Source organism: Thalia democratica, unplaced genomic scaffold (assembly GCF_965202585.1).
Source record: "Thalia democratica unplaced genomic scaffold, ktThaDemo2.hap1.1 HAP1_SCAFFOLD_409, whole genome shotgun sequence".
In the NCBI taxonomy this organism is placed as follows: Eukaryota; Metazoa; Chordata; class Thaliacea; order Salpida; family Salpidae; genus Thalia; species Thalia democratica.
Window position 1 is genome coordinate 1 of NW_028139476.1, and position 71,437 is coordinate 71,437.

Genomic DNA, 71,437 nt, shown 5'->3' on the forward strand with positions numbered 1-71,437 from the left:
CTATTTAAATTTGAGTTTTTACTCAAATTTATTGGGAATCTTAACTTTTATGTTTGTACTTTAATATTGTTTCTAAATAAGTTTACTAACTATATTATAGATATAAAATTAACCAAGCTTAAACAAGTCTAGTTTATAATGTTAACATTAATATATTTATGATATAAAATTACATAGTATATAATTGACTTAGCTTAAGTAAACTGTTATTTTGTGATTGTTGATTTAAGCTAATTCTGTTTATTTAACTGCATAAAACTTATAAACTATATTATAAACTCAATATCGAAAAGTTTTTACTACTTTTTTTAGATTAAGTAGTAAATTAGAATTATAGAAAAGTTTTGGACTAAGCAAAAATTTAAATTTTATTTAAAATTAAAACTGAATAAGTTGTTTAAAGTGTTTTTTGCTGTTATAATTGAGATTAAAATGTTTGTATTGATAACTGCGATTGAGTTTAGTAATCAATTATATAAAGTTCAATTAAGTTAATGATAGTTATGAAATACTTTAGTAATATTTGTGAGTACGAACCATAACAAGTTTAAAATTGCAAATATTTATAAGTTCGTTCTTATTATTTCGTAATTATTGATGCCGTAACTATAAAAATACTAAACTTGTTTTTATATCAAATAAAAGAGTTTGTTTTCAATCAAAACTTTTAGCTCTAGTTTAACATTCTTTTATGGCGTTTTAAAAATATTTGTATTTTAAAAATAAGCAAAATAACATTAAAAGTTAAAGTTTACAGATTCATCTACAGAAACTAAATTAATAAAAAAGTTAATTTATGTCTCATATCTGCAAAAATTTAAAGTCAGAAATTAAAATATATAATTAATAATTGATATACTTTTAAAACACAAAAAAAAAAAAGGTTTAATTTCAGTTCTAGATGTAGAAGGAAAATTTATGCTAATTCTACACATATATGTTTCCTAATAGTCTAAATCAAAACTACTACGAGTTTCACGTCACATAAATATTAGTTATGACATCATAACAACACCTGTTATGACTAAACAATGAGTCTTTTGTAATTAAAACGAGACGCTTTAAACTGAAACTGATTTGAAAACTCAAAGGTTTTTAATTATAAAATTTAGATCGTAAAATTTTTTGATAATTTCCTTGTAGAAAACATTTTACTTTTTTTAAATGTTGATTTTTAGCTTTAAACTTTTATATTTACAAAAGTTTTGGTCATCTAAGACAATGTTTTGTTTGTTTTGAAAGTTATACTAATAAAGTTGAAACACAATTGCTTTTAAAAGTAGTAAAAAACATTAAAGTAAAAATATACAAGTTTCAGTCTATTAATAACTTTCTAGTGTTTATATAAGTGCTTGTACTAAAAAACATTTGTTTGTTTAATAGATCAAAGAAACAAAATCTTTTAAGTTTCAAAAAGTACATTATACTGGTTGTAAAATAACAATTATCAAAGAAGTACTTTTGTTCAAAATGTTTTTATACTTAGACTGATTATTGTTACAATTGTTACTATAATAAAGCACTTGATTTGTATAAAGATTAAGAATGAAAAAAAAAAGACTTATACTAAAACAAACAAAGCAACAATTGAGTTTGTATTGTAAAATATATTGTTATTTAAAATAAATGATGAAACAATACATTTTTACATTGTTAATATTGGCTACTGTTCTTTTAATCATGAAATAACTTTAAAGTTTTGTTTGTTGTTAAATATTTAGCATTTAAGGAGAAGTATCAAATGTAACAATACTTTGTTTATTTTATAAACTAAGTGTTACAGTAGTACTTTGTATTAAATATGTAACTCAAGGCCATAATATTATTCTGTCTAGTATTCAAATTAAACCAAATACATATTGAAATTTAAAGTGTCAACCTTGTTTAATAATGTGTTTGATTAAATTAAGATTTTTATAGTTTTTTTTTGTTCATTTTGAAATAAACAGCTCATAAAACTTTAAGTTTTTTGTAAAAATTACGTTCTAATTAAAACAGTCGTTTTAGAAAAAAAATCAATAACTGTGATAAGAAAATATACACTTATATACTTATATAGAAGTGTTACTAATTATTTAATTTGTTAAGATACCGTTTATCGAACTAACTAAGTAATAAGTTTTTATTAATCGTAGCTTTGATTTATTTTAAGTAAAATTTAAATCATGTCTGGTAAAATGTTTTTAAATGTTATATTATTAAGTTTTAAACCTAAAATTCCAGTAATGTATATGATTGACATTTTTGTTATGATGTCACAATGAATATTTTGGATTTTAAAAAGTGCATTTATGATGAAACTTTAATGCTTAAATAAGTTGACTCAATAAAATAAGTTTATAATTTGTAAAATAGTTCTTTAGCATTAAAAACTTACTTATTAATTATTAAATCGAATTTAACTAATATATGTACTACATTTTAAATAATTAGAAAAATTTACACATAAAGTCATAAAGTAAATAAGTATAAAAATATATTTTGGAATTAGTATAGCGCATTTATGTACTGTGAAATGTTAATTTGTTTAAAAGAGGAAAAAAGTAAGTTTTTTTAAATTCCAAAAATAAAGTGTTGTTGGTTGTAAAATATTATTTATCAATAAAACGCTTTTGTTAATTGTTTTTATATTTTAAATTAAATAAAAGACTTATTGTTATTAAAAGACTTACTCGAATAAAACATTTTTTTTTGTGATTTATATTTATGGAAAAGGTTATGAAAAAATGTATGTGGTTTTTTAAAAGTTTAAGTTTTTACTACTGAACTATAAAATAATTAGACTAATATTTTTTTTGTTTTTGAATATAAGCTTCTTAGGAGAAATTAATTATATTTTACAACACGTATATTTATATTCAAATTGTTTTAAATTTCACAAAAGTTTTTTGTATAAAATACCTAATGTTGATTTTGAACATTTTATTGTAAAATTTTAATTAAACTAAAAATTTGATTTATAAAAAAATGGACTTTCGGATTTTTATTTATAATATTTAAAGCTAAACTTATCTCTGATAGAGGTAAAAGTTTTTATCTGATTTTAAATTCGATATTTATTCTTTTTTAACAAGCCTATAAGTAGTTTTATAAATAAACTCGATTAAAAAATAACTTGATAGTTTTAGATTAAAGTACTTAATTGTTTCTAAAAGTAAACAATTTTTTTTAACATTTGCCTATATGTAATAAGTCTTGTAAAACCTACATTTAAAAACTAGTTTTAAAAACGTAATAAAAATAAAATAGTTTTAAAATAAAATAAAGAAAATAGTGCAACAAAATATTTATTTTATGTTTGAATAGTAATATATCACAAGCACTTTGTTTATCCTAATTTATTAGATCAAAGTAAACATATTTCTTTTGAAATGAAATTAGTACAGAAATATTTCATTTAACTTGTAACTAAATACAATATCAAAGTAAAATAACACCTTTAAATTGAATAAGGCTCTTAAATAAATGCGTATTATTGTGTTAAAACACACAATACTTTCTTTTCATTAAAAAGTTACTTTGAAGATAAATTGAAACAAAATATGCTTTCAAACAAATGTTTATTAAATTACTGTTCCAAATAAAACTTAAATGTAGATGTATTAGTTGAATTATCTTGTTTTTATTGCTTAATTTAGAGCTAATAGAGATAAATATATTACTCCCTTACATACTTGTTTTTATGTTCGATAACTGTCAAATTTATCGCTTAAAGATTTCTACTTCTATCTTTATAAATAATATCTTAATTATGTTTATAGAGCTAAAAAATGAGAAAACTAGATAAAAGTAGCTATTTTATAAGTTAAACTTACAAAATAAACTTAAAATTTTTCTGTAAATACTTAAAAAGTTTTTAAACAGGTTGGAATTCTGACAGAGTATGTATTTTAAAGAAACACATTAACTTTAAGTTGTTTAATAATTTAAAATATTTTATTGTAATTGTAAACCTTTATAAATTTGCTTTCATTTAGAAACAGTTTTATAAAAGCTTTCTGTCTTGGAAAGTAAATTGAGACAAAGTAAGCTTTTAAACAAACATATATTAAATTACGCGTTAAATTAAGTTTATTAAGTCTTTTAGAAGTTCTTATTTTTATTAAGTTACTTTACTGTTGTTTCTTAATTTATTGTAAAAAAGATAAGTGTTTTACTTCGTAAAATTTTATGTGCATCATAAAACAGTTTATAATTTTAAATTTGATGTATGAAAGTTTGTTAGTGCCTATTTGATATAAAATATTTTAAATTTCTTTAAGGTGTATTTTAAACTGAAGAAAGTAAAAAGTATAATCAAAAACTATATTATATTGAATCGGAATAAAAAAAGGCATATAAAAACTTTAACATTTTTAAGATATAACATAACAGCAACAACTTTTTTAACTGATTTAAAAGTTTCGATACAGCATAAAAGTTCGAAGTGAATATATTCAATGTTATTAAACAAATTAACTTACGCATTACTTTGTTTAATTTGTAAAACTTAGTGCAAATTACTGTAATTATGGTTTAATAATATTCTTATACGTAAATGATAAAATGTTATCGATAAGAAAATCTTCTGATGTTATTTAGTTCTTACAATTTTCCCTTAAATAGTTTTTTGTTTTGTACAATTTGTGATTAAAATGAACTTATTTTTCAGCCCTTATTTGTTTTTTAAAAATTTTTAACTTTTTATAAATCATTTAACGGAAAAAGTTTGGAAACTTTTTGAAACAACTTTGCAAAAACTTTGTTTTTATTAGTTTACAATTTTAAAGTGCATAAGAAAAATTAAGTAAAAAATGTCAAAAACGACATATACTTTGAAAAGTAAGACTAATGTAAAATGATAAAGTATTTTTGCTGTCAAGCAGTTTAAAAAATAAAACCTTCTAGTAAACAAAAAATAAACTGATAAAAACTATTTGATTGATTGATCGTTTGTCTATGTTACCAACAAAAATATATTAAGATTTAATAGATAAATGTTAAATGTATTTAGTTAAAAGACAAGAAAGTATAGCGTAACTTTTAAATCAACATTCTAATAAGTAATAAGCTTAACAAACTTTCAATAGTAGCTTTTCGAAACATAAGAAATAAAGTCAAAATATAGTTATTTTACCTTGAAAGTATAATGTATAAATTAAGTTTTAAGGTAAAAAAGTATATTGCAAATTTTTTGTTGTTTTAGTTAAAATCTAAACCATAATTATAAAATAAAACGTATAAATAAATCTTAAGCTTAATGGATGTGTCCAATATTGTTTATACCTCAAATTAAAATATGTTACAATAAATATAGTTTAAAACAAGTAACGAAATATTTCATAAAACAAAACATTATTTTATAAGAACTATGAAACATTTTAGTAAATGTACTTTATTGTGTTTTATTTTTCTGTACAATAGAACCTTTATATAAAGTAAAATTGTTTACGCTTATTATTAAAATTAGTTTAAACAACCAAATAAGCTTTTAAGCAAATATTTAGTACTACTTAATTTAATTTTGTACTACTTTGTAGTTTTCGACCTTATTTAATGTTTTTAAGGGGAAATTGATTGTTAAAAGAAAAAGTACTATGTTTGCTTATCATTAGTATATCTTTTAGTATTATTTACAAACTTTGAAAGTTTTAAAAAGTTAATGATCTTATTTTGTGTGAGTAAAAAGCTAAATAAACACATAGAACATTTAAGCTCTCAAATTATATTTACAAATTTTCGTTTTAGAGTTCAGTAAAAACGAAACTTAAATAAATAATGTGTAAGCTACTAAATAAATATTTATTTTAAAAGTTAAGACAATGAAAGTGTAAAAAAAAACACATTTTTAAAACTAAAAACTAGAACATAAAAATTTTAAACATAATTAAAGTGGTACAGATTTATCATATTATAAGTCTATTAAATTGAATAAACCATAACAGATGATCTTGTCTTCTTACTTAAAAAATCTTAAATTATTTTTTTCATATAGTGAAAGTTAAACAACGTACCAGTATAATTACCAAGTGTAAGCTCAAAAGTAATTTTATTTCAAAACAAACGTAAGGTCTAATTTTATAAAATTTCAATACAAAACGAAATATTATAAAGAAAATTACTAAAGTTAAATTCAAAAAGTGTTTAATCTAAATTAAGTTTATTAAAATTATTGAAATTGAAGGATAAAAAAAAACACCAAAAAAGTCACTATTGAAAAAACATAACAAGTTTTTTGTAAAACTAATCTGAAACTAAATACCATACTACAATCTAAACTACGTAGATCACAGGGTCAGAAAATACATATATGGTAAGAAAATTGTGTGTACAATATTTTGTGGTTGATTGGAATTTATCAAATGTACGTGCTTTTAGATTAGTACAAATATGGAATTCTATTGAAGTTAAATGTATTGTGCTATTAAGGCGGTTACTTCAAATGTTATACAACTTCTAACAAGTAATTAAATTACTTTAAATTTAACAAGTTTTCTTCAAAAATCAGCCAGATTTAAACTATTAATCATAATAAAAAGTAAAATTTTGAAAATATAGATGTATTAGTTTTTTAAACTGTGTTTTGTTTCTAATGAACATAGAAAAAATAACATATTTAAAAGTATTAAAAAGTTTCAGGTTTTTTAAAAGTAAAAACATAAGTTAGAGTAGTTCTATTTATTTAGTTAAAATGTCTTAAAACATTTTCGTTTAGTATCACTGAGTAATAAATTCAAATTAAAAGCAATTATAGTGTTAACGGAATAATAAAAGGTAAATGAAAGATTAACTTTCATAAATCCAAATCAGAACTCAATTTAAAAGATTGACATTTTTAAATTGACTTCGTGACTCATAGATAATTACGGACATTTTCTGTTTTTAATAACAAAAAAAAACTCAGGTAAGTTTCTTGTTAGAAAAAGTTGAATCTTGCATGTTAGTTTGAACAGTTTTAAAATGTTTTAAAATTAAAACATTGTTTTTTATGTTAGATTTGATCTCTGTAAACAGTAAAAATGTTAGAACTGGTTAAAAAGCATGTAGGTAGTATTAATGTAAGTAAACCATTTAAAAAAAGTTTTCAAAAATATGTTATTATATTTAAACTAATACGTATACTCTTACGTTTTTTATTGCCATTATATGTTTCACAAAAAGTTTAAACATTATTCAAAATAAATCATCACAGAATTTAAGGTAAAACTTTTTAACTTTAAAAATTATAAAGTTTGTATTGCACACTTTAACTTTAAACATTAATATACATTTGTTTATAATCAAAATTGCAATACAAATTTATCTAAATAATAAATATGTAAACTATAGATAAACAACATTAAACCTTAACACACTTTTAGTATGTTTAAACACCAAAAAAGCCAATTTACACCAAAAAATATGTTTTTCATAAAAGTTTAAGACTTTATTTTGAAATGTATATATTAGACAAAAAAAAAAAGAAAAACTTACTTAAACCCCAAAAGAATGCATATAAGATTCACTAGGGTCTTTAACAACACTAAACTAGGTTAAAATAACAAAACGTTTAACCTTCAAAGGAAAAACCGCTTTTATTAAAATAACAGTTCCCAATAGGCTGTACTTCCTAAAAACTTTGCTAAAAATTATTAAGTTATAAAAATAAACTGAAAATTTTTATAAAGTTTTAAATTAGTGTTTATACACAAAAAATTTGGCTAAAACAATAAAAAATATATTTTAAAAGGAAATGACCACTTATAAAATTTACCACCACTTAATTAATAATTCCCTGCAGACATAAACTTCCTTTTACGAAACATATGTTAATCAAGATAATGTTTTTAATTTGACAAAAGTACTAGATCAATGTGAAAATTAGGTTAATATAAAAAAATTAATCAAAAAGATATCATTGCCTGAAATATTTAAGCTTACCATGTTAAAAAACTAAAATAAACTAAAATAAACTTTAACAAGTAGTTTTTTGTCAAATCTCCTAGTTAATAATACTATACTATATATCGAAGTTTTAAAGTTTTGCACGATATTTAATACTATTGATCAACAGTTTAGGTTGATCTAATTTAAAAACAATTTTACAACTCATTGTAGATATAGTTTAAAAAAAATTACTTTCATAAATCGTAAACTTGCTTGTATTTGATAACCTAGAACCAAACTTAAAGATTTTGAAAGTTTTTTCACAAAAACAAAATAGGTAAATTTTTGAGAGTCGCTTGTTACTTTCTAAATTTGAGTTCAAACATTTTAGATAATTAGTTTAACTGCATTAACTTTATAAATATTTTTTTTACAAAATATAAATGTTTGAAACTTCTTATGAGAAAGTTTCATAAGAATTAAGATAAAATTTTACTTTATTTGAAATAAAGCGTTGAAACATAATGTAGTTGTGATTTTAAAATTAGCGTAAAATCAATTTGATTTCATGCTTTTTAAATGCAAGCGCGCTATCTGAAAGAGAAGAAATTTATATTGCCGTCTGCGAAATAAAGGTGTTCTTCAATATTATGTCTAGTTTTTAAAATCAGTTATAATGTCTGCATACCAAATTTTGTTAACTGGTTTAAACTGGTTATTTAATCTATATTTTTATTTTTTTAAGTTTATAAGTTATAAAATACAATTTGAAAAAAAAAAAAAATAAAAACACATTTTATTAAAATGCTTAATCTAATTACATCTTAATTTAAAATGATGTTTAAAATATACCGTTTTGTTTTAAAATCTATGTATACGATGTCTTTAGAACAAGTTTTATAAAAAACAGTGCTTTATTGAGAAATACATTAAATTGACAATAGTTTATATATTTAACATTTATTGATAAATATGACATTAAATAAAACCTATAATTATCAATAACATTTATGTATATGTTATTTTGACAGAAAACTTTTAAAGGTAAAGTATAAACTTTATATTTAAATATCAACGCTCGATTTGATTTGATTAAACTAGTTTATCACTAGATAAAATAGATTTATCTTATAAATGTATACTTTATTCTATTTTCAATATAAATTTCTTCTTAAAGCGATAACTTTTTTTACAGCTTTTTAAAGTAAAAAAATCATAATCGTAGAAAAAAACTGCAGTTAAAAAGTTCTGAGGAAAATAAAAATCTTTATTTTGAATTTTGATAAATCTAAAAATATTACATAAGTAAAATAATAAAAATAATAATTTAAAAACAAACAGTTACGCTGTACAAGTAAAAAGTAACTTCAGTTAAATAAAGAAACTATCGTAAAAATTTAAAGTTATTTATCTTTTAAGTTTGATATGTTGTTTTTAAAACAACCAATTTTTTCACCAGGTAAAAACGAAAATAACTACAGGTGAGATTAATCGCGTTGTGATAAAAAATTGCGAAATAAATAATCTCTTAATTTTCGAGCGCCGAAAAAAAGTTGCTGTACCAAAAAACTTGCAACGCTTAAAACCGCACGAACTTCGTTCCGCTCTGTTGGTTTTCGTTACCATGCAAACGCGTCTCTCTCGTTCTTAAGTTGTCTCGTTTTTCGATATTGATCTATCACGCTGGTTTAGCTTTAAATTTGAATTTTTTCGACCAAAAACTTTTTAATAATTCATCAAAATTTTTAGTTTCTTTTGTTTTAAGTTGAAACAAAAGAAGTTTATGTTGTTTTTAGAATAAGAAAAAAATATCTTGAACTTATTGTTTTAATAATATAAAATTATTATTTCACTATCTTGTATTATATCTATTCATAATTTCTTTATAGCATAACTATAATTATTTTCCTGCATAAAATAGTGTTTTTATAAACTTTTATAAATAGTAATAGTTTTTTACAAACTTTTTTCTTCCTTATTTCCTATTTCCTTTATAAAAAGGTTTATTTATACTTATTTCATACTTATTGTAGGAGAAAAAATCTTGTAATCTTTCATTGAAGCTTATTTATAAAAATAAAATTAATTTTCATATAAAATTATGTGAAACATAAAAAAAAGTTTAATTCAACGTGTTTAACTTGCTGTTTTTATAGGTTATAAAAAACAATTAAGACTGAGAATAGTTGAAGACATTGTAAAAGTAAAATCTTAAAAGAAATGTTGTACAAAAAAAAATGCATCATTATATACAAATTTTTTTAAAATATGTTCTACTAACTGATCTAAATCTATTTTTAACAAATAAAAATAGAATTAGATCAGTTATTAACATGTATTTTTGAAACATCCCACATATAATGCTGTATAACACAAACTTTACTCAAATTCAAGGTATAAGTTTTTTTTGTTTACAGTCTCATAAATAATCATTCATAATAAAAGTGTTTATAAACAATTACCAAGAGAAACTTTTCATTTATCATTAAAACAGAGTATAATCCTTTTCAAATCCCTTTTTCTTATAAAAAGCATGAAAAAGTTTTAAATCCTCATACTCATACTTAATACCTGTATTAAAAGATTTAAACTTTTCTCAAATTCATAATGTTTAGTTTTGACTTTTTTATGGGTCTTACATATACCAAGTTTTGATTGTTTTAGACTTTAACCTCAATGTACTTTTTACCAAATTTACAAGTTTAAATTTTCTTTATCTTTGTTACTATTATTACTCTTAATTATAAAATTATTTGTAATATTTTGCATAATATGACTTAAACATTAATTAACCCAAATCGTTAAAATTGTTAAAAGTTTATCACTAAAAAATTCTATTATAATTATTAGTATAACGGTCATAAAATAAAAATAAGTATAACTTTTGGATGAAGAAGAACATGACAAAAGTTAAATTTAGATGGAAACATTTTATCAAGATAAAGCAATAAAAATTGATTGAGTGCAAAAGCACTTTATATTCGTTCTTGTTTATACTTCAAACGTTTTCAAAACAAGAAAAAGGTCATTGAGAGTTTGAGTTTTGTTTGTGCAAAAACATAAAAGAATTATTCTGATTTATAAGTGCTATTTAACTCATTTGTATGAAGTTTTTAAATAAAACATAATTTTTTAATGGTTTTATTTAATGAAATATTTTTTCTGGTTTGTATGATTTAAAAAATTTGCATGTCTTAAACTTAAAATAACATCCTTTATGTCTAAAAACTAGTTCTAACTTACTTGTGTGTTCAAAATATACAAAAAACCGTATTTAATGTGTTTCTTAATAAATCAGTTAACATACGCATTAGTTTACAAATAAAGTGTAGAAAATAATGTTATCTATAACATTTGTAGGACTTTCAATACTAATAAAAAAACACAGATTTTATTATGTTACACGAAAATTTTTTATTATGTGTTTATTTGTAGGATTTAATTAATTTTTCTTTGTTCAAAAAAATTATTAAAACAGTTGCTTCAGTTGAAACTGACATATTTATTTTTTAGCTACCAGTTTTTAGTAATTTAAGTAAAAAACAGCTACTGAACACTTGGATTTATATAAAAAAACTGAAGTATTCAAAAGTAATATCATATCTAGTGATAAGATAAAAATCCTTTCCCATTTACATGCAACTAAGTAGAATAAACTAAATGCACTATAGAGTGTTAATCAATAAAAAGTTTTTAAACTAAAAATAGCTTTGTTCTAGAAAAATTACAATCAAAATAATACAAAAAAATACAATCTTTCTTCAATATTGTTTTTATTCAGCATCGTGATAAAATACAAGTTATTTCTAAAGAACAAAAAAAAAAGTAGTTATGATTGTTCATAAAACGGTCTAAGCAAAAAAAAAGAAAATTCAAGCAATTAGAAAAAATGCTCGAAAAATTTTTCAAAACTTTAATAACAACTATTTGAGTGAATTATGACGCAATAATTAAAGTTACTGAGTCATACACCAGATAACCGATTAAACCAAAACTAATTGAGAAACTTTATACCGAGCTCTGAGTTAAAAACTTTCAATCAAAACATTTCTAGCGTTAAAGAATATAAGAGAAATAGGCTGTTTGCGTATAAAAATAAATTCTTGAAATATTTTAATTCGAGATACACCTTTATACCAGACTTTAGAGAACAATAAAATATTTGTTTGAGTTTGAAACTCCGGCTGCAAAGTTTCTAATAAAATTTATTTGTTTTAGTTTTAAAATTGTTTGTTTATAAAACTATCGAAATGTAAACAAAAAAAAAATATTCTTTTAAACAACTTATTCATACGAATTTGGTGCAAAACACAAAAAAAATTAAATCTCTAACATGAAATAAAAGTAATTACTACAACAGCTGTTTTAAAAGTTAAAAGTAAAGTAATTTAAGAGGCAATTAATATGAATAAGAATAAGCACTTTTAACTGAAAAAAAATAAGGACATATACTAGGGTGCTTTTGAAAATTTAAATCCTAAACTATTTGGTTTAAAACACAAAAAAAAACAAGTTAAAACAGCTTTATAGTTTCTTAGGCATCAAATTAAAAAATAACAAAAAAGTAGGAGAAAATTGAAATGTATCTTAAAAATTGTACTTTTTAAACTTGATGTATTTCAAATAAATGCATGTATATGAATTATTATAACAGCTAGACTTGATAAATAGTTTTGTACCGTTTCAATTAAAATTTAGTTTGAAATTTAGGATATGAACCTGTAAAAAAATTGAAAAAAGCACCATTTTATAGTCGTTGTATATATTTTTAAGCACAAAAAAAACTATCTGAAAAGCTTTGTAACATGAAAAAAAATATTTAAATAATACTGTTGTAAATTTATATATGCAAAAAAAAAACAAACAAGTTTAAATAATAGTTTGCAAAAATGAAAGCTAGTTGTAAGTATTTATAAAATATGAAGCAGCTTAGTTTTCTAATAAAACTAAAACAAATTATGACAGAACTACAGTCTATCATGGATTATGTTATTTAGTTTAGAATTTTTAAGTTGAAAAGAAGCAAAGTTTTCTGCTGTCAAAAGTACAGCTTAAAGTGTTATATTATATTATATCACTTTTGAAAATATTCTAATATTTTTTAGTTATTTTATATTTTCATAATTAGATATTTAAAAGGCATCAAGTTAAAAAACTGAAAAATAGATTTCAATTTTTTTATGTTTGCACCACATAAAAAACATAAAAAAAACTAAAACACTTCTAAAAAGTTTAGTTTCGCAACAATTCAAAAATTTGGATATGCATAAAGTTATAACCTAGGAAAATAACAACATTTTTTTTTAAACATCATTTCAAAAAAATAGTCACAATAAAAATAATTAACTTTCTGCATGCTTAAATCATTAAATTTTTATTTTTATAATTTAAAAAAGAACTACTGTGAACGAATTTAAACCCGGATCATTTTCAATTTAATTCTTGAAGCTGTTTAATAATAATTTGGAAGTCACATCAGGAAATACGACCTAAAACCATAGTTATGACGTCACAACAGCACACGTAGGTAACTGTTATGAAGTCACAAAAGTCCTTACTATGACGTCACAGCTACTGGTTCAACCACTGGGATTCCTCCTGCTTTTTGCTGGCTTGCTTGTGGTGTCTCGCCTGATGAAAAAAATAAAATAAGTTGAACTATAATATATAAATGTTTTTTTTTGAAATTTAAATTACATTTTGAATTATAATATAAATAAATAATGATAGTTTTTTTGAAGTTTTAAAGTAACCAAATTACGTCGGGGTACGTAATTCTTAAAAAGTAATCAAATGTGATTGGAACTTTAATTAATTGAAAATTATGTCTTCCAATAGTAAAAAACCTATTTTTTTTGAATTTTGATAACTATCCAGCAGAAAGTATTAACTTGAGTTAAATTATACATTAAAATGTATTAAATTGAATTAAGTTGAATATCAAAATGTTCAGTGTTTTCCTTATTAAGTTATTTAAAAAAAAAAAAATTGAAATCTAAAGTTAAGAATATTTACTATATACTATCCTGGCGAAAAGTAATTGATATAATATTAGGTAAAATTTAATTAAATAGAACTAAATAAACTTAAATAATAAAATTTTTACTGTTTAAAATAATTAAAATAAATTAAAATAATAATTGGTAAACTTCGAAAAGTAATCAAATATAACGAAAATTTATTAAAAAATCTTTAGTATTCTGAATGTGATAGTTCTTTTAGCTCTAAAAATTCTTAAATAAATAACAACAATAAAAGTTTAGTAAATTGAGAAACACTTTTTATTTTTATTTTTTAAACATTAAACCGTTTACCTTGTGGTATCCTCCGAAGTCCCTCTGCCTTGTGAAGAATCCGCAGCAATACAGTATGAGCACCAGTATGACCAGCAGAATTATTCCCGCTAGTATGGCCGCCACCACCACGAATATGTTGGTGGAAGGTTGAGGTTGAAGAATCTTCGTTGTCACCACGTTTGTGGAGGTTTGTCTGTGAACATTATTCGTATTTATCACACATTATGAAAACATTATAAACCTCAGAAAGTTCATACTATGAGTTATGAATACTATTTTCTTGAATTTTAATGTGTATTATTTATAGTTTATGGTATAAAAAGTGAATAAATTCTTTATGTTACCACATTTATGGAGGTTTTTCTATAAAAATTGTTCAAATTTACACATTATAATCCTTGAAAAGTTCATCTTATAAATATTATTTTGTTTAACTTAAGTGTGTATGATTTATGGTATTAAAAGAGGGAGGGTAAAGAATCGTTGATGTTGTTACGTTTGTGGAGGTTTTTCTGTGAAAATTGTTCGTATTTACATATTATGACTCTTGAAAAGTTCTTTTTAATAGTTATAAATATTATTTCTTTTAACTTAAGTGTTTATGATTTATGGCTTATAGTATTAAAGAGGAAGGTTGAAGAATCGTTGATTTTATTACGTTTGTAGAGGTTTTTCTATTGTAATAATTCGTATTTACACATTATGACTTTTAAAAAGTTCATCTTATTAGTTTAAATATTTTTTATTCAACTTTTAATTTGTATAACTTATAGTTTATGGTATTAAAAGTTATAGAGAATCCTTGAGGTTATTACGTTTGTAGAGGTTTTGCTGTGAAAATATTTTGTCTTATTACACATTATAAAAACATTATATGTATATGAGTCATTTTATAAGTTAAAGTATTTAATGAGAAATAAAAAAAAAAAACTTGGGGTTTCAAACTTTATTTTTTTTTATTCAACTTTAACGCGTGTGACTCGTAGTTTATGATATTAAGAGGGGAAGGCAAAAGAATTTTTGTTGCTACCACGTTTGTAAAGGTTTTTCTATAAAGCCCAACGAAATTGAAATTAATATACTCATAAGCACTTACGATGTGAAATGAGAGTTCGAAGTGAACTTGATTGAACCCGATTCTGCTCAATTTGTCAGTGAAGCTCATTGATTTCAAGATTTTCACAGCCATTGCTTATATTTAACTTTATAAAACAAGTAGCTTCTATACGTAAGTACGACTAAAAAACTTACATAAAAAAAAACATATTACAAATCTACAAACTAGACTGACAAATTTTATTGAATCGGAATGAATATACTCAAAAAAAAAACTTGCTCAGATAAAATAAGTATACCAATCTACTGTTTATAGATAGAAATTATATTTATACTCGTAAACATGATCAAAACACTCACTGTGCGAAATGAGAGTTTGAAGTGAACTTGATCGAACCCGATTCCCTGTTCATCAGCTCGATGTGGGATCCGAGGTTTATGGAGTAGATCAGGTCGTTATACTCCTCGATGAACGTTGAGTTCCACAAGACTCCTTGCAGCTTCAGGATCACCGTCTGACCGCGCGGAATTTGGTTGACTGTATAAATTAAAAAAAAAAATATAAGGTAAAAAAAATCTCTTTGGGTTTGAATGCTACAAAAAGGGATAACTTTGTAACTTTTGCTAATATTTATAAGTTGCTGTTACTGAATAACACGGAATTTGGTTGACTGTTGGGATGAATAAAAATATATATAAGTTGCTGTTTTAAGTTAAAGAACACAACATAGTTTGCACAATGTACAGCTATGAAGTAAATACCTGGTTGTAATTAAAAAAACATGAGCTACAAAAATTTGTAACTTTAAAGTATAAGTGTCTGTTAATGAAAGATTAATAACTATACTTAAAATTAAATAAAATTAATTAGAAAAAAAAATTGAATTTGAATAAAAAAAAAAGTTGTATAAAAAATAGTTTTAAGTTTGCTCGAATATGGAAGTATTAAGTTGCTGTTGTTTTAAGTTGAAGAAAAAAAAAATTTTGCACAGCTGTAGAGTTAAACTTGTAACTGAAGTAATTTAAATTACAAAAAATACTGTTAGAATTTCAATGATATAAAAAATCGTGTAAATTTAGAGTTTGGTTTACTGTGGGAAAAATTTTGTAACTTTGTTTATTAAAAGTTTAAGTGACTGTTATTGAAAGTTGGATATTACAATCTAATTATACTTGGAATTAAATAATATAAATTACAAGAAAAAGACTGTTTGACCTTGGATACTAAGATAAAAAACGTATAAACGTTATTTTAATTTGGGTTTAATGTGGAACTAAAATTGTTTAAAAAATTAATTTGTTGTTTAACACTTTTTTTTGTAATTTAGTATTATAATAATAAAATACTGAACACGTTATTTGTGTAGACTGATTATGTTATGTGAAAAAGTAAACTTTATATTAACTAATATACACTCTTATAAACTTTATACCTGAACAAGTGAAATTAGCACAGCCTTTGGCACTTGGACACTCAAAAATTGTTGTTTTGTTTGAATTTCTGTTTGAACCACTCTTAGATCCTGTATAAAAATGAATTTTTTTTATATGTTAACACTGATATAAATAATATAGGTATTTGACAATTATGAAACTTTTGGTATAAAAAAACAGATATTTAGGAAATTATTTTGTAATTGTTTTATTTGAAATTTAAATTTAGTTTCTTGTTTATGTTTCTTTTATTGCCTATTGTTGCTTATTGAACGATAAAAAAGCGCTCAAAAAGTTTGGTCTAAGGACATGGTGTACAAAGGAACCTTTCGGTCATCGATTCGTACACCACATGCTTATAAAATTTCTTACGAGCTATCAGATTTAGTTTTCTATTATTTAAATATTTAGAAACTATAGAGTCTTAAAACAAAAAATTATTAAAACTTCTGCTACAATTAATGAATATTTGAAGTATGTTATGATTTAGACCAAAGCAACTTAGCCTTAATGAAATTACTATACAAAACTCAAAAATTTTAGTCTAGTTTATAGATAACATATAAATTTACAGACAGCTAGAAACCTTGTCAACTGTTCTAACTACTTTGTAATTTCAAGTTGAGTATAACAACGCATAATTGAGTTTAAGTTTAATGAAATTTTTCAACAAGTATAAAACCAACTATTTGACAATAGTTTTAATGTAGAAGTACCTGTATATTAGTTTAAAGTTTTATGTTGTATTCAGAATAATTATTCTTATTTAACAGCAGTTTTAATGTAGAAGTACCTGTATATTAGTTTAAAGTTTTATGTTGTATTCAGAATAATTATTCTTTTTTAACAGCAGTTTTAATGTAGAAGTACCTGTATATTAGTTTAAAGTTTTATGTTGTATTCAGAATAATTATTCTTTTTAACAGCAGTTTTAATGTAGAAGTACCTGTATATTAGTTTAAAGTTTTATGTTGTATTCAGAATAATTATTCTTTTTTAACAGCAGTTTTAATGTAGAAGTACCTGTATATTAGTTTAAAGTTTTATGTTGTATTCAGAATAATTATTCTTACTTAACAGCAGTTTTAATGTAGAAGTACCTGTATATTAGTTTAAAGTTTTATGTTGTATTCAGAATAATTATTCTTTTTTAACAGCAGTTTTAATGTAGAAGTACCCGTATATTAGTTTAAAGTTTTATGTTGTATTCAGAATAATTATTCTTTTTTAACAGCAGTTTTAATGTAGAAGTACCTGTATATTAGTTTAAAGTTTTATGTTGTATTCAGAATAATTATTCTTTTTTAACAGCAGTTTAATGTAGAAGTACCTGTATATTAGTTTAAAGTTTTATGTTGTATTCAGAATAATTATTCTTTTTTAACAGCAGTTTTAATGTTAGAAGTACCTGTATATTAGTTTAAAGTTTTATGTTGTATTCAGAATAATTATTCTTTTTTAACAGCAGTTTTAATGTAGAAGTACCTGTATATTAGTTTAAAGTTTTATGTTGTATTCAGAATAATTATTCTTTTTTAACAGCAGTTTTAATGTAGAAGTACCTGTATATTAGTTTAAAGTTTTATGTTGTATTCAGAATAATTATTCTTACTTAACAGCAGTTTTAATGTAGAAGTACCTGTATATTAGTTTAAAGTTTTATGTTGTATTCAGAATAATTATTCTTTTTTAACAGCAGTTTTAATGTAGAAGTACCCGTATATTAGTTTAAAGTTTTATGTTGTATTCAGAATAATTATTCTTTTTTAACAGCAGTTTTAATGTAGAAGTACCTGTATAATTAGTTAAAGTTTTATGTTGTATTCAGAATAATTATTCTTTTTTAACAGCAGTTTTAATGTAGAAGTACCTGTATATTAGTTTAAAGTTTTATGTTGTATTCAGAATAATTATTCTTTTTTAACAGCAGTTTTAATGTAGAAGTACCTGTATTAGTTTAAAGTTTTATGTTGTATTCAGAATAATTATTCTTTTTAACAGCAGTTTTAATGTAGAAGTACCTGTATATTAGTTTAAAGTTTTATGTTGTATTCAGAATAATTATTCTTTTTTTAACAGCAGTTTTAATGTAGAAGTACCTGTATATTAGTTTAAAGTTTTATGTTGTATTCAGAATAATTATTCTTTTTAACAGCAGTTTTAATGTAGAAGTACCTGTATATTAGTTTAAAGTTTTATGTTGTATTCAGAATAATTATTTTTTTTTAACAGCAGTTTTAATGTAGAAGTACCTGTATATTAGTTTAAAGTTTTATGTTGTATTCAGAATAATTATTCTTTTTTAACAGCAGTTTTAATGTAGAAGTACCTGTATATTAGTTTAAAGTTTTATGTTGTATTCAGAATAATTATTCTTTTTTAACAGCAGTTTTAAATGTAGAAGTACCTGTATATTAGTTTAAAGTTTTATGTTGTATTCAGAATAATTATTCTTTTTTAACAGCAGTTTTAATGTAGAAGTACCTGTATATTAGTTTAAAGTTTTATGTTGTATTCAGAATAATTATTCTTTTTTAACAGCAGTTTTATGTAGAAGTACCTGTATATTAGTTTAAAGTTTTATGTTGTATTCAGAATAAATTATTCTTTTTTAACAGCAGTTTTAATGTAGAAGTACCTGTATATTAGTTTAAAGTTTTATGTTGTATTCAGAATAATTATTCTTTTTTAACAGCAGTTTTAATGTAGAAGTACCTGTATATTAGTTTAAAGTTTTATGTTGTATTCAGAATAATTATTCTTTTTTAACAGCAGTTTTAATGTAGAAGTACCTGTATATTAGTTTAAAGTTTTGTGTTGTATTCAGAATATTTATTCTTTTTTAACAGCAGTTTTAATGTAGAAGTACCTGTATATTAGTTTAAAGTTTTATGTTGTATTCAGAATAATTATTCTTTTTAACAGCAGTTTTATGTAGAAGTACCTGTATATTAGTTTAAAGTTTTGTGTTGTATTCAGAATAATTATTCCTAATTACCTGCTGTTTTAATAATAACAGGTCTCTACATAAATCCTTGTATTTATTATATTATATTAACTATTACACATACTATTATTTTTAGAACAATTATTTTACAAACCTGCAGTTTTAATATTAGCAGGTCCTGCTCCTACTACCTCTACATCTTCTTCACTTTCTTCGAAATCTCTTTTGCGTCTTCTAGATGACTTGAATGTCAAGTTGAGAGGGTTTAGATTCTGTAAAAGTTTATAATTAAAACATCGAGATTGAAAGATAGATATCACAGTTGTAGCAATTTAAACAGTAAGAATAAAGTTTTTTAAAGCACAAAAGTATTTAACAGCAAAATTGATAAGCATAGTAATAGTAACTGTCAAATTGATCAAAAAATATCAGCTAAATATAACTTTCATTTTGATAACTACTTTAGTTCTTCAGCGTCGTTCTAAATGTTTTGATTTTAAGACAGAAAATATTTTCAGCCAAGAATTTTGAACATATACATTATTAAAAGTTATACTGTTATAATTTTAAATTGCTTTAAAACTGATATGATTAAAACTCTTGCATCAATTTGAAAATTATTATTCATAATTTTTCTGTTAAAAATTAGCGTTCTAAATAAATAGAATTAGTTTAGCAAAATTTTTTTAAAAAATAATAATTTCAAAATATAATAAACACTAAGTTTAATTCTAACTATAGAACCTGTTTTTAAGTAAAAACTGTACAAATGTTTACACATTTATAATAACAGTAAGAACTAAATAAAACAAAAAATTAAGTAAAAAAGTTACTATAAATGTTAAAGAACAAATCATTAAACAAATATTGCTTTAAAATTTGGTTCAAAGGTGGTAAAGAAGTAATAAACAAATAACAAAAACAAAAATATCAAAAAGTTTACGCTCAATTTGAAGTAAAAAGTAGTATCTATTAATACAAAAACAAGTATATTTTGTAAAGCGACTAAAATGAAAGTTTTAAAACTAGTTTGTAAATTTACAAAAGCTTATATACATAAAACAAATCGTACATATCAAAGCTTAACATTTATGTAATAAAAAGATGGTATTATTCAAAAACAGCTGTTAAAGTGTTGATTTGTAACTTATTTATTTATAGCATATAACTTAAACAAATTAATTTCAAATTACTTTGTTTTTATACCTTAAAAATAACTTAAAAATAACAAAAGAAAGTAAAAAAAAAATCCAATCGTTTTCATACTTTTTTGACTTGTAAAATACGAAATTCATTTTACATACTAAGTTGTAGTAATTTAATGAACTCGAACAAAAAAATTACATTAAAATTAATTTAAAAGTGTTAGTCATAAAAAAATACTATTTAACCTTTACTTTGTCAGTTTTATTATTTTTACAAAATGTACTGACAAAATTAAATGTAAATATTTTACTTTTGGGTTCAAGGTTTACAGTACCGTACAAAAAGTATCAATGAAATGCAGGAACAATAAATAAAACATACAAAACAAAAAAATATTGTTACAAACTAATTATCTTTTACTTGTGATCATTCAAGTATTACTGTAGCAACATACATATATTTTTAATGCATAAAAACAAAGTAATTTGAAGTAATTCGTAAAAGTTGTATGCTATAAGTATGTAAGTTACAAATGAACACAATAGCAGCTGGTTTTGAATAATATTACCTATTTATTACCTAAAATGTTAATAAATACAACAAATTATAAGTGAATCACACAAAAAAAACCTTTGGAAAGTCACAATCCAACTCCACACCGTCAGCAACCGTCTGCACCACAGCGTCAACGAAGTAAAGCAACCACTTCTTGTTGTCGTGTTGCAGGGGCCAGTCAATAAGGAACTGCAGGTTGTTCAGTGTTGTCGTACCGTGATTGGTCAGCTCGTACGAGTGCGTCACTTTCGCCCCGGCCATCAATGGTGTCTTGACCGCTGATTCGCCTGTGGTTTGGAGAAATTTTTAATTTAGTTTTTAAACGATCTGTATACTTAAATGTCTACATGCATATTATCATTATAGGATGTTGTGTTTTGAAGAAAATAGTTTTACAATCGTCTTAAATATATTTAAACTTTTTATAGGGTTCCTTAAAATACTTTAAATGGACAGAACATGTTCTAGTACTATCCTATCTTTTGATTGTGTACTGCTTAAAAAACCAGCTAAAAAGGTATGGAAATAGATAGAAAATTTATAAAAGCTATAATCCAACTCACCAATAACGCTACCAACGGGTGTTAGTTTACCGGGAACAGAATTCGAAACGATCAAAAGAGTTCCTTCTACCTGAACTCTGCAAGTTAGATTCAGTGATAAATGCTGTGATCTTGGATGGAAGACGTCCTTACTTTTGTGACTGTTTTCACCTGTTTAGAGTTTTTATTAATAAATATTAATTTACTATAGTTTTCACCTGTTTATAGCATTTGTTATCAGAAATAAGTTTACTTTAGTAACTAGGACATTTGTTTTACTATTTTTAATAAAACTTTTAATTAAACTCCAAGTTACTGTCTCCACATTTTTAAATTTTTTTATGCATTTTATATTATTAGTTAAAAATTCTACTGCATGTATTTGTGTTACCATCCTATTGTACGCATATATGTTTATAGTACCTGTAGGTAGTGCGATTGTTTTTCCTAATATAAAATTTTTTCAATAACGTTCTTGTATATTTCATTAAACTAACATAAATATAGTAATGTGTTTGAAGTAAAAGTGTAACTTTAAAAAGTTTAAACAACAAACGCTAAATTTTCTAAACAGTTATAACAATAAGATTTTTCAAGATTAATTTTAAACTTTGTGTTTACTCCGAATCATTTGAACAAATGTAGATACTTTTTTTGTTATTCTTTTCTAATTTTATTTTTAAATATCATAAAATATAAATATAAAATGACCTAGTAATTTTTTGGAACATTTTAAAACACTTAAGTATTTTGAATGAAACAAACTATAACTGTTTCATACATCATAACTGTTTTTGCTTTAGTGTTTAGTAGGTTCAAGTATTATTCAGGTGTGTTGAAAAACCTCAGCTATGTTTCAGCTAATTACCTTTCCTATTTACTTACAGTTCAACGTATTTTATCGGTTTTACATTTGTTTAAAAAAAAATCAAATATGTCTTATTTATTTTATTTGCACTTTTGACACCAGTTTATTAATGGATCACAAGATTACTAGCTAGGAGGTCTATAATTCATATTCGTCTGAAAAGTTTAATTTTCTCAAGACTTAACACATTATTAACTTTTTATTGTATTTTAATTATTGGATAATTATTAGTGCACATTTGAAAAGTATTAGAAATATTTGTAAACTGTATAAACGCAGTTTAAAGTTAAAAATATGTTGTTTAATTTGTTTTTACTTAGCTCGAAAACTTTGATTTAAATCATTTGTTAATAGTTTCAAACAAAAATGTTACAACTTAATTAAGTATGTGAAATACTTTTCGTGGATTAAATTTTTCAAAATCAACAAAGTAATACCTTAGTTTTTACTGGGTTACCAATGAAATTTGAGTTCATTAAACTTAGGTAAAGTAGCAATTATAATGCTGAACTTCAGAAGAGTTGGTACTATTTATAGTTACGAAAAAAAGCTTTATTTATAACTACAGTAACCAAGTTAACAAAAGTAAATCTTTATTGTGATAATTTTATTTATTAGGTTGCATAATGCATAAAAATTGCATCTATTTTTATTATAACAATAAATAAAACAGTTTTTGATTGCGAACTTAATTCTTTACTAATACTTAACATAACTCATTATAGTTTGTTTAGATTGTAGTTTTGTTGTTAATATTTAAAAAATGTTTGCACCTATTTTTTAGTTTTTAGCGAATTTAACATTTTTGGTTGACACAGGAAGCAAGAAAAAAAACAACGTACACAGTTTATAATTCTTTTTGATAAATAAATAAACCAAAAAAAAAACTTAAAAACATAAAATCAGTTCTTACCTCTTTATCAGCCAGGAAGGTGCCATTACCTCTGAACCTCAGCAGGAACTTCTTGGTTATTTTCCCCATGGGGTTGCCAAGGTTCACGTTGATTGGCTGATTCACCGAATGCAGGTTCTGCTCGGGAATTATGTTGATGTAGCTGAGGCCTTCTGGTAGGCCTACCGTCAAGTTTGCCTGAAAAAAAGCGAAGGCTCATAATTAAATAAATATACAAGTAGAAATTTGCAGACATACTAGTTTAGTTTCTAAATAAATCTTGTTTTTGGTTGATTTCATTTATATTGGACTCTTTAAAATAAAGCACTACTTAGATAAGAAAACAATTTTTTTTAGCAAAATTAATTCGAGTTATCTTAATATACAAAAAGTACAAGTAGTACTACTTTGTAAATAAGCAGTCATTTTTAATTATAAGCAGATATAAAAACTAAAACTCACAAGTTTTAAGCTTAATTTGTTTTTATTTTTGTGACATAGATTTATTAAAAAATTTGAAGTTAAGTTCCTGAAGCGAACATTGAACTATATAAAAAGCGCGCTCAAAACATTGTGTCTAAACACAAAATTTATTGTGTCTACAAAAATACCTTTAAGTTATATGCAAGATATTATAATTAACCTGATGGGCATCATCCCCCTCATTCGTCACTGAAAACTGGATTCCAAGTTGTCTGAATTTTGAAATGACCAAGAGAGTTTCGCCCGCTGAGTTTTCTTCAATCTTGTTCCATGTTTCGCCCTCTGTGTAAATGCAATTATATTATTAGAACTGAAATATTTTGAATAATTTCATCATACATTATAGTGAGCGTTGTTGCTGATACCTTGTTTGAATTTAAACTATAGTAAAAATGCAATTAAATTCACACCATCTAAATGTTGTTCATAACACGCATTATTACTAAAAATATGAATGATTTAAATAATATATAAAACAAATTTTATTACAAATATTAGCTAAGATTGTACGTAGTTCGCACTTTAACTGAGATCACTACTAAAGTTACTATTACCAAAAATAAATTGTATTTAAAAATATTAAACGTTTTGTTCGTACATAATGTGTACTATAACTGAGATCATTAATGCATATATCTATTTAAAAAAGACGATAAACACTACAAATCATAACCATCTAACGATTGTACGTGTAAATATCTAACGATTGCACGTAATGTGCACTGTAGCTAAGATCACTACTAGATTTACTATAAATATATGTTATAAAAAAAAATTAACAACATCTAACCATCTAACGATTGTACGTAATGAGCCCTGTAGCTAAGATCACTACTAGATTTATTATAATTATATATTATATAAAACTAAATATACAACAACATCTGACCATCTAACGATTGCACGTAGTGTGCATTGTAACTGAGGTCTGAGATGCATTTCCCGTCGTCTCCACATTTCTTCTCGATCTTCAAGTTGATCTCGTTCTCCGAAGCTCCTCCTCTCTGGATGACCGGGTTCGAAAGAAGAGGTTGGACATCTCTCTTTCTTCTTCTGAAAATTATTAAGTTTACTTATTTACCATATATTTTAGTGGTTGGAGTTGTTTCTTCTATTTTCTACGAATAAAAGATAAATTTATACAATTTTGTAGCGTTTTGGTATATATAACTTTTTTTCTAGAAAAATAAGTTTGTTAGTTTATTTTTATCTTTATTTATTAAAGTTATAAGTTTTTTATTTTAGTAGTTATTTTAGATAACCATAGTAAGTAATAAAGTATTTTGTTGAAGGAAAATCTCTTTTCTTTTTCCTAAACTTTTAGTAAATTATAAAATTTAACTTTAATTTACAATAAAAACGTTTTATGAGTTTGTGAGTACTTATCATTTAATCATTTTCAAACAAACCATAGCTATTACGAAAAGAGAATAAAAAAAACTTTAAGCTGCAAGTTCGCAAGTAAAATAATAGTAAAAATAAACATGTTAGCTGACTTTATTTAACAGTTAATGCTGCTTTCTGACAAGAAGTTTAAAACACACTTTAACATAAAAAATACAATATTTCATATATAAAATGTACAATTAGTAAAACTTTCAACAACCTCTTAGGGGTTTCCTTGATGTCGTAGGTCAATTTAACGTTGACTGGCGACAATTTATCAACAATCTGGTTTTTGACTCTCAACTTAACAGTGTCGCATTTGTTGACACCTTGTCCGCTTATATCAATCACTGCCATGTGCTTGTCTTGACCTGTGAAATTATTAACATAAATAGCAAGATATAATTTAGTTGACGTGTTAAGTTTTTATTCATAGTTTTGATCAAAAGAATAATCTATTAGCTAGGATTTAAAAATATCAACATTTATTGTAAAATATTATTGAATCTTGTGAAATATTTCGTATTTACTGTACGTTTAATAGCAAATATAATGTTACAAATGGTAGTATTTTTGAAGAAAGTCATCTAAAAATGTTAAATTAATATTTTTGATAGTGTTAAGCTATATTAAATGAATTTAAGCCATAAAAACTTATGTAAAATAAGTGTTGTTGATTTTAACACAACATTCAAATAACATTTTAATCGTTTTACAAATGTTTATGATTAAATCAAGTTAGTTAACTTATAACAATCTTTTAACTAGAATCTTAGACAAAAATAGATAAATATGTATTTAACTTACTTGGATGCTCAACAAAGACGACTCTTCTCTCATTCACGTAATTAATAGAATCCAACAGAAGAGTGTAATTCACTTTTATCGGCTGATTGTACTTCTCTATCGACGTGTAGTTCATACACACCTTCAGTTCGAACGGCTCTGAACCTGAAAACAAATTCATTTTAAAGTTTTCGTTACAACAAAGTATTTCACACTTAATAGTTGTAATTTTAAAACACTTATCTGACTATAGTTAAAGAACTTTTTAGAAGTAAGTTGTAAAAAGAAAGATTAACAATTTGAAAATAAAATTCACTATGAGTTTAGGTGGAAGTAATGTCACAATACAATTTAACACACTTTATTCAAACCAATTGTTTTTATTAGTTTAGGCTCTTTACTTACAATATTATTTGTTCTTGTTATCACAAAGTTCACTTTAATATACATAAATGAAAAAAAAAAGAGAACAATATTCTTTCTACTAGTCATTACGTATTAAATTTACGCAATAACACTTAAAAAAATCAATTTTAAACCGAAGTTTAAAAAGTAAAAGAAACGTAAAATTTAACAAAAATCCACCTGGAAATAACAACACATTATTAGTGCTTGTTAAAATACTATTCTTTTTAATATGTATATATAAAAGAATTTGTTTTAATAAACTGCAGCATGTAAACAACAATACATTCTTCGCATTCACTTTTCACTTAAACATAAACAATAAAAATAAATATATTTATAACAAATATCTACCTTGTAAAGAACAACACATTCTTGGTACTTGTTATCAGAATAGTATTCACATAGGAAGTCATAAGTTTACAAGAATTTTTTGTTTATAAATAGTTTAAAATATAAAACAATTTATGTTTTTTACCTGGAAAAGACAAGACAAAATAAATTTGTTTTTTACAAACTCCTTACATAGAAAGGAAAATACTTTGTTAGCGCTGGTTACTAATTTGTTTGTTTAAGAAAATTATAATAGATTAACAAATGTCTATCTGGAAAGGACAACACATTCTTAGTTCTAAAACTCTTTAGTTTAATATACATATTTATGTAATATATCTGGAAATGACAACACATTCTTAGTTACAAAACTTTTTAGTTTAATATACATATTTGTGTAATATATCTGGAAATGACAACACATTCATGGTGGTAGTTAAAACACTCTTTAGTTTAATATACATATTTGTGTAATACCTGGAAAGGACAACACATTCATGGTGCTGGTTATAACAGAGTTCACTTTAACCACGGGTCTGCTCCTGAAAAGGACGGCTTTGTCGCTGAGGGATCCGACTACCAGGTCCGGGTAACCGTTTCCGTCAACGTCTTGGTCTCCACCTAAATGTAAAGTATATATTAAGTATAAAATAAAGATTTAAATATTTTAGATGAACACTTAGATATAATGTTTTTATGGCAGAACATAAAATTTTCCGACAATATTTTGGTCTCCACCTTTTTAGATGAATAATTATTGAGAAAAAAACTAGTAAGGTATCTTTGTGTAACATATATATATATATATATATACCAATGTAAAAAATATTTAGGTTTAATAACTTTGAGTCAAAATCAGTAATAACGTTTGGTATAAATATTTCATCTTAAAGTTATAAAAAATAGTGTATATTAGGAATGTATTTTTGTTTAATATAAATAAACTTTATAATTAAATAACATGTTTTCGTGAGTTATATATATTGACAAAAATGTAACATGTCTCTCATTCATATTCTTTTGTATTAAATACCATCACCGCTTTTAGCAGCAATATTTTATGAAACTTTGTAAAAAGTCTCGTATGTTATTTTAATATGTTAGTATATTGTTATGTTAGTAGGTATGTATATTACTTACCTAAAGAGTATCCGAATCCTCGAACATCCGGTACCCTTAAAGTCTGTGTCGGTTCTTCGAGCAGACCCGACGGTGAAGCGCTGTATATTTCCACTATTCCTGTGTTTGAAAAAAAATTATGCAATTGTATACTAACTGTTAGTCTTATAATTGCTATACTGAATTAAGTTATGCCTATATTTAGTTTATCTTACTATATAAATAAGATTTAAACAGCGATGAGATATAAGTATTTTAGATAAATATCACACAAGTAAATTTATGTAAATAAACAAAAAAAAAACATACTTAATATAATTTACCTTTAACCTCTTCAGCAATTGTTATTTTTTTTAGACGAACATGGGTTGTACACATTTTTTAAGACTTACATATAAATATATAAACATGCAAACATATTATAATTTACCTTTTCCTCCTTCAGCGTGAGGAGCTCCGATCGCAATTTCGACAAAACCATCTCCGTCCAGATCGCCACAAGTTATAAGTGAAGCTCCAAATTCTGAATCGATCTGTAAAGATAAATAATATAAAGTATATAGTTTTCTCTATCTATATCGCCACATGTTATAAGTGAACCTCCAAATTCACTATCAATCTGTAAAAATAAATAATATAAAGTATATAGTTTTCTCTATCTATATCGCCACATGTTATAAGTGAACCTCCAAATTCTGAATCAATCTGTAAAAAAATGTAAATAACATAAAATAAATTATACTCCATCTAAATCTCCTTGAAGTAATAATGGTTACTCCAAATTCTAAGTCAATATGATTGTCATTAAAGTACTTTAATTAATTTAATTACTTTAATGAATTTAAGTACTTTAATTAAAGTAATTTAATCTTTATAAATAAAAACCTAACATTAGTAGTATCTAAGTTGAAGTTCAAAAGTTTGGTCCAGTAGTCTTTGTAGGTATGTATTAGAAAAATGTCCTATTTGATAATAAATAGTAAAGAAAATAATGATACTTTCCTTCCTAGTAAGTTTTCTATTTAATAATAATAAGGACAAAATGTAAAAGTATTAAGCTGTCCGGTAAGTTTTTGTTTGTACTCATCTGATTGTTTTTTCAATTAGAATAATAAATCCAAATAATTTTACTCACCTTTCTGTTAACTTTTGTGTGAATTTAAAAGCGAAATTTCTCATTTAAAAATAAATAATACAATTAATAATAAACATATACCTGTCGAGTAAGTTTTTGTGTGTATTTATCAGAAAAATATCTTATTTAAAAATAAATAATAAAATAAATAATAAACATATACCTGTCCAGTAAGTTTTTGTGTGTATTTATTAGCGAAATGTCTCATTTAAAAATAAATAATAAAATTAATAGTAAACAATATTTACCTGTCCAGTTAACTTTTGTGTGTATTTATCAGAAAAATATCCACTGCCATCGTTCATATAAACGTAGATTGCACCCCCTTGGTTGTTTTCCCTGAAAAAATGAAATATTAGTTACTAGAGAGTTATCAATTAGCAAAACTTATTGTGTTCGACCAACGTATAAACCAGTCTTTATGATTTCAAATTTAAGATATTTAGTTGAAAGTATTCATTTGTTTTAACAACTAAGATAGTTTGTAGTAATGTTTAATACTTACTGTCGTAATAGATTTACAGTTTAAAAAAAACAAACCCTAATGCAGTGCTTCTGAAATTCCGCGAAGCCTTTCGAAATTTAAAAAAGAAAATTTGAAAGAAAAAAAACATAAATCATAAAACTTCAAAAAAAATGGAACACATAAAATGGAAAACATATATAATTATAGCATTCATTGATCTGCTTAGTGTGTATCTAGCGGTAGGACTTTTAATGGGTATTCATTATTAATAGGTGTCCTGGTTGCCCAAATTTTTTGAATTTTTATTTTTAGTGAAGTCATGAAAATACTTGTATTATCACTAAAGCAAACAATGTAAGAGCAATCAAAATAAATTCTAAATATTTACACAATAAAACTATATAAAATCTTTATCAGAAACTTATTTCTGGTATATTATATTGTTTCAAATGCTGTAAAAATGTTTAAAAAGATGTCTATTAGCTTGATTTAAAATTTAATATGTAAAAAAGCTTATTTTTTACTGAAAAAATGCTACTATAATTTTTCAAAATCTGGCCGGGCCTATAAAATTTTAACAGAAATTGAATTTTAAATAGTTTTTTTTAAAGTTACATGATAAAAAATGATACTCTAATTTATAAGTTGTGGCCAGGTCTGTAAAATTTTAACAGAAATTGTGTTTGAAACATTTTTTCAAATTTACATGATAAAAATGTTTAAATGTCTATGTGTTAGCAAAGTTTTAAAGTATGTTATTTAAGTAATTGCTTTTTCTATTTAATTATTATAACTCAATAACATTTTTTTTGTTATTCATTTATAAAAATACTTCTGTTGAAGTAATGAAAGGTGTCGAAAATTATTTCATTAGCAAGGGTTTAGAGTGGAATAAATGTGTCGGCATTTGTACTGACGGTGCAGCGTCTATAACTTGGTCCAAAAATGGTGTAGTGAGGAAAATGAAGGATAAAGCAGTTGAAGCTAAATGGATACATTTTTTTTTTACATAGAGAAAATTTGGCAACAAAACATCTTCCTTCTTGTTTACAAGAAGTTTTCTCAGCGTCGATTAAATTTTATAAATAAAAGTGACACAAAGGCCAGATGTCTCAAAGACCTATGTGAAAGTTTAGATGCTGACCATCTGCGACTTCTTTATCACAACGATGTTCGCTGGCTGTCGAAGGGGCGGACACTGGTTCGTATCGTTGAATTAAAGAACCAGGTGTTCACCTTTCTTAAAGATGAAGGCTCAGAATTAGTGAAGTTCTTTGAAGATGATGTTTTTTTGGCCAGGCTAGCTTATCTCACCGATATTTTCGAAGAATTGAACGCTTTGAACTTAAGCATGCAAGGGAAGCAAAATTCCATCTTTGTCATGACAGACAAGATTGAGGCGTTAAAAAATAGAATTAATTTTTTGAAGAAAAAGGTTAGCAATGGTAATTTTGCGATGTTTCAACGGTTTGATGAGGCCCATGAAAAATGCATAGAATTCAACTTCTCTGACAAAATATACAACTACCTTGATCTTTTGTCTATAAAGTTTCAACATTATTTTCCTGAAGATGTTCGCATCGGAAATGATGGATTTTGAATCCTTTTATGTGTGATATTGCTTCAGAAGAAGTAAATCTTCTTACAGATACAGAAAACAAATTGCTGCAACTATTTGAAGATAGAAATTTAAAATTGAGTTTCAAAGGGAAGGAGCTTTTAGATTTTTGGATATGTGCAATTTCAGAGTACCCCGTCTTAGCAAAGCGTGCAGTAAAATTTCTTTTATCATTCACCACCGCTTATCTTTGCGAGTCCGGCTATTCGTATGTAACAAACATTAAAACGAAGCAAAGGAACTGTATGCTGACTCCAACCTTATCTGCCTGTCTCCGTCTCAGTCTATCCAAAATCCAGCCGCGCATTGACGTGCTTGTTGCAAAGAGACAAGTTCAAGCTTCGCACTGAATGTTTTTTATTTATTTTTCGTTAGGCATCTTACCCGTTTATTACGGTAATTTGTGAACTTGATTAGGTTCATGTTCATTTCGTTATTGTTTGTAGCTCTCATTTTGTTTTTATTATGCAAGGAAAGATTTTTATGACGTTGCGATTAATCATGTTTTTTTTGTTTATTTATTATAGAATCATAAAATACCTATTGCCTCTGGCGCACTTTGAGTTTGACTCGGCTTAATACTATTACAATTGGTATGATTTCTAACAATGATATAGTTTTGCTAAAAAAATCGTTTTTCACTGAAATTCTTTTGTTTTTGCAGGAAATATTATAATAAACATTTTATGTAAAATTAAATTAGGGGTTCCGCGGAAAATTTGAACTTTGGAAAAGGGTTCCGCTACTAGAAAAAGGTTCAGAAGCACTGCCCTAATGCATCTGACAAACATTATGTGTTTGTCAGATGGAGTTCTAAACTATCAAGGAGTTCCTACTTTGAGATTATTTAAGGTATAGCGTTATAAATTTAACTGAATTTAATATGTTCCAAAAGTATTAAAATTTTTAATACAAAAGTCAGATAAGATATTCACCTGTCGTAATATTGAGGAGCTCCAACTATGAGGTCATCTAATCCATCAGAGTTTAAATCAACAAGTTCTACTGCGTAACCAAAAGCTGATGCCACTAACTCTCCTATCAATATCTGGAAACAAATTTTAGGTTAAATGGTTTTATAGTTTGTATATAACTGCAATATCTGCAAATAAAAGCTATTATACTCGTTTAAAACAATAAAAAAAACGGTTGATCAAGTGTGATTCTACTTTTAGTTTTTATTAGTAACAGAGCATTCTTTGCTATTTTTTTCATATATTCATAAAAAACATACATACATGTTTTATGCTATTTTATATCTATTAATGAATTATTTCATTATTAGAATAGAGCAATAATTATGTCAAATAAACCGTAGTATTTTATCAATAATGTACATAGTGGACTTAGCCACTAAATGCAGATGAACTTTTCTAGTTTTTCTATAACAAAAAAATATACATACATACATACACTGAAACTCACTAAAACAAACAAATATCAATTGAAATATAATAATTTTTCTACTACTATAACAACTATGCTATTATTATCCGCGTATAAAAACTTTAAGTTAGTAACAGATGATGTAATTTATTATATGTTTAATGATATATATATATACAAATACACTTTAACTCACCTGATGCATCTCAGTTTTCAGTGACCCGTATGCCGACTTTGTCGAGTTGAACACAACCGCGAAACCTGTTTTATAATATACAGTATATGACATATGTTTATATATATATACATACACATATTTGTGACTGAAATAGACTTTTTTATTAATAAAGCCCTTAAGGTGGGCTCAGTGTGAAATATTTGATTTATCAAGTTAAATAACTTAATTCTATATATTATATATACATATATATATATATATATTTGTAATATTAAAACAAACCGGTCCCATTAGCCCTGGGTGCTCCCGCCACGCTGACGTAAAAACCCTCAAGCATGACGCCTGACGTCACGCTGAAACCCAGGTAGGAGTTTCTCGTTATGACGTCATAGGACTTGGTGTCCTCGTTGTAGAACTCCCGGTTGACGTAGGATGCCCCGTCGTTTCCGAAGAATGATTGACTGAAAAATATTATTGATTATATATTTCATTTTGTTTATTGTACATTGTAATATTATTTATATTTTTTTAGTCAATAATTTCATTCATTTGTTTAATTAATTCGTGGTTGACGTAAGATTTACCGTTTGACAAACGATTGACTGCAAAAAATTATTGAATAGACCACACATACAATTTCTATCATTTTGTTTATTATATTATATTATTTGATGATTTGTTTATTATACATTGTATTCTTATTTATTTATATTTTTTAGTCAACATTATCATTTAATTATTTATTTTATAAAATTATAGTCGACGTAAGATTCGCTGTCAATTTCGAAGAATTTCAGGCTAAAAAATACTTTTTTTAAATTTGTTATCTAACAATTTTTTTGTAATGATTATTATTATTTTATACATATTTTGTTTTATTCGCGGTTTACTTTAGATTCACCGTCCGTACCTAAGAGTGACAATAAAATATGTTTACAAAAATATGTTTACATGTTTTTAAATATTTTGAAAGGCTATCAACTATAAACTAATATTATATTTAAAAGTGTTCAAACAAATATACAAAATGTTTTCATTAACAGTTTTAATAGTGTGTGTTTTAGTTATCTGTCAATTAATATTTTGTTTAAGGCTATGTTGTTAGATTTCATATACAAAAAACCGTCTGATATTTTCAGGACACTGTAAAATAAAAGCTAGTATTTTTTGAGAAAAATCTGCTAGAAAGTATAATTCTTATTATTCAATCATGATAAAATTTATTGACAAGGTTATAAGCATTTAAATAAGAGCTATTTTTATAGCTGTTTTACTGTTTAAACAACTTTAATTTTGAACAAAACTGAAATATTTCTTAATCTAAAATAACATTTATTAATATTTCATTACTTTTTAACATTTGTTAAAAGGTTCATTAAAAGATTTAGCAATAAAGTTCAAATGCAGCAAACAATATTATAAAGTTTTGTTCAAGATCAAAAACAAATGAGTCACTTAAAATACTTAAAACACTTGACTAAACAGCTGAGCACTTAAAAAGTAAATTAGTCAAAACAGATTGTTCATTCCAGTTTGCAGATCACAACTAGTTTTATATTAACTGCATTTTAATATATTATTTTTTATTAGAAACAACAAAGAATAAATTAAGCAAGTACTTTGCGAGACTGTAAAGACAATAACTGTGAATCGATAAAATTCAATCTGCAAATGTTTATTGTCAATCGATAAATAAAAAATAAGCTGAGTACGTCATATCAGAATTTTTTGATATTGAGTATATAATAAACTATTAATTTGAAAGTTTTTTTATATAAATTTGTTTTAGTTTGTAGGAAAAATTTATTGAAACTTATAATTATAATAAAAAATTAATTAGTAGTGCTAGCTAATTTTATTTTTGTGTAAAATTAGCTCAAAAGTGTAATAAAAACTTTTACATGTTTACTGATCTGTCTATAATAATTTTTTCAATATACAATTCAAACATCAATTTGCACAAATTTAGTAATCTCATTGATTGAAAAGCTATTCAAAAGTTATTGTTCACTTTAAATGTTACAATTGTGTGATTTGGTTGATAATAGATTTAGTATTACTCAGTAAGTTTTAAAATGATTTTAAAGGTTGTCTATGGATAACTTGATAGAAGTTATTAAGTTCGAAAAAATTTAAGTTATTTGATAATGACTTTTTAATTTTATTGTTATGGTGTAAAGTAAACAAATTATTTTTTATTTTTTAATTAGTTTAAAAAAAAATCGTATATCATCAATTAAGGAAAATATTTAAACAATTTAACGTTGTTAGAATATTCAAGATCTTTAAAAGTTTTTGAATCAGAAAAAATTTAGTTTTAGTAAGTTTTTCATGCTGGAAATAAAAAAACAGAAAACAATTACTGATAAAAAAAAATTGTCTATTAAAACCAAATACTTTTTTAATAAATAAATCTCTTGCTCTTAAAACGTAAGTGAATAATACAAAATTTAAACTTATATTCATAATAAAGGTTTAGTTTGTCAAATAAAAAAAAAAAATTTTAAATAAATTTAGTACTTTATTAGATTTAGATTAAAACAATAAAAAAAAAATATTTAGTATCAATTTTGTTATTGGATCTTTGTTTTACTTTATACTTGTTTAAAATTAAATTTGAAAATTATGAAAAAAATATTTGGAAATAGTTTAAAAAAAAAATATTTTAAAGGTATTTGGCATGCAAACCAAAAAGCAAAAAAACATGGCATAACTTAAATAAATTAAAAGTAAAATAACTTTTAAAAGTTATATTACTCCAAGTCTAGAAAAATTTTTAGATTTAAATCTAAAACATAAACATTTAATTTAAAAAAAATCAACAAAAGTTTAAAAAAAACACTAAGTAATATAAAACTTGATTTAAATAAAATAACGAAACGTTTAAGTACTACTTGAAAATAATTTTTAAAGTAAGTGAATTGTTAAAAGAACATAGCACTGTAAAACCAGTTATATAAAAATACACTTGTTTTGAATAAAGGAAAAATTTAAAAAAAAAAGAAACAAAATTTGATGTATATAATGTAGCACATTAAACTAATATTTTGAGAAAAGAATTAATTAAAAAAAGGGTAAGGTTTTTACTAATAATAACTAAATCAAAAAGAAATATATTAGTTTTATACATGTTTGTTAAAAAATAAAGTATTTGACATAAATTAGAAGTTTGATTTAGTAAAATAATCCTCTAAAATTATTTAGAAAACTTATGTAAAACCGTTTTTTTCAAACAAGTAAAACTGTTTAACACAAGGGGGTAAGTTTTACATAAATTAAATAAAAACAATCTAATAATTTTAAGCTAGTTTTATAACAAAACAAAAGCGTTTTAAATAAACTTGAACTTAAATTTAAAACGAGCCAAGCTGGTTATAAATAATTAATTCTGTAGGAAATTTAAAGTGCAGTTCTCCAGCTGCTTGCTTTCAAACTTTTATAAAAAAATTAAACAAAATTTAAACTTTGTTTACTAACTAACTTGTACAGTTCATTATATGTATTATATATTTTAACTACGTATTTTAAGTATATTTTTAATGTAACTTAGATACTGGAAAAATGTTTTATGAGTGTCTTGAACAAGGCATAAATAAGTAAGGGTTGAAATATGTGAAGGTATCGATACTTTAAAGTCAAATTTTAAAAAAGACTAATTGTTATATAAAATGCAGGTAGTTTTTATATTTATCGATAGTAAGCCACTGTTGTTATGACCATTAATAAAACTATTCTAAAATGTTACAGTAAAAGTTTTATAAAAAATGTAACTTTTACTGATAGTTTAAGATTGTAATTTTAACCTTTAAAATTGATACAAAAACTTAAAGTCTTCCTTTAAAGTTTTAAAGAAATGAATAAATAAGTCCTGTGTTGTTTAAAAAATATATTTGACGAAGAAAACAAAAATTCGGAATAGGTCTTGCCTATATAAAATTATTTTTTTATAAGCCCTTTTTATTACCTAATGTTTGGTTAAAAGAATTTTTTTTTCAAACTTTTTTGAAAACTTTACACTCTCCCCATTTATTAACAAAATTAAAAATTTATAATTATTTAAAATATGTTTTTGAAAGTTAGCACTTACCCCATATCCTTGGCGAACATGGCACCCTGCCAAAAGTAACTTCCGGGCATACCCATAAGCATCAGGGGATTTTTGTCTGACGGGTGACCCCACGCTACCGAGGTGCCAGCTTGGCAGTATCTGCAGTTTGTAAATATTTAGTAAAACACAATCATATTGAAAGACAATACTAAAACGATTTTATCTAATTCGTCAACGATGTTTAATACTCAGTTTTTTGTGGTAGTATACTGTAAAGCAAGCAGTGAAATAAATTGAAACTAACTAAAATGTAAAAACATATAAACTGGCTGCGAAACTTCTTTAGAACAAGTATAAAAAATTGTGAGATTAATTAGTAATTGAAACAAAATTCGTGAAATTCAATTTTGAACAAAATAAAAAGTAAATAAATTACTTGTGAAATTCAATTTTGAACAAAATATTAAACAAATAAAAAAAATTACTTGTGAAATTCAATTTTGAGTGCTACGCCCTCCTGATTTTGAGAGCAAGGAATAAGAGGAGAGATATCTGTTGAGATAAATAAATAATATTAATATAAAAAAATAAAAGGACAGTCTGTTTTGAAAATGGAGAGATGTTTGTTATAATAAGCTAGTATTAAAAAAAACATATTTATAAAACGGAGATATATTACATATACTTTTTATTACTTCTATTGTTTTTGGTTTTGTTTTTATATTTAACTTTATTTCTAATTTTTAAGTCAATAATAAAAATATTTAAGAACAAAAAAAGTCCAACCAAAGATTTATGCGTGAATACCAAACTTTGTTGTATTTTATTTCAATTAAACTTGATTTAAAGTCCTTAAAACTTGAAAAAAGAAATTTTAGTACAAAACGAACACTGAAGGTTTCATAAAAAAAATTAGTGTTTTATGTTCTAAATGTAAATGTTGGTAAAAATATTTCTTTTTCTACAGGTTTTACGAGAATAAATAAAGACTTCACAAAAAATGTAATTACAAGTGTATTTTTAATAAAAAACAACGTTTTTTGTTTTGATTGTTGTTTTCTTTTTTTATAATTATAAAGACTTAGAAAGTTTTCCAAAATTAACTTTTTTAAAACTTTTATTATCAAGAGACTTATTGTCTAAATTAAAAATCTGTTTAAACGATGTTGAAAACTCGTATTAATCATCAAGGTTAGTTTTGTAGTCAAACTAATATTATATATATAAATATCTATATACATATAAATAAAATATTACTTAATTGATTTACCTTCAACGTTTAGTTCGTTGTCGAGAACGTAGCATTTTCCGAACAGGGATTCCCAGTACTTGGAACCGCTAGAATTAGAGTAGCCTGACCACCTGAAAAAAAATATATATTTAAGATTTAGATGTTAAGGTTCTAGCTTTTTAACTCAAACCTAAAAATAATAATAAATATTCTGATTCTAGTTTTTTAATATTCATTTCAAAGTATTACGGACTACTGGTGTTTAAAATGCTGTATTTTTTTATTTAAAAACAAACAGTACAAGTGCATTCAAAGTTTCAACATTTTTGTGTTTTAAATTTAAGTTTTGTTTTAAGGTTTTGCTAGTTTATAATTTTAAATGTTATAAATCCTTTATACTTACATCGAAACTCAAAAATTATTTATTAAAGTTAAAAATCTTTTTAATTTCTATGACCAGCTTTTTAAATTTTAATGTCAACCTTTGGCCACAACAAACGTTTTTTAATAACCGCTTCATTAAAAATAGTAAAAGTAGAAAAATAAAAGATAACCTGCTAGCAAAAACAGCACATTTCAACAAACAAAAATAATCTAAAGTATCAGATATGAAAACTGAAGTGATATTCCTGACATTTCCATCAGAAAAAAACATTTAATAAAAGAAATACTAAATAAACTAGTTGATTTTCCTGAAAGCCCAAACACTAAATGTTGTGTTTTAATATACAATTTAATTTCAATAGATAACCTGTGAACATAGAAATCTGTAACCTACTTTGACTTCATTAACATACACAACGTAAAATGATGTTTGTAGTAAAATAAAATCGAAGTACTAAAATATTTATTTTTTTATTGTTTTAACTGCAAAAAACTACTGACATGATTTACATTTTCATTATAATAGCACTTCAAAAAAAAAATTAAATAACTGAACTAACTTATAACTATTAATATTACAATTTTGAATTTTATAATACAATAAAATAACGGAACTGTGAAAAGCTACTACCTGATTTACGATAATAGTTCTTAGAATAAACATGAAATAAATTAATTAATATACTTTACTGAAAATATTACCATTACAGTATTAAATTTCTAAGTATATTCTATTTGTTTGAAACTAACGACTGGATTTTCATCTCTACCATAATAACTTTTATATAAAGGTAAAATAAATTAATTAATTTGCTAAACTGAAACTATTACCATCACAATATTAAATTTTCAAACTTTATCGATAGCTTTACCTAAGTGAAATAATTAATATTAAAATATTAAATATTTTTTAACCTGTGAGCGCACACAGCCACCTTCATTCCTTTTCCCTGCGACTTAACAGCGACACCTAGCCACTGACCCCCCGTGGGCTGATTGCCTGGGTCTGAAGTTTCGATTTGGTCCATTCTTTCGCAGTTTTCCATCGATACGTCACATCTGTTTAAATGATTTTGTTAAATAACACATCAAACATTCTACTTGCTTGTACATCTTCACAATAGAAAATTACTTAGATATTTGACCAATAGTTGTATTCAGTAATTAAGAAACATCATGCTATCTACTTGCTTTTACATCTACTCGGAATAATTTATCAAAATATTTGACCAATATGTGTATAGATTTGTGTTGCTAATAAACTATTAATAAAAGATAAAGTCTAGTAGAAAAAATGTATCTGGGAGTCTGGTCCATGGGCTTATTACTATTTAATTGTTTACATATACATGTCAACTCACTTGTACATGGACCCAGTAGGAAAATTGTACTTCGGTGTTTGGTCCATGGGTGCTCCGACCAGAACATTGTTGTCCGCCGGGTTCGTCGAAGGCACTGGCGGTGGAGTTTCGTCTTGAAAGCTGAAGCTTTTATCAACCTGTGAAAAATGACAACAAATATAGAAGTTATAAGAAATAGTTATTAAGTTATTAAGAGAAAAAGTTATTAAGAGCATAAATTTGTACAAAGTAGTTCCCATACGTGTTTTCTTCTTAGTCTATAGAATGAAAAATAAAAACAAATTAATATCAACAGCAAATGCTTAAAACTGTTTTTTAGCAGAGTTTTTTTTTATGTTAAGAAATAAAAGTGTTTGTTTTTTAAATTATTAAAAAGTTTTATAAGCATATGCGTGTAAAATGATTTTTAAAAGTGTTTTTAGGGATTAAAAGTGAGTTATCAAAAGTACTTTGATCGATTTGTAAAATAAAACTATGGTAAAAGGCCAAAAAAAAAAGTAAAAAAAACAAAAATTATTATCAAAATTTAATGCAATGTATGAACAAAACTTAAATTTCTAAACAAGATTAGTTATTAAAATTTATTTATCATATTGATGCTGAGCTGTAAGTTATCAAAACAATTTCATTGGTTTAATTTGAAATTTATAACTTTAAAACAATAATGTACTTATAAAAAGAGCATATAACATTTAGAGCCGACGTAAATAAAGAATTTTTTTTTAAATATTCAAAAAAAAAAAACAACACAAACATTTAAAGTGTACTAAAAATAAAAATAACACTTTAGTTAATCATGTTAAGAAGATAATACAACTTTTTTTGTGAGCTTATTAATTATTTTTTAAACAAAAAAACTAATGTCTGTAATAACAATTCTTTTATAAATCTATACTTCTTTTAATTTGTTAATTAATAATTCACTAAATTGAAAAACACTTAATATACGTAGTGTATAGCAACTAAAAGCCCGAAATAAAAAAATATAAGATAATTACTTTATCTATTTAATCAAACAATCATTTAATGTATTTAGAGCAATTGAAAGCCCAAAATAAATAGTTTTGACATAAATTTAGTTGAAAAATTAAACAATTTTTTGGTTGTATTTTCAATAAATTAATTTTTAATTATTTAGATAAACATTTAATGTATTAAGACGAAAAAAAAACTAAAAAAAATATTTAAAGAAGTTTTTATTAATTAATCAAACAAACATTCAAAGTATGCAGAGCTACTGAGAGTCCAAAGTAAGATCCTTCGGGTCCCTTGCTCACGAATGGATCATCTACGTCTAAATTGTAGCCTTGCGACGTCAGAAACAGAAGTGACGTCATGATAACAAGTGACGTCACGAACAACGTATTTAAACTTAACATCATTTTGTATACTTTGTCTGTTGGAAAAGTGTTTGGTTTATTTTATCATTGGCTTTAAAGTTTGGTAAAGTTTTGATTTGACTTTAAATTTTTTTTTTATTTTTTTTCGCTTTGAAATAAAATGTTTAATATTTCTAACATACTTGTATTCTAGCATTATTCGAATGAATACTATTTGTCGTTTACTAAAAAAAGATATTGCATAGTTATTAACGTTTAAGTTTTTTCAATTTTTTTTTTGTGTTTTTAAACTAATTAGTTTTTGATAAATTGACTGATTAAAATACTTGCTTGTTAATTTTGAGTTTTTTTTTATAAAACAGTTTTAGAGAAGTTTTCTGAGGTGATATATATACAAGTTGATAATGATAAATTTATATTACAAGTATTCCAAACTTAGTTAATACAATTGAAATATTAATTAAAACTTTAATAAAACTTTATGCTACTTTTAAATTTGTACACTAAACAAAGTTTAATAAATCAGCTATTCAAAGACGAAAAATAAACTTTGAAAACTGTTTCATAAAACAAACTGTGAAACTAACTTTCCAAAACTAAATACAAAGCTTTAAGCACTAAAAAAAAGCATAAAGCCAATCAATTGCAACCAATACTTAACATAAAAAAGTATAAATTAAATCTCAATCTATCAAGCAACTTAACTTGAATATATGTTAGACTTTAAAAAACCTGGAAAATAAAATCTAAAACAACTAAGTAAATAATGTTTGTCAGTTTAATTCTTGAACTAAAAACATTTGAGCTTTCCATTGCATACTAATAACGTTTAATCTAATCTCAGCCTGAGGGCATATAGTTAAGATGAATTCAAAAACTGTTTTAAACTGTCTCAAGTTTCATAAAAATTAACAAAAGTGTTATCTACGGTGTCAGCTGTTACTTTTTCAAAGTTGAAATAACTTTTATGTTTTCTAAACTTAGATGAAATGTAACTTGAAAATTTTTAAGCTAATATTTTTATATAATCAGCGTTTAATATTTTTAGTTAGACAAACATAAAATGCAATGTACTAAGTTTTTCATTAATCATAGTATAAATGTATTAGTTAAACGAAATAGTGTTAGTTATTTTGAAGTCTGGTTTTCCTAGTCTATTAAATTTAATAACAATAAAGCACAAAAATAACTATAAAATAATAAACTAGTAAAAGTTTTTTTTTTGAACTGTTATGTGTTTAAGTATTTGATCTTTTATTTGTTTGATTAGTAATTTATGTTAATAACTTTAAATTAAGAAAATCTATTTTGTTATTTGAAGTAGATTAAGTGTTTTAAACTTTATTGATAAATAGTAAAAATACCTTAACAAATAATTGAAAACATTAAACAAAGTAAAATTAATTTTATAGCACTAATACTTGTTAGAAATTGAGCTATTTTTACTTCTATTAAACTTTACTTGATAAATACATCAATTGAATTGTTACATGATCAAGTGTTAACAAAGTCTTTATAACTTCCTGAACTACTTTTGTACGGATTTAGTTACTATTTCTGTACAGTTTCTCATTAAAATTGTCATACATTTAAACAATAGGTTTTTACATCAGTTTTGAAAAATTACTCTGGCACTTTCTCAATACAAATTTTTTTAAAGTTATTATACTTGTTTTTTTGATAAAAAATTACAAGGAAATAACTGATTAATTAATTCGTATTGTACTCAAACTATTGTTCTTTGTGCATTGCATAAATTTAACACGCTTAAAGAGAAATTATATATGTTTCAAACTTAAAAAAAAATAAATATTTTCATTAGATTTATAATTAATAAATATAAGTTGTGTTTTAAGTAAATAGTTGCAGAATTCAACTATTTTATTAGTGTTTTATTTAAAATGCGTTTAATAACTTAACTTGGCAAAAATTTAAAGCTTTCAGATCAACGATCTGTTTTACAATTTTTCTGATATTTTAACTTTTTTAATATTAAAAAAACTTGATAGAAAAACAAAACAGTTTTTAGCGTCAAAACTAGTTCTCGACTTTTGTTTTACTAGTAACACATTTTTTTTAACTGTTCTAAATTTAATGCAATAAACAAAAAACTACTAACGATAAATTTTAGAAATGTGCTAGTAAAAAAACACTTTATACTAAAACTTAAATTTTTTATCTAAAAAAATCTTGTAATAGAATACTGTTGTGTATCATGAAAAAGGTTTTGTTACAACACAAATGTTTTAATCTTTAAGTAGGTTTAATTTTTAAAACGTTTTTACAAGTTTTAAACTTTTAAACTAGTTTTAGTTAAACAAAGTAAATGATTTAAGGTTTATTTTAAACCAGTATTTATTATATATCGATTATTTGAGATATAAGTTTTTGACCTTTAACTGTTAAAAAAATTAGGTAAACATAAATTTTATATACTTTTATTTACTTTAAAATTACTTTAAAAATTAATTAAAAATAGATAAGTTAAATGTATTAAAAATATGTAACAACAGCTAGTAGTTAACTTTTATAAAGTACATCAAATTAGAACTTAAAAACGTAAAAAAAAAACCAAGCATTTAACCTTTTTTAAATGTTAGAACTTACTAAAAACACTTAAATAAATAAGCTTTTATAAGACTACAACAAAAACAGTTGTCTTATTCCGATGCTTGAATAGACATTTTGTTTTAAATAACTAAGAAAATTTTATCACATAAAAATAAACAGTGTATGTTAAAATAAGAACATTATTAAAACATTTGTTTTAGTTAATAAACAAAGCAAGTAAAATAATGTGAGTAGCAATGAATGTAGCAAGCTTTGTTTGAAGCAGAGCATTAAATAACTTGCAAACAAAATATTTTTAAATGCTTTTCCCTAATACTGTTTTAAAGTTGAACAACTTAAGTTTTTTTTAAATTAGTTAAGTTTTGAATCTGAATATTTGCGTGAAAATTACTTCAAAGATTTACATAACATAAATAAAACAGTTCCAGTATGCTGTTGCTAACTATAACAAACTTTTAAGAAAATAAGTAAAGTAACATTAGAGCAAAATATGAGTTTCAATAGTTAAATAGCAGTTGAAACAAACTATTGTCTGCAAATTGTAAAATTTAAACTTACTTTCAAAAAACTTAAAAAAAGTTAAATATAGATTAGAAAATATTTAACTAAACAAGTTAAATCGAAACAAAAATAAAATAACCAACTTAAACTAATTAGAAAATTAAAAAAAGTAAAGCTAGATAAGCAGAAAAAAATTATAAACAAAAAGAACTGAGCAACTAAAAAATAAACATTCTTTTTGAATTGCAAATCTCAAAAAAGTTCTTTTTTTTTTAATTTGAATAAAAAATTATTCAAAAATAAACATACAACTTTTACAACGTAAAAAAAATTGATTTAAATGTAATTACTACGCTGTTAAATACAAAATATTAAGCTTAAAATTAAAAAGCTACGATATAACGAAAAATAACTGTTTCAAAACAAATTAACTTTAAGTAAAATAATTGCTAATAAAAACTAACACCCGTCAATTATTCATAAAAAAAAAAGAACAAATGTTATCAAATTGTGTTTATTGAACAGTTACAAAATAAAGGTAAACAAAAAAAACTTAAATCGAAAACTAAAACATGTTAATTTCAACTGCAAAGTTTTCAAACGCAGATCGGCTTGTTTTGCTGCAACAAACCGTGTTACTTTGAGATAAACGAGAGAAAAAATCTCGTTGAAATGCGCTGGTGCGTGTAAAATTCGAGAGAAGTGAAAAAGGTTGTTGAAACCAGCGAAGCGTGAAATTTGTTCAAACATGTCGCCGTGTTGGAGGGCGGAATTGTCGGTGAGACATTTTGGATTTTGCGATATTGCGTTTATCGTACCAGGGCTGATTTTGTTATCATGTATTATTTATATATTATGTTGTTTTTTGAATCATTTTATCGGTGGGACATTTTAGCTTTTTTTTGAAATTGTTATTTTTAAATCAGGGTTTACTTTAGTCAAAACATATCTTTTGGATTTTAGGTTTTGCGCTAAAGATTATAGGTGAGCATATTGGCTATTATTGAAAATTTGTTTGCTTTATCAGATTTTTTTAAACGTATTTAGATTTTACGTTGTAGTATTTTCGTAAAAAAACTGTTAAATTAAAATTTTTGGCTTTTTTCTAAATTATTTTTACTTTATGAGGGCCAATTTGTTTAGTAGGTCGTAATTCGTATGTTTGAGTTTTCTTACTTTTTTTAGTAACTTTTTTAATACTACAGAAAATATAACTACAACCTATCAAACTTAATATTCTAAAATGCTAAGGAAAAAATAAGAACTATCATTTAATTTAAATACACCTAATTTTAGGATAAAAAAACGCATATTTTAACTTTGTACTGAAATGTATTGTTTATGTTTATTGTTGGTCATAAAGTTAGAAAAGTACAAAACCTTTTACTTGTAAAAATATGTAAAACTGTTTATGTTTACCTTTTTTATTAGTAGAGACCACAGCTTTATAGTAACTAACAAATTATTTGGTGTAAAAATGTAAAGTGTTATAAACAAATACCCTGTTTATAAAACCAAAATGTTATTTACTTTGCCAATTTAACACATTATTTAAATAGTTTTACACTAGACTTATGAACAGAAAACTAAAAAAAAAAGACTTTATAAACAATTTTTTTTAAGTAATAAAATCACTTAGCTTTTATTTACTTGTATTAGCAGAGAGATTTTAATATGTAATGTAGTTTTTATTGAATAAAATAAAAACAACAGTTAACGATCTTAAGAAAAAAAGCTTTAAAAACAAATTTAAAGAACATCTAACCAAAACAATCTGGATCAAAATATTAGTTAAATCGTTGTTCAAAAATAGTTAAAGTTTTTGTTTTAACGTGTTTTTACACTTTTGCTTCATTTTCAATACAAATGTATGACTTTTATCTTCTTTAAACTTTTATTGTTTAAAATATAACAAAATATTATTTAAAGTTTTTTGATAGTCACATTGATCTATTGAACTTTATAAATTCCAAATTTTTCTACTAACTAATATACTTAATTGACATCAAAAATTTTAAATAGTTTTCTAGCATCTGTTTATTTAAAAAAATCCAAATACTTAGTTTTGGACTACAATCAAGTAAATTTATTTTATTTTAAACAGTGTTTCTATTACGTTAAGTGTTTCTAAACAACAATCTACATTGTTATTTTCAATCATACAGTACACAGCTCACTTGTACTTTAAAAGTAGCTCTAAACTGCCTACTTATAAGTACTGGTTTATTTATTTTTCATAATATGGTAAATTAACTATATTAAGCAATAATTAATTAGAAAGTCTTAAAAATATCACAAAAAATGCATTTTGTACATAAAGTTTTTATTGTAAAAATGCGTACTCACAGTGAAGCTCGTAGTTAAATGCGCGTACTTAAAAAGAAAATAATTCAATATAAACCGAGTACAAAATTTATAAAAAAAATCGATATTAAATTCTATGTAAAATGTGTTCGGCTTGTTTTTTTTTTTCTTAGATTATTTAATAATGCTAAAATTTTATTTAGAGCATTTCTACTTTTAAAACTAAAAAATGCGTTATTTTTATAAATCTATTTATCAGTAATAACTTTATTAAACTTTATTTAGTGAGTTATATCTACATTTGTTTGTTTTTCTTTAATTTTCAAAGTTTTTGAAAAAAAAAGTTTAACTAAAATATTACGTACTTTCTTAACCAGTCTAAATCCATATTGGCAAATATTTTCGTTTTGGTGGTTATTTTTCTTATCAGCAATTTTGTAAAACTAAAACTTAAGTTAAATTTCTTTTGTTTGATGTACACAACATTGTGGTATGAGTAAACTTAATTTTTGAATAGATTTTTAAAATCTATAATAAGAATTTTGAAGACAGGTAGTTTAACTGCTCGGAAACTTCAACATTTTTTAATATGAAAATTAAAATTTTCAAAACACAAAACAGTTAAAACACGAGAAACTTTATTATTATATTTTATGAAATTTTCCTATTGATTATTCCCATTTTACCCATTTTTACTGTTTTAGCTATACCAGAAATCCTTAATATTGGGTAAGTTTACCTCTGACAGTAAATTTTCTTGATTACAAGTTATCTAAATTTGAATTTATTCATTGTCTTTTTTGTTTATAAGTCACTGTTTAAATTTACTTTTTTTTAATAAACATTATCTTTAGTTTATTATTTTTTTATTTGTTTAGTAAACTTAAGGTTCAAAGTTTATAGCATTTTTTCCTCAAAACAAGTTAAAAACTGTATATTGTGGGTAAATTTGGTAATTACCTTTTAATAATTAAAAAGCTTTGGAATCTGTGTTTCACTTTGATGGTATAAAATCATTATTTAGGTAAAAAAAATCATAGTCAAGTAAGTTGGTTTAATAAGATTTGATAAAAATTCAAAAAGTATTGGTTTACCTGTATTTAGTGGGGTGTCACAAGTAGCAACTATTTTACTTTTTTTATTAGCTTTGTTGAATTAACTTTCCAGAGACAACAATTAAATACTTAGCAAACTTAATACATTTGAAAAATCTATATAAATAAAATCTACCATTAACATCAAGATTGAAATTTAAACCTTAATCCTATCACACATTATGTTCTTAATATTTATAAAAAACTATTCTACAATTAAATATAAAACAAAAACTAACCTTTAACTAAAGTATGTAACTATCTTTAATTTAAAAAATTTTTTTAATGTTGCATTAACTAGAACTTAAAAAAAATTACTTTAAAATTTATAATCTAACTACTCTTAAAAAGCTGTAATTGGTATACAATGGACACTAAACTAATTAACCTGTAAAAAGATATTATCGTATCAATTAGAATTATATATAAAGAATACATACCTGAATAATCTTTTACTAACTCAGCCTATGTAATTAGTATAAGGAAATTTAATTAATCAAAAAAGTAAAAGAGTGGTCATTGAAGATTTTATCGAATTATAAATTCAATAAATAAAATACTTGTTCCTAGTTTTTTAATACTCTTTAGTTTAAATACTTATGAATCAGTTTTATTACGTCATAAAGTTATATTGTATTTTAAGAATGATAACATATTCGTATACTTAAATAAAATTTTTAGCTTGTTTCCGTATATCATGTAAGAATTATAGAAATATTTGATAATTTTTTTATCTAATCAAGTTTATGTAAATTAACCTGATTTTTTTTAAACTAAGTTAAACTAAACTATTATTAACTATCTGACATCAAAACTTATTGTAAGATTAAAGTTTATTTATGATAAAAATAAGCATGTTTGGTGAAAATAAAAATTATAAGCGATTATTTCAACAAAATTTAATAACTAAAAAGTATCTATTTCTTTGTATCTGAAAAGGATCGATATCTTTTTTGTATACAAACCGTTTTACAAGCTTTAAAATCTTTATAAAACCACTTTTAAAAATTTTAGATTAGATTTTAATTTGTAGAATCTTGTAGTTTAGTAAGAACTTATTTTACTAAATAAAAACTGATATCATCATCTGTCGTTTTTATGATACATTGTGGTTTTCGAAGTAATCTATTTTTTATATTAAGTTTTTTTATATAATTTATACTCAAGTGTAACTTAATTACCTCTAAACTATTAAACACTTACTTTAAACCAAAAAGTTTAGTATTATTTAAGAAGTAAATTATTATACTAAAATCTATAAATTACATCATAACTATTTATTTTTCAACTTATATTTTATTAGAGTTAAAAAAATTGTATTAAAACCACTATTCTTAAAAAAAGTAAAATAAAATTGTAAAAAAAGAATAGTGTTTAAAAATTTTCTAAATAAGAGAAAAAATCTTAAGTAGTTTAAAAATAAAAATTTACAAACTATAGATAAAAAGTATAAAAATGATATTAACGATAAAAGTTTAATAAATATTAAGCAAAATTATTTTAGTTAATTGTTAAAGCTCAAAATAAAAAGCTCACTTATTTTTGACAAGTTTCTTAGGAATAAAGCAAACTCTTATTTTAAAGTTTTATATTTCTATTATACATGTTGTGGTTTAAAAATAAAGAAAAAGAGATATAATCCTTTACAGTGATTTTTACAAAACAAAAGTTTCTAATTTAAAAAAAAAGGCAGAATAACGAAATAAGTAAATAAAAAACTAGAAGGTTAGAAAAAGTAACAAGAGCAAATTTTTTTAGTTGCAAAAAAAGTTTAATTAAAAAAATCAGTAGCTATAAATTGTATATACTTCACGAATACTTTACTATTTTAAACAGATGAAAACTGCAGCGAGGTCTAAAAGCTACTAAGCTTAACAAAAAAAAAAAAAAACGATTAAACCCAAACAGTTTAAATGAAACAAAACTATTCTTTAAAAGTAAAAGAAAATTCTAAACACCAATGAATCGAAAACTTTTTGAAAAGCTTGAAAGGAAAATTAAAATGAGAAATCTTACTTAGTTAAAGTGTTAATACACTTAAATTTTATTTTTTTTATTTTTCCATTACTTATAGCTGAAAGTATTAAACAATTTTTTCCTAAAATGGTTAAAAAAAAACAGAAAAAGTTTTTTTTACTTAAACAAGTGATTATAAAGTTAATTCAATAAAATATAACTAAATATCTAATATTTCATGTCTATTTACCCAACCCGGTCCTTCTTCAACTATTGTTCCGTTCTCATCGTAATGTAGATAACGATATGGTAAATAAATTTGAACCTGAAAAATATTTTAGTTTGTAAGTTTGTTTGCAATCTAAAAACAATTTTAATAAAAAAAAGTATCAATTTTAATGAAAACAAGAAAAAGAAATTTTAATCTAACACCGTTGACGTTGAACAATTCATACGAGTTTAATGAGTTGCTAAAAAAAACTTTTCCTAATCTATTTTACTACTTAAAAACTTTTAACTTTATATACTTTTTACAGTTATGATATCTACAGGACAAAACTAAACACAAAATTAAAACATTTTTGTTTTACTTACACATAAAGCAACTGATGTTTTTATAAACTGTTTGTGTTCAGATGACTTTAAGTAAGACAACTCATCTTCAGTAATGATTTTATTACAGGTAAAACTAAAACCAACTTCAGAGTTAGTTTGTTCAATCACTCTTCGTATGTCATCAAAATTAATTCTTATAAGATTAAGAGCCCATATCTGCAAAGTAAAGGTGATTTTGTAACTTCTTTTTGTTTAAATTAGTTAAAAAATTAACTTCATACGTTTATTTAAATGTATATAGTATTTAGGCTATAATGAATTTTATTCATGAAAATGAGTAAACAAATTAAACAGTAATCTTAAAAAAGTATGTTTATAAGATGTTAAGTATACTTTTTGTTTCTATATTATTTTGTAACCGATTTATTTTTGTTTAAAGTAAATCTTTAGAAGCAAGTTTGACTTTTTTTAATTGAGCTACAAATTACATTTAAGTAAATTAGTAAGGTAGCTAATCAGCGATACAAAACAAACCTCTAAACTTTTTAGCTTCAATATTTTAAAATAAATGTTTCTTAGTCTATCGTAGTCCTTTTCAACGAAATTTAAATTTAAGCAATATAATTTTACTTCTCGTTGACATAACAACAACATGTTTTCCGCTTCTTCTAAGTTGTATACTTCTATTATTGTATTTTCACCAGCTAAAGTCATTCTACTTATTTCATCAGCAGAGTTAATCAAAGCATTTTGGTGCAATTGTCAACTACGTAAATAATTTGCGCTAATCCAAAAACTGTCAAAATAAATTATTTAATTTTGTAGTTTTAAAACTTAATTGAATAAATAACTAAAAATACGTTTAAAATTTTCAAACAAAAAAACCTATAATAAATCAATCAAAAATATAATTATCATCATTTTAGTTCAACAAAACATAATTTGAGTTCTTACTATGTTTTCTATAGCTGATAAGTTTAGTTCTATTTTCTTTTTTTACCGTATATTTTGAACTCGTAACAAAATAATATTTTCCATTCTGTCCAATAGTTATTATTTTAACCTGTTAAATTAAAATTAAATATATTTAAGTTATTCAAAATTTATATAGTGTTCTTTTTATAAATTTGATATTATCTAGCTGTTAAAGGGAATTTAAGTAAACCGTAAATCCAGGGTCAGAACAAATGCCAGTTATCTATTATTTCACACAATTAAACAATTTTTGTCAATCAGAAAAATGATAAAGCTTAGAAATAAACCGTATAATGAGATATAAACCAAACTATTTACTCACAAAGCTTTCATCATTTATTTGATATTATCAATGTAGTAAACAGCTGTGAAAACAAAAAAAATAAAACAAAGTTGATAAATATTAAACATTAGTCTGCTATTGTACTTTATTAAAAACAAACAATGTCTTTTACTAAACACAAATATATTGAACAAATTTCAGTGTGTTACAATTGTTACAAAATAAAGAAAGTTTTATACTTATACAGCTTCATAGTTGCATCAGAATTATTTAATCAAGCAAAACACAAAACAAAAAAGTAATAAAGTTCTAAATAAACAGCTTGTTTAGTTAATTAGAGCTCTTATGTTATGCTTAATTGTTTATTTAGAACTTTGATCACTTTTTGTTTTGTATTTTGGTTGATTAAATAATTTCTGTTGCAATTATGAGGCTATATAAGTTAAATATTTTCTATATTTTGTAACAATTGTAATACACTGATGAACGTTGTTAAAATATATTTGTGTTATTAAAAGACCTTGTGTGTTTTAATAAAGTTTAAGAACACAGAAAAAGCTTTTAAAAAAAAAAAATAAATAAATCCTCCTTTCTTAATCTACACAAACAAAAAATGGTTTTACTATACCAAATAATAAAACTTTTCAATTAATAATTTAATAAATTTAAATACCACTCTAAATAAACTGAAAATATTGGTTTTTTAGCTAAGTTAATTCTTTATTTAAATGTATTCATCCATAAATGTTCTCTAAAGCCAACAATGTATAACCTCTATCTATAGCTAACAATCTATAGCCACAATCCCAAAGGTTCAACAAGAGCTTTGATCACTAGATCTATCGACAAAAATGGTTACAGGTTTACAACATCAACCGTGTCCAAATGCAGTTCGTACCAACAAATGAATTTTCCAGGTTTCTAAAATTTCTAAATATCTTTTGGAGTCTTTACAATAATTATATGTTCCAAATCTGCAATATCTTACACTAACTATGAAGAATAACTCCTTGTCAATTTAGTTTTGTTAATTTAGTCTGAATAATTTATTAACAATGTAAAATTTGAAACGAAAACAAGTATAAATATAAACACTAAAATGAGCTATAGTCATATTATTCTACATCCCCTCCAGCTCTTTAAGATAATAACATTTTTAAGACAATGACATAGCTCGTCAAAAGGTGATTTAAACAAGTAACAAAAATAAGTTACTAAGATGAAACTAAATTTTATGCATTAACAAAGCTCAATTGACTTAAAAAAAATCTTTAAACAAGAGATTTATTTGAAGAAAAACAAAACTGCAATAAAACGCACTAAATATATTCAAAACAATTCAAATTCATGCAATTCCACGCTGAATCCTTCCTGGCTCAGCAATCATCACTACGGCAGCAATTGAACACTCAGCACTGACTTTTGTATAAACAGGAACAAACAGACTTCACTTACGGTGATTTCTTTTTTGCAGTACTCCACTCTCAAGCTTCCCTGGCGCATTGAAGTCTTCCAACCTACTCAAAACAAGTGGCATCTTTTTTTTTTGGGAACCATAGGAGCAGGAATGTACTCTTCCTCAACCTCTTCATGATCCGCTTCAACATCACTGGTTTTACCAGTATTGGCACCATTGGAATCCTCTGTAATCTTTACAGAAGAATCAGGACGTTGATGACTAACATTGCACTCATGTGAGCTTGGTAGATTACTGCTCCAACCATAGGAAGTTTTTGCTTCAATGCTTGTTGAGGCTTGGTTGTACATCCTTAAAAACTTTCTGTTCTTCTGAGTAAGTCTCCGTGAACCATCAACTCTGACTACATGCTGATCATGTGGAAGCACCTCCATTACCACTCCGCTTCTGTACCATTTACGTGAATAAGTGCCACTCTGGTTCTGTAGTAGACAACTACTGCCAACATAGAGAGGTCGCAAATCCTTAGCTCTCTGGTTAAGTACTTCGGAATTCTTAACAAATCTTGTACGGAGCGCCTGTTCTTTAAGCTTCCATGCTTTTCTCCACATGGGTCGCACACTAGGATTGGAGAATTTGTCAAGTTTGTTCAAAAATGAGAAAATATCTCGCAGCTGACGTCCATATATGATCTCGGCTGGAAACACTTGACAATCGCTATCAGGAGTATTTCTCAGATGGAGCATCGCACTTAAAAACTTGTTATTTTCCAGACTTCCTGAAGCGTAAACATTTGATCTTAGCAACCTTTTTGCCTGTTTGATGGCTACTTCCGCTCTACTGTTTGATCTTGGATAGTAAGCAGAACATCCCAGGTTTTAAGGAACTCCTTTGTTGCACTGGACGTAAATTCCGGTCAACCATCACTTGATATATCCTCGGGTACTCAAAACTTGGCAAACAAATCTCGGAGGCACTTAATCAACCCACGCGAACCTGCCTGAGAAGTTCCGCTGGGTGTGGAAAATATTTCTGACCAACCCGACAACCTGTCACCAACTATCAAAAAATTGTTTCTGGCAAACTGGAAGAAATCCGCGAATATTTTTTCAAAAGGGTTTGTAGGAGGATCAAATGCTTTATGTGGCAATGATGGTTAAAAAGATGAATTGCGGTTGCAGCTTTGACAATTGGCCCGAATCGATTCAATGTCTTGTGTAATACCATGCCAGAAGACAATCTGTTGGGCACGATTATGCATTGATGTGACTCCTTGGTGCGCCAAGTGTAACTTGTTGAGGACCCGATATTGTAAACTGACGGGGATTACTACTCTGTCCTAATAAAGTATAACTCAATCACTTAAGTACAATGCATCGTCGTATCTAAAATACGCTTCTAAAAAGATTCATCATGTTTCAAGCTTCGACCTTCTTCAATACACCTGGATACTCTTAAAAGAACTTTGTCATTTAGTGTCTACAATTTCCTTTCAAGTGATTGCCATTGAATGCATACTTCATTACTAAATGAAGCGATTAAAAATGATTCGTCAGTCAAATCACTATCATGTGAATTCACTTCATTAATCAAGCTAGGATAACGTGATGCAGCATCTGCCGTTAGATTAGTAGTTTTACCTGGCATGTAATGCACTTGAAAAAGCCATGGCAATGTACGTTGATTGAGCCTAAAAATGCGCGTGTTGTGAATTTCGTTTAAGGTGCGATCACCAAAAATCTTTACCAGTAGTTTATGATCCGAAACAACCACAAGATCTTTGAAGTCCTTAGTGAAATACTTTGTCTGTTTTAATGACCAAGCAATAGCAAGCGACTCCCCTTCTATGGCAGCATAATTATTTTCTGCCCCATTCAGGAACTTTGAACCTGCAAGCGTCACTTTCCAGCCGGTGGTGCAGCAATCTGGTAACCGGCTATTGCATTATTAAATTCAGCATAGCTATCAATCTACTAAGGTATGTAGTTCGAACTGCTTAAAATATTCTTGTTGGAATATCTTTAATCTTAAGGTTTTTAGGTTATCTAGAATTATTTTTTGAGTTTTCAATAATGGGTATATATACCCGCAATTATTCTTGCTGATGGTCTAGGAACTCTTTTAAGACATCAGTTTTTATTTTTTTTTTATATCAGTTGTGAAAATAGAAAATTATTTACTAAATAGTTTTTTTATAACAATAAATTAATATTTGAAAAATATTTTATTTTATTTCTATGATTTTTTCTAATATTTATTTCTCATTGTAAGGTAGTACCTCGTAATTTTCATTTAGAGATTCCGTAATTAAAGAAATATAATTTTGAATGTTTATTATACTAATTTTGCTGTCTTAATGTGTTTTTCAATCACAATATTTTTTTTTTGTTTTGTCTCTAAGTTTTCGTAAAGCTTTTTGAAAGTTTTTATTCAAGTTGTTTTTGAACTTATGCATATGCATTACATGATGCTTTAGGTTATGGAATTTGTTTCTAACAAATCTGTTTGATGTATGGTTCTGTATTTCTTGTTATTTGACTTTTATCTGGCCTTAAGAAATTAGGAACTCTTAAGTTTGTTTTTTGAATTACAATAAAAATAATTTGTATCATTCATCTTTATTAATAAAAATATTTTTCCACCTAATTGTGTTTTATTAGATTTTTTTCTCCTTTTTGACTATTTTTTTTCCAATTTAGGTATGGATATGAATTGGTGTTGGTATAAATTGTTGTATGTATTAAACTTGAAATTAGCTTCGTAACTAAAAATATTAATACAAACAAGTTGAAAAAAATAACATTTATATGTACGTAAATACCTTGCACTTTCCGAAATAATTGATCAGTTTGTAACAACTATTTCACTTTACTTATTAAATCAAACAAACTTACTGAACTTGTATCTTTTTCTATTTCATACTCACATTTATTGATAAGTTTTTTTATCTTCAAACTATTGATAGTCTTAACCAGATTAATATTAATTGATTCAACTACGTTTTTTAAGCAAGGTTGAATTTCATTGAATAAATTGCAATCAAATTTAGTATCAACTACGATGAGATTCATGTAGTTGATCTGTAAAAATATTAAAATTGTACAAAAATATTAGTACGTTTACCAAAATTTAAAAGTTTTTTTTGTAGTGTTTAAACTAACGTTCAGTAACTTTTATATAAATTATAATTTACACTTTTCATCTATAGTAAGTTTGTACAATAAAATAGTTCAGAACAGGGCTTCCCAAGCTTTTTTCTAAAGAACCACTTTGAAGATATAAAAAAAGCAATAGCCAACTCCTTATAAAGTTTTTCAAAAGTACTTTAAAACCTTTTTTAGCTTTTTATCACCAACTTCAGAATTGCTAGTATAAGTTTCAAATTATACTTCATTTGCAGCCTATGACACCCTAAATTTATAAATTGGCAGTATTATGAGTTTTTATCTAGTACTAAAATTTTGAAAAAATATGAGTTAATTTAAAATTTTTGGTAGCAAAATGTTAAACAAATGTTTTTTAGTAGAACTTTTTTTTAAGCATAAACTTTAAGCTAGAAGTTTTACTAAAGCAGGGTTTTCCAAACTCGTTTTCATGAACTCCCTTTTTTGGAAAAGTAAAATATGATCACCTCTACTAATTACAATATCCATATTAAGTTTAACCTTTTTTTTCAAATAAATGTAACAATGGAACAAATAAATGTATGTTTGTCGTCAAATGTAACAAAGACCTTGTTTTTTATTGTTGTGCATTTTAAGCCACATAATATGTAGTGTAAATATGTAGTGTAAGTTTTTATGTTATCTTGAAATGTACTTAATTCTTCCCTTATGGCCCTTTTTTTAGCCTCCTTTGGTTCATTTGCAGCTTTTATCGTCCAATAACTTGCTAAGATAGCCCAGAAAGGGCCATTAGGACTAACTAGGGAAACTTTAATCTTAAGTACATCAAAAATATAGAAGGAACCAAAAATTATTTATACGTCATGAGGTATTAATTTTAGAAAAGTAACTTATTTAATAAGACTAAAGAACTATAAAAAAAAATAGCTTCTATGACTTGACACTGTTAAATACAATGTAAATACGGTAAATACACAAATAATTGTAACTTTAGATAAAGTACAAAAAAATTTTCTTGGGTACGCACATTGAACACATCCTAAAAGTACGTACTTAAGAAGTATTAGTGTAATGAAGTATATCACTTGTGGCACAAAATTTTTTCCCAACATGTGTGTACTTATTTAAAAGTGCGTGCTCTACAGGAATTTAATTGTATATCACATTGGTGTTATAAAAAACTCTCAGTTATTTTCAAATTAAAATAGATCAAAAAATTGACACTTAAAAAAAAAATATTAGACAAAAATCTAGTCTTTTGAAATGTAGAATTAGTAAATTTTCTTGAGTTTTATAAAATAGATTTTTTGAAATTCTAAAGAATAAAATACCTTCAAATACTTTAGATTATTGAGAACTTCAGAAAGATTTTTTCCTTCGTTTAGAAAAATAGTAAGCTCGTCAACTTCTGTAAAACAAGTTTTTACGAACCAACTATACTTGCTAAGACAGTTGTAACCGTACTGATCAGTAATTTCCAAACATTTATGGGGTTTCGTTATAACCAAACAACATTTTATCTTTTTTAATTCATAGAAATCTTCAACTAGTTGAAATAAAAAGAAGAACTCTGGAAATTAATACGCAATTTTTTACAAGAATTATAGTTTACTATTTATTTCTATTTTAAGTGTTCTATTAAACATATAAAGTTCTTAAGCAACAAAAGTGAAACTAGGAAATGGTTTTTCAATTATTCGAAACAAGTTTTCACAGAAAGTTTAAGGTTGTTAATTTTTATGTAAGTGTTATTTTTTAGAGATAAGTGAAATTTTTTATTTGTTTATGACATTACTACAAAATACAAGTAAACTTATTTATATATACGTTACAACATTTAATGAAGTTTAGTTAAGATTAATATCAAAATTAATTATAATTAAAATAAAAATGGAAAAGTAAAATTGTAAAAATGTATACACAATCCTAAACAAAAATTATATGGTTCTTATTTTAGTTAGAGTTTCATAAAATAAATGCATTATGATATTCAAAAACTCATTTGATTGAAAATTTGAAAAAGAATTTGTTTACTCTTTACGTACAAAAACAATTAAAGTCTCGGTATTTCTAACTTTGGAAAGTTAAAACAGAAAATGTTAATCTTTATTAGGTTTTAAATAATTTTAAAGTCTCAATTTAAAGTTTTATAGAACTCACTAGGTCGCCTTTTCTTGAAGTCAATAAAGTTGTTAGGCTTAAATTATTAAACTCAGCTAACTCTATCTTCAACCTTTCAGATAGAAAAATAAGTAAACACACCTTCTTTATTTCTAAACCTTTAAAATTAAAAAAAAATCTATTTAATTATTTAAACTTAATGAAAAGCAACGTATATTAGTTTACTTATATATAATAAGTACTATTTATAAAACTATTTGTGTTTTCTGATGCCTGAAGCTACTAAATATATAAATGCAAAATTACTCTAAGGTGAACAAAAACAATAACATTAGTAGTTGTTTTAAATATAGTTTATTTAAATTTATTAGTGATATAGAGGGTAATAATAAAAACTATGAATTAGATTATAATATTTACAGTCAATTTAAAAAAATAGTTAAAAAATAAATTTTTCATGGTTTTAATAAATATAACCAACTTGTTTCTTTCATAGTACTTTTTAGTTTCTTTTTGTAGGTACTGCTATAGTTTGGTTGATTTGTTGAAAATAGATACACAAAATGGTACAAGTATCTACGAACTTCAGCAAAGTAGCTAACAGTCTCATTTGATTTAGAAAACAAGTAATTCCTTAGACATGTTTCAAATTCAGTGTATGGCATTTGATAAAAAATATACCTAGAAGCCATCAACTCCTAAAAAGATTAGAAAAATGCTATTGATAAATTCATTATCATTTTAGTTTTATTTTATCAGTTTTGTAGCTATTGTTGGTTTTATATATTTTATGTTGTTATTTTTCAATTTTGTTTTGTTTTAAAATACATAGTTTACTATTTATACTGAAAAAAAACACTATGTGAATTTATTTCAATTTTAACAACTGTATACTTCTCGTTAGGAAGCTTTGCAGTTTATAATTTATAACAGTTTCTAATTTAATGAATATTGCAGGTTAAAATTTCGTCAAGATAAAAAGTTGCTTATTTTATGATTAACCTAAAATTTTTACAGATTAAGATGTAGGCTATACAGATTAACTATGTTATATTTATGGACATTTAGAGCAATAAAATACTAATTTTTTACATAACTAATAGCTAAACTTAGTTCTTATGTATGTACTTAAATAACATTTTTGTATTAGGATGGGTAAATAATAACTAGTATATTTTGTTTTGTTTAATCCCCATTTAGCAGTACAAAAAATATAACACTTTAGAAAGTTTGATTATAAAAAGATATAATTAACGATAATTAAAAGTATTAATAAACATAACAAGTTTTTACCTGGCCAAGCTGGTGGCTAATTTGTACAGAACTTTTACGTTTGAACGAATAAAAAGCTTTAGTAGTGATTCTTGCTTCGATTGGAATCAATAATTCAAGGTCTTCGAAACTTAAATCGCTTTCTAAATCACCTTCTTCGATAATAAAATTTTTTTTACAAAATAGTTGGAAGCAGATCTTTTCCAGTTTTATCATTTTACTTTCAGTAATTCCATCATGACCGTAAGATTTCGTATTGAAGACATTATTAAATACCAGATTGTACAAATGCGTGGTTGTAATGTTCTCTGAGTCAATATCTATTCCCATTTCAATAATATGAAACAATAGAAACACATTGTTTGGGTTTGTTGCTAGTTTTATAAGTCTTTTTTCCTTGATAAGTTTGAAACATCTTTTTGCTTTATCTTTATCTTCTTCCTTTCTAACATAAAGCTGAAGAGCTAATTCTACAACTTCACTATCAAATCCTTGTAAGGAATACTTGCAGTTTGCAATGAAGTCACCGTCAAGTAAACAAAGTTTGTAAGGTCTAGAAGTTAGAATAACTTTGCATTCGCTTAGAACTTTACGTGCTAAAATTGCACTAATCCATTGCTTAGTAGTCTGGTTTCTTCCTAAGGAAGTCTTAAACTTGTCTGTAAGTTTTGAACAAGACAACTGATCAAAGCCGTCAAAAATTAATACAACCTTATTTTGATTTTGTATTAACCATGTGCTGAGCTCATGTAAAATTAAGTCGTCAGTTAATAAACTGCAACAGCTGTAGTCTAATAAGAATTGAGCGAAGTTGGAAACTTCATCTAACTCTACTAAGCTCAAATCCATAACAAAACAGATAATATCAGCTTCATAGTACTTCTTTGCAATTATTCTTGTTAGGAAGCTTTTTCCAGATCCTCCTTCGCCGATATGCTAATATAACTTTTTTTGACAGTTTTGTTCGATTCATCAATACTAAAAGTTATTAGAAAATTTTGGTAATAATAACATTTTTAATGCTTAATTTTACACAACTACTTACCCTAAAACATCTTTTAAGCAGACAAATCTTTTATCTTTTTCCCTAATTTTAGGAATTAAATCATAGTCCGATTCAAAAACATCCCAATTTCCCCCAAAAGGAAATTTGAAATTCGCAATATTATTCTTAGCAGCTTGCTTGATCTTATTAATGTCGAACTTATTTGATTCTAAGAAATAGATTTTCTTAAAACTAATCAACTTGTTAAATTTAAATTTTGAATGTAAATAACAAGCTTTATTAAAAAAAATATTCTAAAGGAAAATGTTTAAAACAAGACTAACCTTTTTTACTGCCGCCCCAATTGTGGTTAACTGTCAAGTTTTTAACTATTGAACTACCACCAACATTAATAACACCTTGGCTGTAATTTTCCTTTACGAGCAGATTTCTGAAAACTTTTAATAGTTAAAAAGAATCTTTGGTTATCACCATGTAAGCATTTCTTTAAAACAATTTTTTGAACTTTTTTAACCATCTACGGTTAAAAAGTTACAATTATCACTAGTTTGAGAATAAATGTGATAAAATTCACGTTTAATATTTTATTGATATGATAGTAATATTTTTAAGAACTATTTAACTTTTATAACATGCAACTAGTACCAAATCGCAACAAGTTATTACATAACTGAAAATTGACTTTTCAATACGAAAAAACCTAAGAAGATATATTAAAAAAGTGGCTTCTCGTAAATACTTTAATTCTCTGATGAAATAGCTAAAAAAACAAGATTGTCAGCGATTTTTGCTAGTTGCCGTGTAAAGCAGTTTAAAGCTATTTACAATTTAATAAATGTTTTTACTTTAAGCCTTTATTAGCGTATTTGTATGAAAATTAATTGTATGAAAACAAAGTTTTGTTATAAATAAGTTATTTTATTTTACAAGAAAAAGTATTATTTTTTTGAGTATTATTATTTTCAAAGAAAATACGTTCTTACAAAATCTCAGAACTTCTTTTTTTAAAGTTTTCAGTTTTTTAGCATTAATTTTTTTTTTATTTAATTTGTAAAAAACTTACTCGTATGACTGACCAGAAAAATAGTTTTCGTAAGTAACTGATGTCTCATTATCTAATATACTCATCTCAGATGTCGACCGTATATCTTCTGAAGTAATAGGAATAGTTTTCGATGTCGAAGGTTTATCTTCTGAAGTTATAGGAAAAATTTTTGATGTCAAAGGTATATTTGCAGATTTATGTGTTTCATTTTTTAGAGTGATCTTTGGTGACACCTTTTTAAATAAAGACCTTGCAATTTCTTTTTTCGGCTCTGATGAGTCCATTTTTGAATAAATTCTTGAATAAAGAAATAATAAAATATATCTTAAACACTGATTTATTTTATATAAGGTCTTCATACATTTAAGTGAGTTTTAAAACTATTTTATTTGTTTAAAAACTTTTAAAAGAACTTAATAAATGATTGGCTTTTTAAATAAACAAAATTATTGTAATTGTTTAGAAATAATATTTACAAGTTGTTAACATGTTACCTAGACAAACAAGTAAATATATTTAAACAATAAAAAACAAATTCTGAGTTAAAATTTTGCTTTTAATTGCTAAATTTATCAAAGTGATGGTTATGTCATTACCATAAGTAAATTATAATATCTGACAAAGACATCAATTTTAACAAAAATCAAGGATTTTTTTGTTAACCAAAACACTTTAATATAGTTTGATATAATTTAAGATCAAAAGATTACAAAAAAGTGACTTTTAGTGTTAATATAAATACAACATTCCGAACTTATATCTTTACATTTAGTTTAAGCTAAAATTATCAACTTTAGAAAGATTAAAATTATTTTGTTTACATTTTATTATTTAAAATTGCTTATGTAAATACAAATGGAAAACTGTAAAAGTCTTAGTTGTGTATTTTACTTTTTGTTGATCGCACCAAGTTTTGGTAAAGATTTTAAAAGGTATACTTCATTTAGTTTTACAATTGTTTAGTAATAGTATGATGTTCTTTTAAAGTACAAACGCATTAATCTGTTATAAATAATTAAAAAGCTAAACTGTCAAGCTCTTTTACTTTCGTTTTCAAATAAGTATATTAAGATTTTAAACTAATATCGTGTTTGTAATTTTTTAATACCTTTATACAACTTTATGATTTACTTTCATTTGAATTTACGATACTGCAAACTTTTTTATTTGTTTAGAATAGGTTAATAGCTAAACATTTTTAAAAACTTTTTGAAAATACCTAAAATAAATACTTGTTTGAGCCACTTAAAGAGTAAGCATAATTTTTTGGTAGAAAATTATTTCTTTTAAAACTTTATGAACACAAACAAAATTGATAAAAGCGAACGTTTTGCAGTTCTTAAGAATAAAAATAAGTTATGAAACAATTATAGAACAAAATCAAGCCTAATAATAAATTCACAGGGATTAAAACTTTAACTTTATAGTTTTATACAGCATAAAAAGAATATTAAAAGTTTTGAATTTCACTTCAGTTTTCTATTAATTAATAACTTTAAGCTAAATTTTTATTTCAAATTTAATCTGTTTAGTAACCCATGCAGTATTAAAAGAAAGCAAGTCTAAAGTAATAAAGTAGAACACCATTTAGCTTAACTAAAGTTATAAGAAACAATTATCAAATAATGTTACTTTACCTAGTACGTCTTATTATCTTATTAACTGTTAAGCTACATTGGATTTAGCTCCTAAATTTTATCTACAAAAGCATCGGCGAATATCTGCAGAGCAGAACCCTGGACTTTCGTTTGCCGTGAGACAAGCTCAAGTTTAAAAAAGGGTTGATCAAGCCAATTCGATCATCAGGCCACAAGTTTTGGTAGACTGAGACCAGTTTGGTTCTTATTAGGATTCATCAGTCAGTAATAACCGAAAAACTTGCTGTCTTCAATGAAAAAACGATTTATACATGCAAGCATGAAGCAAATATTTTCTGGCATTGATTAGTGACGTCAGCATTGTCAATTGGTCTCAGTCTACCGAAACCTTGTGGTCATATGATCGATATGTATGATCATACCTTTGCTAAATTTTATCTGACCATACATATGGTTATTTCGTGATAATATTAATAACATTACATCTAATGTGACAAAATAAAAATTTCATAATTAAAGAGACGTCACTATTAAGAGTTTCGATGTCATCAACATGATAATAAGAATAAATTTAGTCGCTTTTGCAAAATTTTTGCCGTTGTAAATAGGAAAGCCATACAAAGAGACCAATAAAAAGACTTACCAGAGTTAATGAAGTTAACGAGTATTGCATAACAGGATTTCCTTTAAACTTATATACTTTTATTGTTTTTTTGGTTTGGTCAGTAAGTTAAAAAGTCAACTTATTATTTTTTCATTCTTTAAAACCCCAAACAGTGTTTACTTACTTAAAATTTTAAATCTATTTAAGCTAAAGTTATGAGATAAAAAGAATAAAATAGTAATTAAGTTTATTAATTAGTTTCAATGCATGGTACAATATTTTTTTTGTCTTAAATGGGTGAATTAAGTTTAAAGTTTAAACTATGTTATAGTTGCAAGATGGTAAAAGTCTAAAATTTGATAACATAAAAAGAAATATTATTTTGAACAACTAAAATGTTTTTTTTTTTAACATATAACTACAAATTCATTTTGCAGTTTTAAACTTATACACAAGAATTTTAAAACTTTGACTAAAGTTGATTACAAAAGCTAAACTAAAACACTAATAATTCTATGCATATAATATAATAAGTTTCAATTAGTTTTCAGTAGCAGTTTAACGATTGTTAGTAACAAAATAGCTCAATAAAAATGCTTAAAATTATACGTATTTAAAACTCATACTAATTTAATAAAACAAACAATAATGAAGAATAAAAAAAAAAACAGTTTAGGCCTTTTCTGTTATCGTAAATTAAAACTAAAGCTTATAAATAAACTTCATAAATAGTAAAAAACTTAAATATTAAAAATATTTAAAAACTTTTTCTGTAAATGTACTTGTTAGTATTTTAGAACAAAAATAAATCCTCTCAACTATAACAGAGTCAATATCTAAACTGGTTTACTGTTTACCATATAAAAACATAAAACATAAAATTACTAAATTTAGGTTTAAAGAGTATTGAAAAAAACTTTAATTTATTATTTATTTTATTTATTATGATTTAGTGCAAAGCAACTTGAAAAAAAAAAAACAGATGTTAAACAAATTTAAACATATGATTTTAATAAGAATATGTAAAATATTTTTAAAGCATTTTGTGTATAGATGAAATTATCACAATGATGACACGAATAAGTTAAATCCATTAAAAAAAAATCTTTTCAAAAGCATGCATTTTTGTTAAGTTCCAATAAAATTCAAAAACTTAAAATAAATAACTCTTTTAAAGTAATTTTAATTGTTTTATTCACGTTTATATTTTAAAGAAAGTTCAAATTAAATACACAAGTATAATTAATATTATGATATATTTCATGTTCAATAAATACTATTATTTGTAATTTTTTAACAAATAGAACATATTATGAATAATTTAATGTAGCTTTAGCTGATAACTATGTTACAATAGAGTTTAAGACTGTATAACTAAACTTCATAGTTTTAATATAATTAAAATAACCTTTTACTTTAAAAGCTTGTAAATAAAACTAATCAGTTTACTTGTTTTTGAACTTATTGCAAAAGTAATTACTTTCGGTCCATAAGTCCATAGGCACGCGTTTGTTTGCCAAAAGTACGTAATTAAACAAACACATTAGATCAAACTTCAAAAATATTTTATCGTAATAAACCTAATAACCTTTTGAAAGTTTGTCGATAGTTTTGAACAGATTTTTGTTAATAAAAATAAATAAAACTAAGAATCATACTTGATGTTTATTTTAAACGTTTTTTTTAACGTTATACTTAATTGCCTAACTGAAATTACTTTTTTAAACTTATTAAAAGTTTTAAAATGTGTTTTTTCTACTTTCGATATTGTTCAAAACTGTACAAAAAGGTTTATAGTTTCAGTAAAAAAAACGGTTGAACAACAGTAAGTTTAATAATAATAAAACTATTTATTCTAATGATCAGTTTTTAAGTTATTTGAAAGAGATATTTGTTTTTAGTAAAATGTGAGATTTATATAACACAATTTCATGTTCAACATTTTATTATAATCGTTCAGCTATGAAATATTTCTTTTTCTTAATTTTAAGGTACTTAAAAGACATATTTACCTCAGATAAAGTTTACGGTTTTATATATTTTTTAAACGAACTTAAGCTCATCTTAAATCTTCGTGCAAAAACTACAAAACTTTACAATCGTGTTTAAAGAAAGAACTTATACATTTTACTGAATTTGAATACATTTAAAAAAACAAATATAAAGTCATAAATCAAAATATACATTACAATACAATACAATACGAGGTGTTTAAAATATTATAGATATCCAACAAGTGTATGTGAAAAAATGATAAATAATGTAGTTTACTATTTAGTTTAAAAAAGCTACTAATATGTATCAACTGTGACGTAATAATGAACGATAAAACGCAAATATATTCTTGAAAATTAGAACTATTTGAGTATCACTTTAAAAGCTTAGTTTTATGTTTAATAAGTTCTTTTTTAACTTCTTTTCGCACAGTTTATAGTAAACAAAATTTTTCATTTTTTTTATTCAATCGGCAATTTTATAATATTTTTATTCACTTACATTTGTCTTATACAGCTTTCATAAGTTATAAAATGTACTAATACTTATTCTTAAAATGAGAAAGAAAATTAAAAAGAACAATCTAACAATTAGGTTACCCTGTTTGCAACTTGTATTTTGGTAAGTCTCTTAAATTCAGAAACTTTAATATTTTGTTGATGATTCAAAATTATTAGTAGTCTTCAACACAATAAATGTAGCTTAAATCAAATTTGATGGTGTTAAAAAAATATAATTATTTTTGGATACTTTAATGTTTTAATATGTTAGTATGATGCGTTAAAATATTTACAAAGCCAGTAGTGAAGTTTTTAAAAATACTTATGAAAAGTGTATAAAGCTTTTGTCTATAAAAAGTGTATAAATAGCTGGATTATATTTTTGATTAGAGGAGTTTAAAAGAAAAATTCTGAGAACAAACTTATAACTAAAGTCATTAAAATTTTATTACGTTTTTAGCTTAGAGTTTTATTTAATCTTTAAAACTACACAACTTTTAAAAAATATTGAAAAAAAAAAGACTTGTTTGTAATACAATGTTTTTAAAACATTAACTTTAGTTTTATACAAGTATTCATCTTCAATTTTAAACTAAAATGTTAGTTGTAATAAATTGATAATTTATTAGTATTGAAGCATTTTAAAAGTATAAATTTTATTGAAATAATTTTTTCTTATTCTAAATAAAAATTAAAAACGTTGAACTTAGTTTTTACAATAAAAAAAAAGAAAACTAATACGTTAGTAACACAAAAAATGTATTTCATTGTAAGCAATTTGATATTTTGAAAATTGTTATTTACACTTCCAAATAGTGATGAATATAGTTATTAATTTTAAAGACTTTAAACTAATACAAATAAAAGTAAAATTTTATTGCCGCCGTAGTTAAGTATAAAAATTAAATATCATTATGAATTCTAGTTTCTTTTTTTTTCAAAAAATTGTACTTATTTTTATAGGGTTTTAAATCAATCAATTAAATCAAAAACTTTATAATCAAAAACTTTACTTAATGGTGTATGCTTAAAAACCTTGTGAAACTATGCAAAAAAAAATTTCTTTAACAAAACTTTATTATCGTAAGTTGAAAAAAATAAAACTAATACTTAAACAACTTATTTAATCAAAATTGTTATTACAAAAAGGAAAAACAGATTTTACATTTAATACTTTTTTTAATATATTTATTCCTTACAATTAAAGATATAGAAAGATAATTGAAAAATAATTCATTTTAGATTTAACTCTTATAGTTTACCTAAAAAAAACTAAACTAATTTTATTTTTTTAAATATTTTTAACACTTTAATTATATAACTATCGTTGTAATTACTATTAAAAAAAATATTAGTCCACGTGTTTAGCCTTCAACTAAATATGTTCACTCAAAGTAAATTAAATACATTATATAAACAAAATGATTTTCCACCTAAGATTTATTGCTTTTGTAGTGTTTATCGTTTAACAAAATACAAACAATTATCTCAAAATTTTTGTTTTTCTTAACCTAATTATTTAAGTAGGCTATTAATATGAAATTAACACTAAACTAAAATACTTTTAAGTAAACAAATTCGTTTTAACTTTAATTATATTTTAATAATTTGCTGTAAGCATGTAAACAAGTTTTAGCTATTAAAAAACTTATCTTCATTAAAAAAGTACATTTTTGTATAATATATACTAGTAAATACAACACCATATCCAAAAACATTTTTTTATATTATTGATTATATGTTTTTCGAATTATATATTGCTCTATATGTATTTTAATGTTTTACTTTAATTGTCAAAAAATAGTTTTAAATTGATACAGTTATATAGAACTACGTTCGTTAGAACTATTATCTGGTACATATTGTGTTAAAAATCGTATCAATATCTCACAGAAACAGTATCTCACAAAAAATTATCGTAATGTGTTGAATGAGTATATACCTAAAGTAATAAAATTCTAAAAACTAATTTGTTATCACTAACTTATCATAAAAAAAAACATAAAAATGAATGAACTTAAACATATATTTTGTTAGAATAAACTGAAAGTAATGTTTAAGATCATCCAAAATTGGCTAATATATAATTGATTCAAAAAATATTATTTTTCTTCAAATAAACCTAGCAGAAGTTAATAAAAACAAAACCAAACTTTGATTTGTTTATGTTTGATTAAAACAAAGTTTTAACATTAAATAAACTAGTAGTAAAATCATGTTTATAACAAAATGAAGTATTAGTAACGATAACAAAAAAGTATAAGTTTAAACATGCGTACGCATAGTAAGGTAAGTTAGCAAACTTAAATAATATTAATAAACATAACATAAACAAAACAAAAACCTAAACTTTTGAAAACTTATTAAAATAGCAACATGTTTTGATATTGACATTGACAATATAGTGTTTTGTTTGCTAAGAATATTGTAATGAACAAACATTTAAGCAACCAAGTTCATATTGAAGCAGTGATAGCTAATGCTTAAGCTTAAACAATATCAAATTGTTTCAAGTTTTTCTGTTGGTGACTACTTTGTTCACTTGTGATTAAGAACCTTTAATGCCTATTCGTTTGATTTTTTATGTAGTGTTGGTTTAAGTATTTAAAATAAAAGCTTACAGGTATATCATAACTTTTTTAAAAATAAGATCATAAAAATAATTACAATACCATTTAAAATATGAAAAAGCTTAAAAACGGTTTTATTATAAATACAAAACAAAAACTATAGGAGAAAAAAAAATCGTAAAGTAATTCTTTAAACTGCATAGTATAGTTTTTTTTTATTACATTAACTTAATTAACATTAAATACTTTGAAAGGTTTAGAAATATTTTTATATTAAATACCATGGTTAATTTTTTTCAGTAAATTTATTTGTTTTTGAGATTTAAACAACTAAAGCCCATTGGAAAGTCTAAACTACTTAAAAAACTTAAAAAATTAAAAATTTTAAAACCATGCAGCAGCCAAATATTGATAATACTTTGTAATTAATGTAACGTAATAATATAACTTAAGATGAATAAGTAAATAAATACTTATTTAAGTTACTGATATAATACGTTTATAGTTTGTAAGTAAAAAAAAAAAAAATTTTTTAAGCAGAAGTCAGCAGTTATTTTTAAACAACTGGTAGACTTTTCTAAACAAAACATTTACTGGCTGTGTATAGAAAAAAGTCTCCCGCGGGTCAAAGTTTTTATTAAAAAAATCTAAGTAACAAAATAAAAGTATTATTCTAAAGACAAGTGTTATAGATTCATCAATATAGTTATTAATAGTTTTTATGCCAAAAACTTTATTAAATTAGTTTCTCAAAACGCAGTTTACCGACTCTATCTTAGCTAATTTACAAACTAATAATCTTAGCAATAAATATACAGCAGGTAAAAATTTTAAAGACTTCTAAAAAAATTCTGCAAAATTTGTTTAGGAATAAAAATTTTTGTTATAAAACATTATTTTAACTACACTTTAAACGATTGGCTACAAATTAAAAAAATCCTTGTAACTAAAAGTTATAATTTATAAATAGGAGCTGTTAAAAACTAATAAAACAGTTTACACTTATATTAACTTGAAAAATAGAATTTTTATGTAAAACTTAATATTTAGTTTCGGAGTTTAGAAATTTTAGTAGGTTCTACTTATTAAAACTTTTACCAAAAAATTAAAAATAAATACTTGTTTCAATAAAGTAGTACAAATACCTACAGTAAAATACTTATGTATTTTATTAGTAATATATGCTTGAGAAATTTAATAAAGATTACGGTTATTTTGATTTTTTTATTATTTTTGTAGTATATTTCTTTAAAACCTGTATAAATATTATTTTAACATAAAATAAAAACTTCAAAATATTTACAACTAATATAAAGCATCCCTGTGAACATAAACTAAACTAAATAAAATTTTATATAGAATACAATTTTAGGTATTGACAAACCAAAACATCATTATTGTAATGTTTTTTAGGTGGTAATGCGTATCTCAGTATTTTGTGATAAAGTCTAAGTATAAATAAAACTACCCTTTCAAATCTCAAACATTGTAATTAAAACTAATCAGTTTACCATTTTTAACTTACTGTAAAAAATTAATTTGTTTCAGTTAAGCTAAATCCATTCAACAAGTTGTTAGTAAATTAATAAAGTTTGTTTGTTGAAAGTACGTAATTAAACAAACTCATTTAATCAAAATCCAAAATAATTAACCGTGATAAAACTAATAATTCTATAAAAGTTTATCGATAGCTGTTAGCAGATTTTTGTTATTTAATTTTTTAAAATTAATCGGCATACTTGATGTTTTTATTAGAAACTTAAGGTTATATATAATTTCTAAAATAAAGTATTTATTATTTTGTTTTAAATTTTTTAAATGTGTTGTTTCTATTTTTGATGATGTTTAAACTGCACAAAAACTTTTACAGTTTCAGCAAAAAACTGCTTTACAACAGTAAGTTTGTAAATAAAATAATATTTTCTAATAGTAATTTTTTAATTTTTTTGGAAAAGATAATCTTTTCAGTAAAGTGTAAAATTTTTATAATACAATTTAATGTTCAACATTTTTTATAATTATTTTAGCTGTGAAATAAACGTTTTATTTGTATTAAGTTGGTTAACGACATATTTATCTTAAACAAAGTTTAGGATTTTATAAGTTTTTTAAACGAACTTCTTCTAAAATCTTAAATTCATATCGTACAATTTTAAATTAAAAAACTCGACAATAATTTTCAATCAAAAAACATAAGCTATTTACTACACTGAAGTTAAACAAATTTTTACTAAAAATATAAAATTTTTGACCCATATAAAGTAAAACTTTTCATATACATTACATCGAGTAATTTAAAATATTGTATTTTTACAAAGGGTGTCTGTGTAAAAATGATATATGCTTCAGTTCACTATTTAGTGTAAAGTAACTACTAATACGTATCAACTGTGACGTAATAATGAACAATAACCTGCAAGTTTCTTCTTGAAAATCGGAATAAATTGTTAACACTTTTAAAAGATTTGTTTTTCGTTTGGTAATGTTTATTTAACGAATGTTTTCGCGTAGTTTACTTTATAAAAAAATCAAACCGGCTACATTATCCAATCTGCTACTTTATTATAATTTTATTCCCTTACCTTTGTCTTATACAGCTTTCATAAATTATAAAATACTATACAATATTACTTATTTTTAAAATGAGAAAGCAAATTAAAAGGAACAATCTAACCAATTAAATTACCCTGTTTGTAACTTGTATG

The 71,437-nt window shown here is 24.3% G+C and overlaps 1 protein-coding gene across 1 annotated transcript; it reads right to left on the reverse strand.

Moving 5' to 3' along the window:
- Positions 1-13,216: 13,216 nt before the first annotated feature.
- LOC145846299 (integrin alpha-6-like) lies at positions 13,217-52,982 on the reverse strand. Its single transcript, XM_082953176.1, has 28 exons — positions 52,900-52,982; positions 45,035-45,135; positions 41,118-41,296; positions 39,901-40,037; positions 39,455-39,598; positions 38,195-38,286; positions 37,410-37,476; positions 36,964-37,083; positions 33,159-33,337; positions 32,895-32,959; positions 32,248-32,360; positions 29,477-29,567; positions 28,524-28,626; positions 28,115-28,213; positions 27,452-27,595; positions 26,258-26,401; positions 25,671-25,821; positions 24,954-25,117; positions 24,225-24,346; positions 23,603-23,779; positions 22,213-22,216; positions 21,843-21,992; positions 21,355-21,566; positions 19,733-19,850; positions 16,631-16,720; positions 15,558-15,735; positions 14,160-14,334; positions 13,217-13,476 (listed from the first exon to the last, which is right to left on the reverse strand). Exons 1-28 carry the CDS (start codon positions 52,980-52,982, stop codon positions 13,417-13,419), a joined length of 3,462 nt encoding a protein of 1,153 aa, XP_082809302.1. The 3' UTR covers positions 13,217-13,416.
- Positions 52,983-71,437: the final 18,455 nt, after the last annotated feature.

Excerpts from the sequence above, each read along its gene's own strand:
- LOC145846299 (XM_082953176.1), bottom strand. The coding sequence starts at position 52,982 with ATGCGCCAGGGAAGCTTGAGAGTGGAGTACTGCAAAAAAGAAATCACC. Across the intron at positions 21,567-21,842 it reads ACCCGTTGGTAGCGTTATTG|GCGAATCAGCGGTCAAGACA; the intron begins GTGAGTTGGATT and ends TCCAAACCACAG. Across the intron at positions 14,335-15,557 it reads TCAAACTCTCATTTCGCACA|ACAAACCTCCACAAACGTGG; the intron begins GTGAGTGTTTTG and ends TAATGTTCACAG.